The 70,322-nt window shown below is 39.7% G+C and overlaps 1 protein-coding gene across 1 annotated transcript; it reads right to left on the bottom strand.

Moving 5' to 3' along the window:
- Positions 1-30,688: 30,688 nt before the first annotated feature.
- Positions 30,689-46,257, bottom strand: ADH6 (alcohol dehydrogenase 6 (class V)). The gene is given in 9 exon segments (NM_001046057.2): positions 30,689-30,979; positions 31,644-31,782; positions 34,172-34,304; positions 36,061-36,321; positions 37,748-37,964; positions 38,073-38,160; positions 40,824-40,968; positions 44,108-44,209; positions 46,216-46,257. Coding segments are annotated over 9 exon segments (1,128 nt in total). The 5' UTR covers positions 46,234-46,257; the 3' UTR covers positions 30,689-30,954.
- Between the last annotated feature and the right edge of the window lie 24,065 nt (positions 46,258-70,322).

The following is a 70,322-nucleotide window of genomic DNA, read 5'->3' as shown; positions in this document are numbered from 1 at the left end:
TATGAAATAAAAGTCTTTCATATTATTAAAAGAAAAAGATGAATGTCAGAGCTGACAGTGCTGTTTCAGAATATAGCCCCCTCCCTTCATCTATAAAAGCTCTGGCCAACTGATTATCAGTGGCCTGGGGTGGGAGGAGTTGGCCTTTGGACAGGAGTTCCCACCCCTCCCCACCCCGCCACCGGTTGCCAGCATCCAAAATAAAGCAAACTTTCCTTTCCACTAACCTTGCCTGTTTGTTGGCTTTGGAGCAGCAAGCAGCCAGACCTCACTTTTGGTTATAGTGCTATGTATTTGGCTTATTTATTAGGTAAAAGAGAAACACCCTGTCTTCAATCTAATCAGAGAAATAGGACTGACATATGAAACCTACAGAAATATGTATCCATAAATATAATAACTTTAAACCTGGCTTGAAGGGGAGGAATCATACTGATGAATTGGAAAAGTGGTGGGTGAAATAAGACAGATTCCTGGAAATTAACTTGAAACTATAAAGGACAGTATTAGTTGGGAGAGCTGGAACACAGTAGAAAAAGGGTGTAGTTTGTTCAGTAAACCTAGTAACTTAAGTTTCAGGTTTAACAAACATCTTGTTTGTTGATTTTAATTATTTTCACCAGTGTTCCTAATGTCATTTGTTAAGTGGCTTAAAAGTTCAATGACCCATGTTGTTAAGAGACTTTCGTTTTCCCATAAGGGTTTTATAGAGCAAACAGGCCTGAGGTCATGGGTCGTGATTTTATAAAGATAGTTTAATTTATGCCAGTGAGAAGATACTAAAGTAGTAATAACCAAATGACAGAGCATTTGCTGGTGGTGAAAGCAGTTTTGAGTGAAATGGTGATTTTGTCTTCGGGCAGTAAATCTGGCTAGCAAGATGCAGATGTGTGGCTGTCTCTGATTCTCTTCCCAAGAGGAGATTGGGACACTCCTCAGCAGGAGTGGCAGCACTCTCCCAGCCCCAGAGCACTGTTGCTCTGCATTGCTGCAGTTTTTCTCATAATCTTACAGTCAAGACTGTTTAATAAAAAGAAAGATATTTCTAATCTGAGATGGTTTGGGCTAAGACAGAACAGTTACTTTTGGAGGTATTTTCAAAATGCGTATTAACTATTGCATTTTTTTCTTGATTGAGGGGAGGGGTGGTGGTGGGATGGAATAAATGGAAGTCGGTAAAAATTACAGAGAAAATTAGCTATTTATGTATTTTTGGAGATGATTACTCTTACACTTTAAATAAGTTTATGTGATTCATCTTTTTAAAGTATATTTTTGAATACAGATTAATTTACTCACATTGCATGAAGTAAACATCTGGCCCATGATAATCCTACTAATTTTAAAGTCCTAAAAAAACAGGATGTTCTTTCATCTAGGGATAAGGTAGTTCTGAGAAAAGAGGCATAAAATTAAACTCATAGGTGGGGCTTCTCTGGTAGTCCAGTGGTTAAGTCTCTGTACTCCCAATACAGAGGGCACAGTCAGGGAACTAAGATCCCGAATGCTGCAGAGTGCAGCCAAGAAAACCCACAAAAACCTCCTAGGTGACTGCACACTGTGATGCCAGTTAGTCCTAATTTATAGTCGGAGATATACAGGGCCTGTCAGAAATGCATTGCTGATCTCAGCAAAGCCCATATCCTTGCTGATCAGTACATACATTTATGAAACTCAAATTAGAATTCACAGTTCAGACAAGTCAGTTGGCTTTTGGGAAATCAAAAGAAAGTTGGGTTATTTTGTTTAGAGTAAGGAGGGCTTAAATTATTCAAGATATTTTGTTCAAAAAAATGATTGAAATCTCTGACTCAAGCTAGCTTCCTAAGATCATTATGACTTTAATTAGATTTCCAGGGGCAGGACTGGCTCTGCAGTTGGTTGATTTAGTGGTTCAGTGATGTCAGTAAGAACCCTCACTTTATTTTTTTCTCTGCTTTACTGTCACTATGGAATTCATCAAAGGCTTTTTTTCCTTTTGATTACAGTCCTTGATTGGTACTATATGCTTCCTTGTTTGTATGAAATTGAAAGATGGGGAGAGGGAAGACAGAAGGAGAGAGAAGAAACTGGTTTGAATTTTCTGACTAGATTTGCAGTTCAAGAAAAGAAAAAAAACATCAAGGACTTCCCTGGAGATCCAGTGGCTGAGACTTCACCTGCCTGTGTAAGGGGTGAAGATTTGATCCTTGGCCAAGGAGCTAAGATCCTATGTGTTTCAAGGCCAAAAAAACCAAAACATAAAACAGAAGCAATATTATAACAAATTCAATAAAAACTTTAAAAATTGTCCACATAAAAAAAAAATCTTAAAAAAAAAAGGAAAAAAAGTTATATCACCCAGGATGAGGGGTTCTGGAAAACAAAGAAATAAAGCCAGGTATAACCCAGTTAAACTCATGGGAGATTGTAAACTAATTAGGCCAACTCAAATCACATGCTCATCTCTAGGCAAATAATTGCAAGGGAATATATTTAAAAGTGCTGTTTGGCTTAATTACATCATGTGGGAGAAGAATAATATTGGGGAATCAAACAGTATCACAATAAACCTGGATAAATGCTCTTTACTCTCTACTCTAGATATACATTTACTTAAAGAAAATTAATGGCTCAAAGTCAAAACAATACCTCCCATGAAGAGACATGGAAAAATATTGACACCTACTTTTATGATTTCCCTGTTCCATTTGTGTGTGTTTCATGCATGTATCAGTCACCACATGCTTCTCTGTGTCCGCCAATAGGTTAAGTGTGCTATGTCAGTGTCATTGGTTCAACTGTTATGAGTTAGATTTTCTCCATTCCAGGATTTTAGATCAAATTGTTAAATTGCTAATGTTTGTGTTGAAGGATTACAAAGAGGATTGCATGAGGAAATATTAATGGATCAGTATAAATATATTATGGCTAATGAGAAAAAAGATGTGTCTATTTTGGTGAATATCACCTTACACAAATAAAGGACTGCTTGAAATGTACTTTATTTTGTATTGCAAAGGTTATAGAATTACTTGGGATTGTTTGATTGCAGCATCTCACTTGACCTGGTTTTGGCCAGAGATGTATCATGGAATTCCAAAGCAGAGTCAAATCAGCCTCAGGCAGGAACTGAAACTAGGCAGTAGGCCTCCATGGGAATGTCTCCATTTCTCTTCTTTCTGTGCATCTTCATTCCTCTTGCTGCAGATGGGCCTTCTTTTGATCTCTGTTCATTTGGTTGAAATTATGATTACTATTTCCCCAGGTCACATATTCCTAAGCCAGACTCCTAGGAAGAGGCTGAATCAAAACACTTTATTTGGTCTAGATTCTAATTTTCCAGGGAGTTTAATGACCATACCTGGTCCCATCAACAAAGATGACTCCTAGCTTCTCATAAATTTAAGGAAGAGGCAGAATCTATGAAGAGATGAGCTAGATAGATTACCTTATAGGTTTTCAATCTTTTACGTTCATCTGTGGTAAATTGCTCAGGAAATTGTCATTCCTATAGTTACATGTGGATAGGATTTCCCTATCCATCACAAAATCAATGACTTTTTCTATGTAGGGGTAAAGTACTGGACTAAGAATCAGGAGACCTTGGATCGAGAGCAGACTCAGCCATTTAATCTTGAGAGTGAATGGTCATCCATGTGCCTAGATTTCATCATCTTAAAAGTGAAAGACTTGAACTAGATCTTGTCTTTTATAAATTCCTTCCAGTTCAAAAGTCGTGAAACTTAAGAAACTATGTTGGAAGAAGAAATGTTTCATTTGGTAGGACCCACAAAGTGAAATCCCAAATTCTTGGGTTGATACTGTAAGAATCCTCTTTCTGATCTTTTGTTATTTCAACCGTTTGAAGCTGGAAAGAACATTTACATATTCTAATATAGTTAACTGTGAAGAAAGCTGAGTGCCGAAGAATTGATGCTTTTGAACTATGGTGTTGGAGAAGACTCTTGAGAGTCACTTGGACTGCAGGGAGATCCAACCAGTCCATTCTAAAGGAGATCAGTCCTAGGTATTCATTGGAAGGACTGATGCTAAAGCTGAAACTCCAATACTTTGGCCACCTCACGCGAAGAGTTGACTCATTGGAAAAGACTCTGATGCTGGGAGGGATTAGGGGCAGGAGGAGAAGGGGACGACAGAGGATGAGATGGCTGGATGGCATCACTGACTCTATGGACATGAGTTTGAGTGAACTCTGGGAGTTGGTGATGGACAGGGAGGCCTGGCGTGCTGGATTCATGGGGTCTCAAAGAGTTGGACATGACTGAGTGACTGAATTGAACTGAATATAGTTAACATATCCAACTATGGAGGTTTATTCATTTTAATTTTTCTGCTCTTGGCATATTTTTGATATTTATATTTCATTCCTTTTATAATTTTATTTTGAAATCCCCAAATGTATACCACTGGTGTCCCTAATTAGAAATCTTATTTTTATTCTCCTTGTGTTTTCTTCATTGTTTTCTATTATGGAGTTAGTTTCATTTGTGTCTTAGCTGTAGCATATAAATTGATTTCTTAGGACTGGTTTCTGAACCCCACTCCTGCGTGGAGCTCATAAACCAGTCCTAAGTAATCAATTTAGAAATCTCAGAATGGGGATTGCATCTAATAGGGACCACCTATGTAAGATCTAGGTTAATCAGTAAGGGTCACTATAAAACAAAAATTTCAAGATGGCGGAAGAATAGGACGGGGAGACCACTTTCTCTCTTACAAATTCATTAAAAGAACATTTGAATGCTGAGCAAATTCCACAAAACAACTGAATGATGGCAGAGGATATCAGGCACCCAGAAAGGCAGCCCATTGTCTTTGAAAGGAGGTAGGACAAAATATAAAAGATAAAAAGAGAGACAAAAGAGGTAGGGATGGAGATCCATTCCGGGAAGGGAGTCTTAAAAAAGAGAGAAGTTTCCAAGCACCAGGAAACACTCTCTCCGGTGGGTCTGTGGTGAGCCTTGGAATCTCAGAGGGCAAAATAACCAGGAGGAAAAATAAATAAAAAATTAAAACCCACAGATTACGTGCCTAACAGTAACTCCCAGTGGAGCAGCAGCCCAGACGCTCGCATCCCCCACTAGCAAGCGGGGGGCTGGACAGGGAGGGGTGGGTTGCACTGCTTAGGGTAAGGACTGGGCCTGAATGCCCCGAGGGCAATCTGAGGGAACTAGCTTGAGATAGCAATCCAATCTGTGGGATAGCTAACCTAGGAAAAGCCCTAACCTAAGACACTGCCAGGCCAGCTCACAGAACAAAGAACTGAGCATAGCTAGCCAGCTGCAGACTGGCCCATCCCCCTTCAGAGACAGGCAGGTGACGGCAGCCAGAGCCAGAAGGGGACAATCGTGGCTCCAGAGAAGCATCCTATACCAAATTGCAAGCTGACTTCGATGCTAACCAAGACTTCTTGCGATTCTGGACAGTCGACATTTGCTGGGAGGGTTGCAACCAGAGATCAGCTCCCCAGAAGAGACACACGGCACACCTGAGAAGGCACACCCTTTGTACACTCAGAAAACAGAGTAGCTGGGACGGGGGGGGGGGGGGGGGGGGTGGGGGGTGGGGGTGGGGCGGGGGGAGGGCAATAAGTCACAGCCTTCAACTGGGGGTGACTGTGCTTGCTAAGCACCTGGTCACCTGAGCTGCTTGACCTGGGACGGGCACAAAACGCAGGCCCAACCAAGTCTGCACCTTTGTGGAGTACCCGAGAACCTGAACCTGAGCGGCTTAGATGTGGGGAGTGCATGCAACCCAGGGCCCGCACCAGACAGTTCCTGGCAGAGCAACCTAGAGCCTGAGCAGTGTAGACTGGGAAAGCACACACGCTGTGAGCAGGGGCAAACCCAGTGTGGATGAATCACTGTGAGCACACGCCAGTGATATTTGTTTGCAGTGTTCCTCTCTCCCCTCAGCACGACTGAACAAGTGAGCCTAAAAAATGTGAGCACCATCACCCATCTTGTGTCAGGGCATCTGGTCCTATCTCTTCATGGCAAATCGATGGTGAAAAAATAGAAACAGTGGTAAATTTTACGTTCCCGGTCTCCAAAATCACTGTGGATGGTGACTGCACCTTATCTTTGACAAAGGAGGCAAGAATATACAACGGATTAAAGACAATCTCTTAACAAGTGGTGCTGGGAAAACTGTCAACCACTTGGAAAAGAATGAAACTAGAACACTTTCTAACACCATACACAAAAATAAACTCAAAATGGATTAAAGATCTAAACGTAAGACCAGCAACTATAAAACTCCTAGAGGAGAACATAGGCAAAACACTCTCCGACATACATCACAGCAGGATCCTCTATGACCCACCTCCCAGAATATTGGAAATAAAAGCAAAAATAAACAAATGGGACCTAATTAAACTTAAAAGCTTCTGCACAACAAAGGAAACTATTAGCAAGGTGAAAAGGCAGCCTTCAGAATGGGAGAAAATAATAGCAACTGAAGCAACTGACAAACAACTAATCTCAAAAATATACAAGCAACTCCTACAGCTCAACTCCAGAAAAATAAATGACCCAATCAAAAAATGGGCCAAAGAACTAAATAGACATTTCTCCAAAGAAGATATACAGATGGCTAACATCCCTTCATTCTTTCTGGAGTTATTTCTCCACTGATCTCCAGTAGCATATTGGGCACCTACTGACCTGGGGAGTTCCTCTTTCAGTATCCTATCATTTTGCCTTTTCATACTGTTCATGGGGTTCTCAAGGCAAGAATACTGAAGTGGTTTGCCATTCCCTTCTCCAGTGGACCACATTCTGTCAGACCTCTCTCCACCATGACCCGCCTGTCTTGGGTTGCCCCACGGGCATGGCTTAGTTTCACTGAGTTAGACAAGGCTGTGGTCCTAGTGTGATTAGATTGACTAGTTTCTGTGAGTATGGTTTCAGTGTGTCTGCCCTCTGATGCCCTCTTGCAACACCTACCGTCTTACTTGGGTTTCTCTTACCTTGGAAGTGGGGTATCTCTTCACGGCTGCTCCAGCAAAGCACAGCCGCTGCTCCTTACCTTGGATGAGGGGTATTTCCTCACCACCTCCCCTCCTGACCTTGAACGTGGAATAGCTCCTCTAGGCCCTCCTGCACCTGTGCAGCCACTGCTCCCTGGACATCAGATCATGAACTCCTTATTGCCAAATTCAGACGTAAATTGAAGAAAGTAGGGAAAACCACTAGACCATTCAGGTATGACCTAAATCAAATCCCTTATGATTATACAGTGGAAGTGAGAAATAGATTTAAGGGACTAGATCTGATAGATACAGTGCCTGATAAACTATGGACTGAAGTTCGTGACATTCTACAGGAGACAGGGAGCAAGACCATCCCCAAGGAAAAGAAATGCAAAAAAGCAAAATGGCTGTCTGGGGAGGCCTTACAAATAGCTGTGAAAAGAAGAGAAGCAAAAAGCAAAGGAGAAAAGGAAAGATATAAGCATCTGAATGCAGAGTTGCAAAGAATAGCAAGAAGAGATAAGAAAGCCTTCCTCAGTGATCAATGCAAAGAAATAGAGGAAAACAATAGAATGGGAAAGACTAGAGATCTCTTCAAGAAAATTAGAGATACCAAGGGAACATTTCATGCAAAGATGGGCTCGATAAAGGACAGAAATGGTAGGGACCTAACAGAAGCAGAAGATATTAAGAAGAGGTGGCAAGAATACACAGAAGAACTGTACAAAAAAGATCTTCACGACCAAGTTAATCATAATGGTGTGATCACTAACCTGGAGCCAGACATCCTGGAATGTGAAGTCAAGTCAAGGCCTTAGAAAGCATCACAAGGAACAAAGCTAGTGGAGGTGATGGAATTTCAGTTGAGCTATTTCAAATCCTGAAAGATGATGCTGTGAAAGTGCTGCACTCAATATGCCAGCAAATTTGGAAAACTCAGCTGTGGCCACAGGACTGGAAAAAGTCAGTTTTCATTCCAATCCCAAAGAAAGGCAATGTCAAAGAATGCTCAGACTACTGCACAATTGCACTCATCTCACACGCTAGTAAAGTAATGCTCAAAATTCTCCAAGCCAGGCTTCAGCAATACATGAACCATGAACTTCCAGATGTTCAAGCTGGTTTTAAAAGAGGTAGAGGAACCAGAGATCATATTGCCAACATCCGCTGGATCATCAAAAAAGCAAGAGAGTTCCAGAAAAACATCTATTTCTGCTTTATTTACTACACCAAAGCCTTTGACTGTGTGGATCACAATAAACTGTGGAAAATTCTGAAAGAGATGGGAACACCAGACCACCTGACCTGCCTCTTGAGAAATTTGTATGCAGGTCAGGAAGCAACAGTTAGAACTGGACATGGAACAACAGACTGGTTCCAAATAGGAAAGGCAGTACGTCAAGGCTGTATATTGTCACCCTGCTTATTTAACTTCTATGCAGAGTACATCATGAGAAACGCTGGAGTGGAAGAAACACAAGCTGGAATCAAGATTGCTGGGAGAAATATCAATCACCTCAGATATGCAGATGACACCACCCTTATGGCAGAAAATGAAGAGAAACTAAAAAGCCTCTTGATGAAAGTAAAAGTGGAGAGAGAGTGAAAAAGTTGGCTTAAAGGTCAACATTCAGAAAACGAAAATCATGGCATCCGGTCCCACCACTTCATGGGAAATATATGGGGAAACAGTGGAAACAGTGTCAGACTTTCTGGGCTCCAAAATCACTGCAGATGGTGACTGCGGCCATGAAATTAAAAGACGCTTACTCCTTGGAAGGAAAGTTATGACCAACCTAGATAGCATATTCAAAAGCAGAGACATTACTTTGCCAACACAGGTCCATCTAGTGAAGGCTATGATTTTTCCCGTGGTCACGTATGGATGTGAGAGTTGGACTGTGAAGAAGGCTGAGCACCGAAGAATTGATGCTTTTGAACCGTGGTGCTGGAGAAGAGTCTTGAGAGTCCCTTGGACTGCAAGAAGATCCAACCAGTCCATTCTGAAGGAGATCAGCCCTGGGATTTCATTGGAAGGAGTGATGCTGAAGCTGAAACTCCAGTACTTTGGCCACCTCATGCGAAGAGTTGACTCATTGGAAAAGACTCTGATGCTGGGAGGGAATGGGGGCAGGAGGAGAAGGGGACGGCAGAGGATGAGATGGCTGGATGGCATCACTGACTAGATGGACATGAGTCTGAGTGAACTCCGGGAGATGGTGATGGACAGGGAGGCCTGGAGTGCTGTGATTCATGGGGTCGCAGAGAGTCGTACATGACTGAGCTACTGAACTGAACTGAACCGAACTGCACAACAAAGGAAACTGTAAGCAAGGTGAAAAGACAGCTTTCAGAATGGGAGAAAATAATAGCAAATGAAGCAACTGACAAAGAATTAATCTCAAAAATATACAAGCAACCCCTGCAGCTCAATTCTAGAAAAATAAACGACCCAATCAAAAAGTGGGCCAAAGAACTAAATAGATATTCCTCCGAAGAAAACATACAGATGGCTAACAAACTCATGAAAAGATGGTCAACATCACTCATTATCAGAGGAATGCAAATCAAAACCACAATGAGGTACTATTTCACGCCAGTAAGAATGATTGCTATCTAAAAGTCTGCAAACAATAAATGCTGGAGTCGGTGTGGAGAAAAGGGAACCCTCTTACACTGTTGGTGGGAATGCAAACTAGTCCAGCCACTATGGAGAACAGTGTGGAGATTCCTTAAAAATCTGGAAATAGAATTGCCATATGACCCAGCAATCCCACTGCTGGGCATACACACCGAGGAAACCAGAATTGAACAGACACATGTACTCCAATGTCCATCGCAGCACTGTTTATAATAGCCAGGACATGGAAGCAACCTAGATGTCCATCAGCAGATGAATGGATAAGAAAGCTGTGGTACATATACATAATGGAGTATTACTCAGCCATTAAAAAGAATACATTTGAATCAGTTCTAATGAGGTGGATGAAACTGGAGCCTATTATACAGAGTGAAGTAAGCCAGAAAGAAAAATAGCAATCCAGTATACAAACGCATATATACGGAATTTAGAAAGATGGTAACGATAACCCTGTATACGAGTCAGCAAAAGAGACACAGATGTATAGAACAGTCTTTTGGACTCTGTAGGAGAGGATGAGGGCAGAATGATATGGGAGAATGGCACTGAAATATGTAAATTATCGTATGTGAAATGAATACAGGGTGCTTGGGGCTGGTGCACTGGGATGACCCAGAGGGATGGGATGGGGAGGGAGGTGGTAGGGGGGTTCATGATGGGGAACACATGTACACCCATGGTGGATTCATGTCAATGTATGGCAAAACCAATAAGATATTGTAAAGTAAAAAAAAAAATTAAATAATAAAGAAAACAGAAATTTCATACCTAATCTACTTTGTATAGATTATTATAGAACTCTCAATGGTTCCAAAGAACACTATGATCACATGGTAATTACTGCTTTAGCAATATTCTCTCAGTCTTGAGACTTGGTTGGAAGCTTGAAAATATGTACATTGTGGTATGTGCTCTGTAGCTCAGTCATATCCAGCTCTTTGTGACTTCATGGACTATAGCCTGCCAGGCTCCTCTGTCTGTGGGATTATCCAGGAAAGAATACTGGAGTGGGTAGCCATTGCCTTCTCTGGGATCTTCTGACCAGGGATCAAACCTGTGTCTCTTGTGTCTCCTGTGTTGGCAAGTGGATTCCTTACTACTGTGTTACCTGGGAAGCCCAACTTATACATACATAAATATTAATATTAGAGTCACAAAATTTCTAGTAATGCCATTGATTCTTTTTTTTTTTAATCTCTTTATTTAAAAGAAAAATTTTTAAGGTAACAGAAAAGTACCAAGGCCATAAGGCTTCCCAGGTGATACTAGTGGTAAAGAACATGCCTGCCAATGCAGGAGACATAAGAGACACACGTTTGACCTCTGGGTCTAGAAGATCCCCTGAAAGAGTGCTTGGCAACTGACTCCAGTATTCTTTCCTGGAGAATCCCTATGGACAGAGGAGCCTGGTGGTCTACGGTCCACGGGGTCGCAAAAAGTCAGACATGATTTAAAAGACTTAGAATGCATGCACCAAGGCCATAACAGTCAAAGAGAGATAGAGGGCTTAAAAGACTAAAGAGACATAATAACTACATGCGACTTGTGATTGCGAAATGGATCTGTCAGGGGAGTGTGTAATTTCCTCAGTTCTGTCTCGTCACAGATTAAAATTTGAAGTGATGTATGTTAAAGCCCTCAGACAGACCTTGTCTCAGGTCTTGGACAGATCAGTGTTATAGCTTGTGTTACAGCTCAGTTTTATGTAGAAAATAAAGGAAAATACATCCTCGAGGCATGAGGGCATGCCGACCCAAAAGACATAAGGAGAGAGTGAGAGAGAGAGGGAGAAAGAGAGACCGAGTGAGAGAGAGACAGAGAGAGTGCACATGCGCGAGAGAGACACCCCAGCTCTTTGGCTACTCTTTTTATATGTTTTTTCCCTCCCCCTGGGCCTGTACTATGTAAATTGAGCTAGCCAGGAGTGCTGTTTGTTGTACCTAAGGTCCTCACTATGGTCCTCGGACCTTCCTTTGTTTTATTTTTGCGGGCTTTTCCCTTCCTTGTCTTTCAGCCACCGCCATTCAGGACTCCCTTTTCCTATTCTAACTACCTAACATATCCTTTTGGTCTGAGGACATTACTGGGACAGTTAAGAAATTCAAATGGGGTCTGAGGATTAAATGATCAAAGAATATCAATACTAATTTTCTGATTTTGATATTCTTACTGTAAGAATATCTTTGTACAAAATATGCATTAAAGTATTTGGGGGTTGTGAGATATTGTCAGCTTATTCTCAAATAGTTCAAAAGACATATTCTTTGTTCTGCACTTGCTACTTTTTTTGTAAGTTGGGATTGTTTAAAAAAAAAAAATTAAGTATAAAGAAGTCCATATTCTAGTTTTAACCACTTCCTAATAATGCCCTTTGCTGCTGCTGCTGCTGCTGCTAAGTCGCTTCAGTTGTGTCCAACTCTGTGCGACCCCACAGACGGCAGCCCACCAGGCTCCCCCATCCCTAGGATTCTCCAGGCAAGAACACTGGAGTGGGTTGCCATTTCCTTCTCCAATGCATGAAAGTGAAAAGTGAAAGTGAAGTCGCTCAGTCGTGTCTGTCTCTTCGTGACCCCATGGACTGCAGCCTACCAGGCTCCTCCATCCATGGGATTTTCCAGGCAAGAGTACTGGAGTGGGGTGCCATTGCCTTCTCCGAATAATGCCCTTTATGACATGTTTTTCCCTATGAGTGCAAATTCCAGTCCAGGATCATATATTGAATTTAGTTGTCATATCTCATTTGTCTCCTTTAATTGTGAACAATTTCTTAGGCTTTATTTATCTTTCATGACAGTAACTTTTTGAAGAACAATGTGACATTAATTCTTGTCTTACATTCTCTTTAAATATTGAATTTAAGCCCAACAAATTATATTCATTCATGTTTTTAAAAAACTAAGACTATTTTGATGATTCAGTGAAAACACACAAGTCATTTTCTTGGGCTACCTTTACTTTCTAATAACCTTCAGTTGCAGTTGAATCCTATTAAAGACAAAATTATTCATGACACTAAAGATGGTAAGGAACACTATTGAAGAGGGACTACTGAAATGAACCAACCTAGACAGCATATTCAAAAGCAGAGACATTACTTTGTCAACAAAGGTCTGTCTAGTCAAGGCTATGGTTTTTCCAGTGGTCATGTATGGATGTGAGAGTTGGACTTTAAAGAAAGCTGAGTGCCAAAGAATTGATGCTTTTGAACTGTGGTGTTGGAGAAGACTCTTGAGAGTCCCTTGGACTGCAAGGAGATCCAACCAGTCCATCGTAAAGGAGACCAGTCCTGAATATTCATTGGAAGGACTGATGCTGAAGCTGAAACTCCAATACTTTGGCCACCTGATGTGAAGAGCTGATTCATTTGAAAAACCCTGATGCTGGGAAAGATTGAGGGCGGGAGAAGAAGGGGATGACGGAGGATGAAATGGTTGGATGGCATCACCGACTCAATGGACATGGGTTTGGGTGGACTTTGGGTGTTGGTGGTGGACAGGGAGGCCTGGTGTGCTGCGGTTCATGGGGTTGCAAAGAGTCGGACATGACTGAGTGACTGAACTAAACTGAACTGAACTGTAATGAAGGTTTTGCAGTATGGGAGAGATATCTGGCTTGACTGTGAATGTAATGAGGACATGTGGAGATTTATACTAAGGAGCAGGTTGGGAGTCAATGGAAGTTTGCTAAGAGGAATCATTCAGAATAGGATTATTTTTGGTACACCAATTCAATAAATTCTTGCTGAAGTCATGCTAGGATGGTAAGATATAAAGGGTGAGGGTTGAGGACTTGGATTAGATACTGAGAATGGAGAAGTTTTGCTAAACTCACCCAACAGGATTGTTGAGTAATACTGATTAATGATCCAGCAGGACTAAGCAGGCTAAGGACAGAATCCAAGGTCAAGGCTTAGTCAGAAGAGGGCTCAGAACAGCCTGGCTCAGGTTCAGTCAAGGAGACCATCTTTTTCACTCCTTGGTAAGGAAGCATAACTTTTTGCTTCTGATGCAGTTTCTTTAGATGTACTTATATACATCCACTTAGGCAAAAAAAAAAAGAAAAAATATATATTTATAACAGGAAGACAAAGTGTTATTTTGTTGTTATATACTGTGTTTTAAAGTTCATTTTATTTGCTGTAAGTATTGCTACCCCAGTTTTCTTATTGTTTCCATTTATATAAATATCTTTTTTCCATCTCCTCACTTAAAGTCTCTATGTGTCTTTTGCTCAGGAGTGAGTTTCTTTTAAGTAGCATATAGATGGGTCTTCTTTTTTTAATCCAATCAGCCACCCTATATGTTTTGATTGTTGCTGGTTTTCTGATGTTTTTGTGGTTCTTCATTTCTTCCCTTGTAGGTTGCTGATTTTCTTTAGTAATGTTAGTAAGAACCCTGATATGCTTGTGTTCCTTTCTCTCTACTTTTTGTGTATCTGTTTTAAGTTTTGATTTGTGGTTCCCATGGGTTTTTTACCTATAACTTTATCTACTTGTTCTAATCTGGTAGTCATTTAAGTTCAAATATATTCTAAAAGATCTGCATTTTTTTTACTCCTCTCCGCCAAGTTTTGTGTTTTTGATGTCATATCCATGTCTTCATGTTTATCCCTTCACTGTTGATTATAGTTACAGTTGATTTTTATTGTTTTTTTGTCATTTAATCTTTTTAGTTAATTTAAATTGTTGATCTCTAGCCTTTGCTATATATTTGCTTTTACTAGTGGTATTTTTTTCCTTTCCTAGAGATTCTTAGCTCTTGCTGTAGCTTTTTCTTTTCCACTTAGAGAAGATCTTTTAACATTTCTTTTAGGATAGGTTTAGTACTGATGAACTCTTAGCTTTTGCTTATCTGAAAAGTTCTTTATCCAAATGATAATCTTGCTTGGTAGAGCATCGTATGCTATATGTTTTTCCCTTTAGCACTTTCAACATATCATGCTGCTGCTGCTAAGTTGCTTCAGTTGTGTCCAACTCTGTGCGACCCCATAGATGGCAGCCCACCAGGCTCCCCTGTCCCTGGGATTCTCCAGGCAAGAACACTGGAGTGGGTTGCCATTTCCTTCTCCAATCCATGAAAGGGAAAAGGGAAAGTGAAGTCGCTCAGTTGTGTCCAACTCTTAGTGACCCTATGGACTGCAGCCTACTAGACTCCTCTGTCCATGGGATTTTCCAGGCAAGAGTACTGGAGTGGGGTGCCAGTGCCTTCTCCGTCAACATATCATGCAACACTTTAAATATATCATTCCATTTCCTTCTGTCCTACAAAGTTTCTGCAGAGAAATCAGTTCAGTTCAGTTGCTGTTATGTCCAACTCTTTGCCACCACAGGAACTGCAGCACACCAGGCTTCCCTGTCCATCACCAGCTCCCAGAGTTTACTCAAACTCATGTTCACTGAGTTGGTGATGCCATGCAACCATCTCATCCTCTGTCATACCCTTCTCCTCCCGCCTTCAATCTTTCCCAGTATCAGGGTCTTTTGCAAGGAGTTAGTTTTTTGCATCAGGTGGCCAAAGTATTGGAGTTTCAGCTTCAGCATCAGTCCTTCCAATGAATATTCAGGACTAATTTCCTTTAGGACGGACTGGTTTGATCTCCTTGCAGTCCAGGGACTCTCAAGAGTCTTCTCCAACACCAGAGTTCAAAAGCATCAATTCTTTGGCTCTCAGCTTTCTTTATGATCCAACTCTCACATCCATACATGACCACTGAAAAAACCATAGCTTTGACTAGACGGACCTTTGTTGACAAAGTAATGTCTCTGCTTTTTAATATGCTGTTGAGATTGGTCATAACTTTTCTTCCAAGGAGCAAGCATCTTTTAACTTCATAGCTGCCATCATTATCTGCAGTGATTTTGGAACCCCCTAAAATAAAGTCTGTCACTGTTTCTACTGTTTTCCTATCTATTTGCCATGAGGTGATAGGACCGGATGACATGATCTTCGTTTTTTGAATGTTAAGCTTTAAGCCAGCTTTTTCACTCTCCTCTTTCACCTTCATCAAGAAGCTTTTTAGTTCCTCTTTGCTTTCTGCCATAAGAGTGGTGTCATCTGCATATATGAGGTTATTGATATTTCTCCTGGCAATCTTGATTCTGGCTTGTGCTTCATCCAGCCAGGCATTTTGCATGATGTATTCTGCATATGTTAGATAAACAGGGTGACAGTATACAGAATTGACATACTCCTTTCCTGATTGAAAACAGTTTGTTGTTCCATGTCTAGTTCTATCTGTTGCTACTTGGCCTGCATACCGGTTTCTCAGAAGGCAGGTCAGGTGGTCTGGTATTCCCATCTCTTTTTCCACAGTTTGCATAGTTTGTTGTGATCCACACAGTCAACAGCTTTAGCATAGTTAATAAAGCAGAAGTAGATGTTTTTCTGGAATTCTCTTGCTTTTTCAATGACCCAGCAGATGTTAGCAATTTGATCTCTGATTCCTCTGCCTTTTCGAAATCCAACTTGAACATCTAGAAGTTCTTGGTTCACATATTATTGAAGCCTCGCTTGGAGAACTTTGAGCATTACTTTGCTAGCATGTGAGATGAGTGCAATTTTGGGGTAGTTTTAACATTCTTTTGCATTGCCTTTCTTTGGGATTGGAATGAAAACTGACCTTTTCCAGTCCTGTGGCCACTTCTGAGTTTTCCAAATTTGATAGCATATTGAGTACAGCACTTTAATAACATCATCTTTTAGGACTTGAAATAGCTTACCTCCACTAGCTTAGTTCATAGTGATGCTTCCTAAGGCCCATTTGACTTCTGACACCAGGATGTCTGGCTCCAGGTGAGTGATCATACCCTCATGGTTATCTGGGTCATTAACATCTTTTTTGTATAATTCTTCTGTGTATTCTTGCCACCTTTTCTTAATATCTTTGGCTTCTGTTAGGTCCATACCATTTCTGTCCTTTATTGTGCCCATCTTTGCATGAAATCATCCCTTGGTATGTCTAATTTTCTTGAATAGATCTCTAGTCTTTCCCATTCTATTGTTTTCCTGTATTTCTTTGCACTAATCACTGAGGAAGGCTTTCTTATCTCTCCTTGCTATTCTTTGGAATTCTGCATTCAGGTAGGTATATCTTTCCTTTTCTCCTTTGCTTATAGCTTCTCTTCTTTTCTCAGTTATTTGTAAGGCCTCCTCAGACAACCTTTTTGCCTTTTTGCATTTGTTTTTCTTGGGGATGGTCTTGAGCACAGCCTCCTGTACAATGTCACAAATTTCTGTCCACAGTTCTTCAGGCACTCTGTTAGCTCTAATCCATTGAATCTATTTCTCACTTCCACTGCATAATCAAAGGGTACTTGATTTATGTCATACCTGAATGGTCTAGTGGTTTTCCTTACTTTCTTCAATTTAAGTCTGATTTTTGCAATAAGGAGTTCATGATCTGAGCCACAGTCAACTCCCCAGTGTTTTTTTTTTTTTGCTGACTGTATAGAGTTCTCCATCTTTGGCTGCAAAGAATGTAATCAATTTGATTTCAGTATTGACCATCTGGTGATGTCCATGTGTAGAGTTGTCTCTTGTGTTGTTGGAAGTGGGTGTTTGCTGTGAAGTTTGTGGGAAGTTTGTGTTTGTGTGCTCTCTTGGTTAAACTGTGTTAGTCCTTGCCCTGCTTCGTTTTGTATTCCAAAGCCAAATTTGCATGTTGCTCCAGGTATCTCTTGACTTCCTACTTTTGCATTCCAGTCCCCTATGATGAAAAGCACAACTTTTTTTGGTATTAGTTCTAGAAGGTCTTGTAGGTCATCAGAGTACCATTCAACTTCAGCTTCTTCAGCATTACTGGTTGGGTCATGGACTTGGATTACTGTGATACTAAATGGTTTGCCTTGGAAATGAACAGAGATCATTCTGTAATTTTTGAGATTGCACCCAAGTATGGCAGTTTGGACTTTTATTGACTATGAGGGCTACTCCATTTCTTCTAAGGGATTCTTGCCCACAGTAGTAGATATAGTGGTCATCAGAATAAATTTGCCCATTCCAGTACATTTTAGTTCACTGATTCCTAAAATTTTGATGTTCACTCTTGCCATCTCCTTTTGACGACTTCCAAGTTGCTTTGATTTGTGGACTTAACATTCCAGGTTCCTATGCAATATTGTTCTTTAAAGCATCAGAATTTGCTTTCATCACCCATTGCATCCACAACTTGCCATTGTTTTTGCTTTGGCTCCATCTCTTCATTCTTTCTGGAGTTATTTCTCCACTGATCTCCGGTACCATATTGGGCACCTACTGACCTGGGGAGTTCATCTTTCAGTGTCCTATCTTTTTGCTTTTTCGTACTGTTCATGGGGTTTTCAAGGCAAGAATACTGAAGTGGTTTGCCATTCCCTTCTCCAGTGGACCATGTTTTGTCAGAACTCTCCACCATGACCTGTCCATCTTGAGTGGCCCTACATGGCATGGCTCATAGTTTCATTGAGTTAGACAAGGCTGTGGTCCATGTGATCAGTTTGATTAGTTTTCTGTGATTGTGGTTTTCATTCCTTCTGCCCTCTGATGAATAAGGATAAGAGGCTTATGAAAGCTTCTTGATGGAATAGACTGAGTGTGGGGAAAACTGGGTCTTGTCTGATGGGCAGGGCCAAGCTCAGTAAATCTTTAATACAATTTTCTGTTGATGGATGGGGCTTTGTTCCCTCCTTGTTGTTTGGCCTGAGGCCAGACCTCCACCAGAGACTCCTGGACACTTACAGGTAAGTCTGACTCAGTCTCTTGTGGGGTCATTGCTCCTTTCTCCAGGTTTCTGGTGCACACAAGGTTTTCTTTGTGCCCTCCAAGAGTGTTTTCCCAGTCCTGTGGAAGTTCTGTAATCAAATCCCACTGGCCTCCAAAGTCAAATTTGGTGGGGTTTCTCAGTCTCTTTGCTGGATCCCCAGGTTGGGAAATCTGTTGGGGGTCCTAGAACTTTTTTAACAGTGTGAGAATTTCTTTGTATTATTGTTCTGCAGTTTGTGGGTTGTCTGCTTGACAGCTCTATGGTGGGACTAATGGCAACCTCCTCCAAGAGGGCTTATGCCACACTCTTTGTGACCCAGGTCTGCTACAGCCAAAGCCCCTGGCCCTGTGGCAGGCCACTGCTGACCTGTGCCTCCACAGGAATCACTGAAACACTCAAAGGCAGGTCTGGCTCAGTCTCTGCGTGGCCTCTGGGTCCTGGTGCACACAAGGTTTTGTTTGTGCCCTCCCAGCATCTCTCGCGGGTATGGGGTTTGATTCTAAACATGATTTTGTCCCTCCTACCATCTTGTTGGGGCTTCTTCTTTGCCCTTGGATGTGGGGTATCTTTTTTTTGGTGGGATCCAACATTCTCCTGTTGATGGTTGTTCAGCAATGAGTTGTAATTTTGGAGTTGTTGCAGTAGAAGATGAGCACACATCTTTCTACTCCACCATCTTGTGTTAAGTCCTTCTACTCTGCCATCTGTATTACTGCAGTCACTTCCACCAGTCTCCCTATTTGCCTTGTTACTCTTCTATAGACTGTTACAACTTTTTTCGGATCCTATCATTCCTCAACTGATAACCTTATAGGGATTCTCTTGTATATGATTCTTTTTCTCTTGCTACTTTTAGAACTCTCTCATTAATGAAATTTTTCCATTTTGAGTATGATATGTCTTAGTGTGGGTCTGTTTGGGTTCATCTTGCTTGAGACTCTCTGTACCTGGATATCTGTTTCCTTTTTCAGGTGTGTGCTGGGTCTTCTCCTTTGCTCAGTGTCCAGCAAGATCCAATTGGGAGCAGGGTCAGGTCTCTAGTTGCTGGAGAAAAAGCCCTGAGGGTTGGGTCTGATCTGGTTCCAATCCCTCTAAGTTTGTGCTATCCATCTTCCCAGCAACTAACTGCTCCCTCCACCCAGAGGGAAGTGGTGCTTGAGCAAGAGAGGCTGGTGTAGGTTTTCAGCCTGAGGCTGGGTATGGGCTGTGGCAGTGCTGGTCCCAGTCAGAGCTCTGGATCTGTTGACTCCATGGGCATTAGCAATGGCCACCCTCACCCTGTTAAGATGCCATGTAGGGTCTGAATAGGCTCCATCCTACCCAACTGCTCACTCACCCTGGCTGCATCTTTTCTTGCCCTAGTGTGGAGCTGTGCCATGGAACAGGAAGGCCAGGGCAGAAACTTGGTTCAGGCTGGGGCACAGGCTGGGACATACGTTGAGGCAATTGCAGGAAACTTCTCAGAGTCCCAGACAATTTCAATTGGCTTCCTCCACCTTGTTTTGGGAGAGAGCAAGGTGTGTGCACACATTCTTTGTGAGTGGAGTCTAGGTTTCTCACAGTCCTGCTGTCAGTCCCACTGGTTTTCAAACCAGCTAAGTGGACTTACCCTCCCAGTGTTGGACCCCAGGGCTGAGGTGCTCAATATGTAGTTCAAACTGCTCACTCCACAGGGAGGCTATCTGAGCCCATGTAATCCCCCTTCTCTCTGTGTCCCCTTTTAGAGGTACAGGTCCCAACCTGATCACTTCCCTTCCCTTCTTACCTCTTTAGAATAGATATGATAATCCTGTTTCATTGGGTGGTTTGAAGAATTCCTTGAGATAATAAATATATATAGTGCTGAGCACACAGTGCTGTGCTTCGTCACTCAGTCGGGTCTGACTCTTTGCAACCCCATGGACTGTAGCCCACCAGGCTCCTCTGTCTATGGGATTTCCCAAGCAAGAATACTGGAGTGGATTGCTGTTTCCTGATCCAGGGGATCTTCCCAACCCAAGAATCAAACCTGTGTCTCCTGCATTGGCAGGTGGATTCTTTACCACTGAACCACCAGGGAAGCCCTAACTTGAGAAGTAGTAACAGACAGTTTTGGACTAGTAGCTTTGGGGTTCCAGATCTGGGATAGGACTGGGTCCTTGGCTAACTCCAGTGGAAGTTCTTTGCTTTCCAGAAAAGAGACTTTGAAATGTCCATGCTGATAAATCATTAGCCAAAAGTCCTTTGATCTCACAGTCTCTATCTTGGGAAGGGTAAAGAGAAGGCTTATTTTCACTGAGAGATTGATTTCTATAATAGGAGTTTGTCCCGTTACAATTCTTGTTTGCAACTTAAATTATTAACCAAGATAAAACTGCTGTTTGGTTTTATTTAGTGGAAACAAACTAACCCTCACTGAGTGCCTAGTTAGAAATCAAGCACCTTTATGCACATCATTGATTTAATCCTTATTACAGTCTGTGAGGTTGATATTATGTTCCTTATTAACAGATAAAACAGCATAGCCACCTTATTTGATGCCAATCAGTTGTTAGTTAGAGGAGTGGGGATTTGATCTGAAATGTTTGCTTACAAAGTTCATGTTTTTTTTCCAGTTAAGCTGCTGGTCTAGAAAGTTGTAAAATTTGAACTTTGTAATTTTCTTACTCCTGAAATTACCTGTAGGTAGAATTTTGACTTCCAGGATCTTGCTCATTTTACTTTTACTGTAAAATTTAAAAATAAATTTAAATTAAATTTGCATTTACTTTTATTTTTGTTGTTCATAAAATTGTAATGAACTGCTTCTCTACGTCCTAGTTAGAAAAGAAGGTTATTTTTTTTTTTCATCTTTAGATGAGTGTCTGTAAAGTGATAATTCATATTAAGGTAGTTGTTTTAGCATTAGTATGTCAGACAAATATAACTTATTTTTCAGATTTTAGCATAAACCTCACTTATTCAAGGTAGGCCTCCTCAAATCTCTCAAACCAGGTCAGGGCCCCTATGTTACTCTCCCAAAGCCCCCCCATACTTTTTATTCATAGTACTTTTAGCTTTCACTTTCAAATTTGGTGTTACTCAGTTGTATCTCTAGGGTGAATAGTACACAGGATTTAAATGGATTTATAGTAATTCTTTATCGTTGGCTTACAATGCAAACTCTAGGTACATCGCAGGCTATAGTGGGGGATCTTTCTCCGGATGAGCATGAGCTGCTCTGAAGCAGAGTCAACATAATATGTTTTTCCTCAGGAGAAAACAAAGGTGGGTGACTACAGAAAAAGATACTGAGTCATTATTATTATTATTTTGGTTCCACTGGCTCTTTGCCGCTGGGCTGGCTTTTCTCTAGTTGTAGCAAGCGGGGGCTACTCTGCACTGCAGTGTGTGGGCTTCTCATTGCAGTGGCTTCTCCTGATGTGGAGCACGGGCTCTAGAGCATACAGGCTTTAGTAGCTGCGGCACATAGGCTCAGTAGTTGCAGTGCCTCGCCTCTAGGGCACAGGCTCAACAGTTGTGTGGGGGCTGAGTGGCTCCGCGGCAGGTGGGATCTTCCTGGATCTTGAATCAAACCTGTGTCCCCTGCACTGGCAGGTGAATTCTTTGCCACTGAGCTACCAGGGAAGCCCATTACTGAGTTATTACGCATCACACATGTTTTATTGAATATTATTGAAAACCAAAATGAGTAATTACAGTTCAAATGTTTTCACATCCTCCTAATGTTAGAAGCAAAGCATGCCTGTCAAACAAATAATGAAAACCTAAAAATCAGAGAACAGATCCCAAAAGAGAGTAAAAACACTCAGTGCAAATACAAACTTTTTATCTAGGCCTACTAAACACACATTGCTGTATTAGTACTTACAGGTTCCCTCAGTATTTAAAATCTGACTTTCATCTAAAACAGGGCCATCTTTTCATTCTGATTCATAGCTGCCAATTATCTTCTTTTTCTGATATTTGTCACAGTTTGTAATTTTCTATTTATTTATGTGTTTACATGTTTAATGTCTGTCTTTCCTTATGTCTTTCCTATAGTCTCATGACTACGAACTCTATAAAGGCAAGACTACATCACTTTGTTCAAATCGTGCATGTGGTGGCTGCCAATCATGCCTGGCAGACAGTTGTCACACACACGATTTATTTATTGAACAATGAATAACTAAGATCAGCAATTTTTGGATACAGGGCTGCTGCTGCCAGTGCAGCAGGTAGGGATCGAAAGTGGTCGACACACAGTTTGGGAAAAAGAAACTAGAGAGAGAATTAAAGTTTTAGAGATGGGGCTGGGGGACTCAAGACCTCTTGGATCAAGAACCCTGTTCCTCAGAGCCACATCACTTTTATTTAGTGTCTTGGTAGGACTTCCCTGGTGGCTCAGACAGTAAAGCATCTGTCTACAATGTGGGAGACCAGGGTTCGAGCCCTGGGTTGGGAAGATCCCCTGAAGAAGGAAATGGCAATCCACTCCAGTACTATTGCCTGGAAAATCCCATGGACAGAGGAGCCTAGCAGGCTACAGTCTATGGGGTTGCAAAGAGTCAGACATGACTGAACGACTTCACTTTCTTGGTAAGCAAAGAGTATCTGTTTTACTACAATAAAATCAGACTCCTGTGTCCTTGGTCACGTCTCTCATTTTTTTGATCACTTTGAACTACCTTTGCTATTTTCTTGTACAATGGGTATCACCCAGTTGGAGGTCATACCCCAACATATGCCTTGGGAAAACATCTTGCTGTGTGCACAAACAGCGTTCTGAACTTGTGCTGACCCGGCATCCCAAGGTCCACACTAAGTTTTTCCTTAGCTTAGCAGGGCATGACAACCCCAACTAATAACCTGATATACTTTTGTTTAGATTATACTATACTGCTATATTTTGCTTTTATTCTTTACCCATGGTGTTTTTCTCATGGCTTAGCCAGAGCAACAGGCAGCTGATTATTAACCCTGTCCTGGGTCATCTTTCGGAGAAGGCAATGACACCTCACTCCAGTACTCTTGCCTGAAAAATCCCATGGACAGAGGAGCCTGGTAGGCTGAAGTCCATGGGGTTGCGAAGAGTTGGAAATGAATGAGTGACTTCACTTTCACTTTTCACTTTCATGCATTGGAGAAGGAAATGGCAACCCACTCCAGTGTTCTTGCCTGGAGAATCCCAGGGACAGAGGAGCTTGCTGGGCTGCCTTCTATGGGGTCACACAAAGTTGGACACAACTGAAGCGACTTAGCAGCAGGGCGATCTTTAAATAAGAAAGTGTCACATTTGACATCTCTATGAAATTAATGTCGTTAAAAAGATATCTTGTTAAAAATTATTTCTTGTTAAATTAATCTTGGTCGTTATGCATTTTGCAGATTCATGGGAAATTATGGGTGTAAATGTAATTTGTGAGATTGTGAGAAACTTCCAAAGGCTGGGTCCATGCATTAAGAGAGGTTATTGAGGGAATGTCTATTGGATTGCTGATGACAACTGCTACTGAAACATCATATTCACAGAGGGTGCTTTGGTTCAGGGGATTTGAAATCTGTCTGGAAAACACCATGGAGGTGCCTCAAGACTTGTTTTGTTGCTAAGTAGTATCTGACTCCTTGTGAACTCATGAATTGCAGCATGGCCAGGCTTCCCTGTCCTTCACTATCTCCCTGAGTTTGCTCAAACTCGTGTTCGTTCAGTCACTCATGCCATCCAATCATCTCATCCTCTGTTGCCCTCTTCTCCTCTTGCCCTCAATCTTTCCCAATATCAGAGTCTTCCAAAGAGTCAGCTGTTCCCATCAGGTGGCCAAAGTACTGGAGCTTCAGCTTCAGGATTAGTCCTTCCAGTGAATACTCAGGGTTGATGTCCTTTAGGATTGACCTGTTTGATCTCCTTTCTGTTCAAGGAATTCTCAAGATCTTCTCCAGCACCACAGTTCAAAAGCATTTATTCTTTGGCACTCAGCCTTCTTTATGGCCCAACTCTTACATCTGTACGTGACTACTGGAATTAGTTAAGAGCATGTTGTTCAGAGTTTTAAAGACCTACATTTTAAATTATTTGTTTAAAAACATTACAAAATCATACATGTTTTTTGTAGACTTATGTTGGGGTTGTTTTAATCCATCTTTCACCAGTAATTTGCTATGTATGATTTCTATTTTAACAATGACCAGAAGGCCTTTACATTCTTTGACTCCTCTTTTTCTGATATGTATATTGTCTCTTGGTTTATATTTGCTACTCTAGCCATCAAAATATGAAAAATATCTAAGATACTGGAAAGGGCACACTTTACAGAAACAAATATTGCTGTTTTTTGAGGTCACCAGGTTGCTCATGGCAAACTATGGCTGAACACTTGAAAATGCTACTTGGGATAAAACTACAAAGTATTATAATCAAAGCAGCATGGTATTGGCACAAAAACAGACATACAGTGATCACTGGAACAGAACACGGAGCCCAGAGACCTACAGCCAATCTACAATGAAGGAGACAAGAATGTACAATGGAGAAAAGACAGTCTTCAGCAAGAGGTGTTGGAAAAGCTGGACAGTTCAGTCAGTTCAGTTCAGTCACTCATTCGTGTCTGACTCTTTGCGACCCCATGAATCGCAGCATGCCAGGCCTCCCTGTCCATCACCAACTCCCGGAGTTCACCACACTCATGTCCATCAAGTCAGTGATGCCATCCAGCCATCTCATCCTCCGTCGTCCCCTTCTCCTCCTGCCCCCAATCCCTCCCAGCATCAGAGACTTTCTCAATGAGTCAACTCTTTGCATGAGGTGGCCAAAGTATTGGAGTTTCAGCTTTAGCATCAGTCCTTCCAAAGAACGTATAAATCAGTGAAATTAGAACATTCCCTCACCTATATATAAAAATAAGTTCAAAATGGTTTAAACACCTAAGTATAAGACATGACATCATTAAACTCCTAGAAGAGAAAATAGGCAAAACATTCTCTGACATAAATTGTAGCAATATTTTCCTAGATTAATCTTCCAAGGCACAAGAAATAAGAGCAAAACCAAACAATCCGGCCACACTGTATCTTTTGATTAGTGAATTCAATCATTTTACACTTGGGGTGATTATTGATAAATGGGGACTTGGTACTGCCATTTTATCTTTTGTTTTCTAGTTGTTCTATATCTCTATTTCCTTGTGTTTTTGTCTGATATTTTAGTTTGGTGCTCATCTATGGTATTTTTCTTGGTTTCCTCTTTTTAAAAATGTTTTGTGTCTCTGTTCTCGATTTACATTTTGTGGTTACCATGAGGTTTGTACAAAATATCTCACAGATAAAATAGTCCTTTTCCTGCTGATAACATCTTATCTTCACTTGTCTATACAGGCTGCATCCTTTCCTTCTTGCCCTTTTATGTTTAGGTTGTCTCAAATTATCCCTTGTTATGGTGTGAGTTGGTTACAGATAGAAGTAGTTATAGTTACTTTTACTGCTTTCCCCCTTTAACATGTATGCTGTAATTGTTTAACAACTTATTCTGATATAGGGTTGCAATTTTCTGATTCCTATTGTCTGTTTAGCACCTTACGCCAAGTTTGCTATACTTGCCTTTTCATTTCAGGTACAGGAGCTCCTTTCAACATTTCTTATATGGCAGGTTTAGTGGTAATGAAATCCCTCAGCTTTTGTTTATCTGAGAAAGTCTTTATTTCTCTTTCATATGTTAAAGATGACTTTGCTGAATAGAGTGTTCTTGGCTGATTTTTTTTTATCTTTCAATAGTTTGAGTGTGTCATTCTACTCTCTGCTGGCCTGTAGAGTTGCTGTGGAGACATCTGTTGTAGCCTAATGAGGTTCCTTTATAAGTCACCGTCCTTTTCTCCTTGACTGCCTTTAAAATTCTTTCCTGTCATTAAATTTTGCCAGCTATAATATATTGTGTTTTGGAGAATTTCTTTATGCATCGGGGTAGTTCGGTGTTCTCTTAGCTTTGTGGATTTGTTTACCTAGTTCCTTCCTCAGGTTTGGGAAGTTCTCAGCTAATGTTTCTTTATATAAGCTCTCTGCTCCCATCTCCCTCTCTTTTCCTCCTTGGATGCCCATTATTATCATATTGCCCTTTCTAATGGAGCCAGATAGCTCTCATATTATTTTTTCATTTTAAAAGGATGTTTGTTCTCACTCCTCTTTTGCCTGTGTCATTTCTAGGTTTCTACCCTCATGGTCACTGATTCTCTCTTACATATGGTCTTCTTTATTTTTAGTGCTTTCTAATGCAGTCTTCATCTCACTTATTGACTTCTTTGGTTCCAGAATTTATTTGATTCTTTATTTGAGAGCTCCAATCTTTTTGGAAAAGTATTCCTTCTGTTATTAATTTTAATCCTGAAATTACTGAACTTCATTTCTGAGTTTTCTTATAGCTTATTGAGTTTTTTTCATGACAGCTATTTTGAAATTTCTATCAGTTGAGTCAGTTCAGTTCAGTCGCTCAGTCATGTCCGACTCTTTGCAACCCCATGAATTGCAGCATGCCAGGCCTCCCTCCATCACCAACTCCCAGAGTTCACCCAGACTCACGTCCATCGAGTCAGTGATGCCATCCAGCCATCTCATCCTCTGTCATCCCCTTCTCCTCCTGCCCCCAATCCCTCCCAGCATCAGAGTCTTTTCCAATCAGTCAACTTTTCGCATGAGGTGGCCAAAGTACTGGAGTTTCAGCTTCAGCATCATTCCTTCCAAAGAAATCCCAGGGCTGATCTCCTTCAGAATGGACTGGTTGGATAGATCACAGTATTCTCTGACTTTAAGTTTGATTTTTGGAGAATTACTAATTTCTTTTTATAATTTCATGTTATCGTGGTTTTTCATGGTGCTTGATGGGTTGTCCCTCTGCTGGTGCATTTGAAGTAGCAAACATCTTTAAGCTTTTTATTTTTTTTTAACTTGAATCTAATAATTCGATAAATTGTAATTAAAGGACTTTTTTTTTCCAACAAACAGATTTATGTTTATGAAATATAACTCTATGGGTGGCAATATAGTTCAAATCTTTTATTTTTCTTACATAAGCTGCCTCTGGCTATATTTGAGATATTCCCACTCTGCACTGTCCCTGCCAGAGGTGTTGCCCAGTACCCTTGTTGATACTGCTCATGCCTCTGGGGTTGCCGGTGCTTATTGATCCTGGCATTGCTGCTGTCACTGGCATCATTGCCTGGGGCACTGGATTGGTTGGTGCCTCCACCACATCTGGGATCACCTGAGTTGCCACCATAGGGAGAGAAGGAGGGTGGGAGGAAGAGCTAAGGTTTTAGATCCCTCTGCTGCATCTGCACTTTTGGCGTTCACAGGAGCTGCCACTGAGGATGCCAGTGAGCTGGAGTCGAGGGTGCTTTCAGGGACAGAGCTGCAGGCCCCACTGCTGCATAGCTCAGAGACTGGAGTTGTGTGTTTCACCTCTCCTGATGCTACCAGGCTCTCTGAGGCTACAGGCTCAGCCACCACAGCTGGGGAGCTGGGGTCGCAGGGACTGCCTCCATAGTGTCTTCAGTTCTGCCTCCTCTCTGTGTTCCAGTCTACTGACTTTTAGATGTACAGATATGGACATCTCTGACATCCTCGTGTGTTGGGCAGAGGGATTTTTGTTGAGTTATGGATGTTTTACTGGTTGGAGACTGAAGGGGAGAGACAAAGGGAGTGTTTCATGCTCATGTGATGCCGACATCACTCTTCTCTAAACCTGTTGGCTTCTTCCAAAGCATTTATGGTGTCTTCATCTTGTTAGGTAGGTAGAATAGGGAAAAGGAGTCCAAAATGGCGGTGGCTAAAAGACAAGGAAGGTCAAAGGAAGGTCCGAGGACCAGAGTGAAAACTTCAGGCAGAACAAACAGAACAAACAGCACTCCTGGCTAAGCCCAATTTGCATAGGGCAGGCCCAGGTGGAGAAAAAAACATATAAAAGGAGGAGCCAAAGTGCTCTCTCACGGACTCTCTCTCTCTCTTTCTCCCTCCCCACGCACTCCTCCACTCTCTTCTCTTTGAGTCTTGGATTCTCCTGCTATCTTCTAAATAAAATGGAGCTGTAACACTGATCTGCCTAAGAGCTGTAACATGGTTTGTCCAAGACCTGAGAGCTGTGACGCGCTGAGGGCTTTAATGTCTGTTGCTCCAAATCCTTGTTGTGACGAGACAAAGAACCGAGGAACATACACTCGTATGACATCTATGGTGCCGTGACATACACTCGCGTGACAATCTCATTTATTGTAAGGCATTATTTTTTCCTCCAAGCTTTGAGGAGCCATTCCACTAGCACAGAACTGACTCCAGATGTCCTTCTCAGGAATTAAATCATGAGTTATAAGAGACTGCTCCTATTCCAACAATCTCTCCCTTATAGTCTCTGGTTTAGAATGCCTAAGATTGATTTCAACATGTTTTTCTAATTCTTGCTAATATATGTGAGCCAGATTTTGTAGTTTTTTTAAAATAAATAAACTATTTCCCTAGTCAAACTGAGATTTGAATGCATTTATTGGCCTAGAAATCATGAGGAGAAGTAAAGGTATACCTTTAAGGAGGCAAGTATCATTTTATGAGGCATTCACCTTAGTAATTCACCTTAGGCTTCCCTGGTGGCTCAGATGGTAAAGCGTCTGCCCACAATGCGGGAGACCCAGGTTCGATTCCTGGGTCAGGAAGATCCCCTGGAGAAGGAAATGGCAATGCACTCCAGCATTCTTGCCTGGAAAATCCCATGGACGGAGGAGCCTGATAGGCTACAGTCCATGGGGTCGAAAAGAGTTGGACATGACTGAGCGACTTCACTTTCACTTTCACCTTAGTAAGGCTCCTTGTGGTCTCCAGGCAAGGATAGGCTACTGCCTGTGGCAAGGGGGAGTGGCACACTTCTTTAGGCCTATAGCATTTAGGAGAATCTGCAGTTCAAAGTTAAGATAGTCCAGTTCAGTTTTAAGATATCACCTCTTTCCTATCATTGCCCTGATTTTAGTGACAGATTTATAGATGAAAACTTCTCTGCAATTTTGCTAATATCATAATTAAATCATTGGCCTGATTTTTCAGCCCAATTTGTCCTCTAGTTGTAGGAGATAAGGGGACATTTAAATGCCGCTATAGAAGTCTTGTGGTTGTTAGTCATACTCTTGGTTGATTGTTGTCTGACTCAAGCCTATCATTTTTTCCCTTCAGTGAATTGATGACACTTAACAATAACTAAATCCACAGCCCTCATTATTACCATTGCCATCTTATCTCTCAAGTGCTATAATACTGCACGAGGCAGCGCATATCCTGTAATCTGTATCCCATCCAAATTAATTACAGGAGACTCACAGTAATTTCACCCCAAGAGCATGCCAAGAGAGACTGTATCTCACTTACTACCAGTATATTAGTTATCTGTTGCTTAGTGCTTTAAAATAAGCATTTGTGTTCTCAAAGTGTCTATTAATCAGGAATCAGGGAATAGCTGAGCTGAGTGGTTTGGTTCAGGGTGTCTCACAAAGCTGTAATTGAGGTATTGACCAGGGCTTGTCATCTCAAAGCTTGGCTCAGGAAGAATGTTCTTCCAGTTTCACTTACGTAGTTGTTTACAAGCCTCAGAAGACCCATTTCTAAGCTCAAGCCCTCTCCTCAGGCTGCTTCTTAATGTACCAGCTGGCTTCTCCCAGAACAAGCAATAGAAGAGAGACACTCCCCAGATGGAATAGAACTCAATTTCAGAAACAATGTCTCATCATTTCTGCTGTGAAAATTGAGTCATTAAGTCCAACCCACATTTAAGGAGAGGGGATTACACAAGTGCATGAATACCAGAAGGTGGGGATCATTGGGGTCCATCTTACAATGGGATCCAGCTCACAATTGTACTTGAATAACTGATTTTTTTTTTCACTTAGTATAATGTCTTCAAGTTTCATCCATGTTATCACCCATGTGTCAGAGTTTGTTTCCTTTCAGGGGTGAATATAATTCCATTGTGTGTACATGCACAATTTTTTTTTATCCATCCTCTGTTGATGGACACTTGGGTTGCTTCCACTTTTTGGCTATTATGAATAATGCTGCTATGCATTTGGGTGTAAGAGTGTGTTTTTAAAGCTGACTATCAAAGTGGACAGTTGGAGTTTAATCTTATAGGGATACTCTGTCGACTGTGTATTTTCTAGCAACTTTTATCAGTCATTGGCTGAGGGCTTCTTGGGAGGTACAGATTTCCTGGAACTTGTGGCTTATTGAATGTACAATAAGCTCATGAATGGTGAGTTTTGTTTCTTTGGTGTGAAATAGGGCAGAACTTGATGTGGAAGAAACACAGTGTGCAAGGAAATGTGGGCTCAGACAGAGAGAGAACGATGCAATGGGAGTATCCTGGGTGATTTTTATTTATTTGAAGGGTCTGGGATTGGGTGATTCAAATCAACTTTAATCTAGCTCTGAAAGGGAGGATATTCCTGGGTGACACTTGGTCACATAAGAACAATGGTGATGAAGTGATGACAGTAGAAGCTGGATATGAGCCCATTGCTAAATGAATCAGAGGCAAGCAGATAGAAATAGCGTTGTGTGGATAATTCTTCTAAATTGTGAAATTATGCAAATGGCCTTTAGTTGGTGAGCATCATACTTAAAGTAACAGGACACAGCGGACACTAAAAAGAAAGGAAAGGAAAAAAAAAGTTGAAATGTTTCTAAAGCAACATTTGTGATTTGAATTTCAAATTTTCACTTTGTATACCAATGAACAAATTGAATTCCCTTTCCTAAAGTTTAGGTGAAAATAGGCAGATTAAATCAGTTATGAGATTTTTCAAAATGATGTGAAACCCCAAGAGTAAGGAATATGTAAGTAGGCTTATACTCTCTTGGGGAATACTAATGTCCAGTTTATGGCTAGTGTTTGGTTTGTGGGCCAAAGATAGGTGCTAGAATTTAGAATTCTAGAGATAATTTCTCCTTTGAAATAGAACGACAAAAATAATAATTGTCTTTTTATAAATTATGAACTTAAATTTGGGCTAGAATTTTATGAGCTAACTTCAGTAAGTTAATGTACATTTAAAGCAATACCAAATTGGAAATAAAATTCTAGTGGTAAGGGTAGGTGATCATTTAAGTATTTTAAGAATTATGTATTATAAAGTGGTAATAAAACAAAATGCATAAGGGAAGGAGATTTTTTGCAAATTCCTGAAACTTCCTTCAGCTGCCTGTATGTGGCTTCTCCAGCCATGACTTCCCTGGCCTCCCCCACCTCCACACACCATTTCTCTTGGCCCCAAATACTCAGACATAAAAATAGTGTGAGTCACTTGCCATTTTCCCGTTTTCATTAATTCAACTGCTTCATTGATTTTGTCAAGATTCAGAGAATGGGTAATTAGTGCATCTAGGTTAATCTTCTTTGCCATATAATCAGAAACCAGTTTAGAGGCACCATCTCTGCCTTTCCAGCCTGGAAATACACAGATAAACAACAGATTTTATACACGAGAGCCAGTATACAAGAAAGGCCCTACAATTTGTTGCTGGAGGTGTTGGCTTTGAGGAAATACAAGGATTTCCTGCTAACTTGTCTGGACCATCAGGAGAATGAATGCCTGTCCCAGCCGTATACTTTGTGTGGAAGGCTTTTATCCTGGAGGAGACCTCTGGGCCTGCGGAGGAGTATTTGTTTACAGCAACTAGAACATGGACCTCTTCTTAGAGATGCTTCATGTGTGTGTGTGTGTGTGTGTGTGTGTGTGTGTGTGTTGATCTGCAGCTTCATGAAAGAGCCAAATATTTTAAGGGAAGAGAAGAACTTTCACCATGGCAGTGCTCAGTGACAGCTTTTGAAAAATGAATGTTTATAAAGCGAGATAAGAATAAAATGTGCCTTTAGGAAGTAAAATTGCACAGGAAAAGATGGAGTCAGTTAAGATAATATAAAACTTAGCATTGTATTTTCTCTGTTCTTGTGAGTCTCAAGAAACATTGTCTTCTTGTTTAGCACTGTGCTGAGCGACATGCCCAGTGAGTCACCACAAAGAATTTGGTGGTCTGCTCATTTCTGAAAAGGGTGAGTGATTTTGCAAGGAGGCAAGTGTCCTAAGCAGCTGGTTCTGTGACAGGGTCTAGGCAGTTATTTGCTTTTCTTGGTTCCAGCCCCAGCCAGTTTCTCCAGCCTTCCCAAAACTATTCTCAACACTATCTAAAACACTTCCAATACATTTATTTTCTGTTTAAGTTGGTTTTAATTATTTGTAATCAAGAATTCTGATGCTCTGTGTTATGACATGAGGCATGGTGTGTTTTTCTATTTGTTTTTATCATTTAAAAAGTTGAAGTGTAATTAATATGTAACATATTTGTTTTCTATGTATAATGATTTGATATATGTATATATTATAAAATTATTACTACTGAACTAAGTTTAGTTAACATCCATCACCACACATAGTTACCATTTTTTTCTTGTGATAACAACTTTTGAAGTCTTTTCTACCTGTTGATTGGTGATCTGATAAAGCATTTTTATATCTATGTAAAGAACACTTTCACTTGTTTTTTGTTTCTTCTTTTAACCAAAAAAAAAAAAACAAAAACAAAAACAAAAAAAGATGGGTCCAGGAACATAGAACTAGGCTAGATAGTGTTTGTGAACAAGGCCACTAATTTTAGGGGGAAATTGTTTCACTGTGTACATTATAGGAGGTTTAGCAGTCCTGTCCTTAGAGGCTATCCTTTAACTGAAAACCTTTGAAACCAGTGGATTATACTATCTGTAGAAGGAATTAACTTACATTCATGACCATTATACGAACGTATAGGTGTCGAGCAAAATAGTTTCCTTGTGAGTTTTATTTGAAATATTAGTGATCCTATTTAACAAGAGTTAACTGAGTATGTGTATTTGGAATCAACAATTATTGTCTCGAAGGGAAATATTGTCTCTAGAGGGAAATAGCAATGGGTATGTCTAATTATCCCAAATGGGGGAACTGATAATCAAACTGATTTATTATTTTTTTTGGCTGGCCATGCCATTTTTCTACTCTATGCCCATGAATTCGGTAAGATTCCTGGTACCTACAGTACACTGCCATAAGTAGTTGGGAGAACACAAATGGATCACCAGTCCCCAAAATTCAGGTAGCTCCTGGTTCTCATCTCTTTTGCCCAAGAATTCAAATTTCCCCCAAATCTCTGGATAAGTATATGTCTCTTAATTATCAGGTTGCTTGCTTATGAGCTTAGAATCCCACACAGATTTATTTTAGTTTGTTTTCTACTTCCTCAGTAAGAAAATGCTTCTAGAGTCTTTAAAATATATAAGTTGTAAGACAGGTTTAAAAAATGGAAAACCAAGAGATTGTATGAAAAATTTTTTTTCCTCAGGAAAAAATATTCTCTTTCAATTTTATCGGTCATTTCTCTTTTCAATCATGAGTTTATTATGTTTAATGTCTTTGAGTTGTACAATGCCAACTCGATTGTTTTGGGTAAGATTTAACATTAGTTGAACCATTTACTAAGAATTCAGTATTTTCTCCAAAGAATTCCAGTTGGCCGTCATGTAACTGAATTGAATAGTTATTGATCACAGTATTGCCTTTCCTTTTTGATTTAGAATTTGCATTAAACTTTGGACACTAATCAATTAAAAAAAATCTCTTCCTTTGCATGAGAAGAAAAATTCCTAAGAAGCAACTGCATACATCAATATTCATCCCCTTATCTTAGATACTTGTGTGTTGAAACAACTATAATCTAAAGCTCTCATTCAAGCATTCATTACACATTTCTCTACTTCCCTCCTCTATAATCCCACACATTTCCATTCTTCCCTGAATCATTCATACCTCCATAAACAGATCCCTTTAAAGAGCGTCCTGAGAAGAACAAGTGGCCACTGATGTTGAGTTGGACACCAATGATTAACCCAATAATCACGCAGACCCCATGGCTCTCACGGCAGGAGGCCAGGGCAGCTGCCTGTTGTAAAGCAATGGAAAACAATGAGGGGTTAAGAGGTGTACTTGAGAGTTGGACCTAAGTCTGAATCTCAGCTTGACTGTTCTCAGTGGTCTGTTACATGCTTTTCTGATGCTCCTTGTCCTCATTTGAAATAACATTTATTTTCTAAGAAGGCACTGAAACATAAATAAGACATTGTGTGCTACAGAGTATAGTATCTGGTACAATAGATGAGAATAAAAAAATGAAAATAAAGGCACCCATGGTAGTAGTAATAATAATAATGACAGTAATAATTTTTATACTGACACAGGTGGTTAGTTAGAGCTGACATATTCATAGGGCTTCCCAGGTAGCCCTAGTGATAAAGGACCCTTCTCCCAGTGCAGGAGATGTTAGAGATGCAAGTTCAATCCCTGGGTTGGGAAGATCCCCTGGAGAAGAAAATGCAAACCCCGCCTCCCCCCCGCCCCAGTATTTTTGCCTGGAGAATTCCATGCACAGAGGAGCTTGGTGGGCTATAGTCTGTGGGACTGCAAAGAGTCAGACATGACTGAAGCGACTTAGCATATTCTTTTAGATACTGAAAAATATAGTTGGCTATTTGTATAGCATCATATATTAGCAAAGTTATAAATAAGCATGTTCCCATTATTTATTTTGAAACGCTATTTTTGGGAGCAAGACTATCTGCAGGAAAGCCTATGATTTTGTTATATCATTTTTATAGATGAGAGGATTTATGTGTAGTGAGGAATGGAAACATTTTGTAAGCTGAGGAAAGGGTCTCAGTTGGAAGAGACAGATCTTGGGTTTTCATGGAGCTGATTAGAAGATGGAGACATGCAACCCAATAGTATGCTATTTCTACAGTCCCAAAGAAAGAGAGTCTCAATTTGTGAAATAATGTCCTATCCATTTATATTCTTACATAAACCATATTCAGCCAGAAAAATTACCATTTTTTTCCCTTCATTCTTGAACTCTTTTAATCAAGGTTGGTAAATAATGTTTCTTGGATGATTATCTCAGATCCAACATGATAAACTTTGTGAAAGTGTAGAGCTTTGCAGGGTCATTAATTATTCTTACCACATTTAAATCTTCTGGCTTGGAAGTTATAGTTACTAAGCTGCTCCTTATTATGAAATAATTCAGTAAGAATTCCTTACAAAGCTTTTTTTTCCTGTCTATTGTAGGCTGTCTGCTTATTTGAAGGAATAGTATTGATATAATGGAACAGAGGGAGAAGAAAACTCAGTATGGGGGTTCAGTGTTTGGGATAGTGAATATATTTATAAGAGTAGACAGAAGGTGCCAGGTGGGATGTCAGGGGCACAAAGAGAATTAAATAGAAGATTGTGGAGGGAATTTTAGAATTTTCACTCAGTTAAAAATCTGAAATAAAGACTGGGGGCTTCCCTGGTGGTCCAATCGATAAGAATCTGCCTTCCAATGCAGGGGACACAGATTCGATACCTGGTCAGGGAAGATCCCGCCTGCCGTGGCATGACTAAGCCTGTGTGCCACAACTTCTGAGCCCATGCACTGCAACTACTGAAGCCCAGGCGCCTAGAGCCTCTGCTTCACAAGAGAAAATCCATGGAAATGAGAAGCCCGTGCACCACTATAGAGTAGCCCTCACTCACCACAACTAGAGGGAGCCCTATGTGCAGCAATGAAGACCTACCACAGCCAATAAATACATAAATCTTAAAACAAAAACAATGACTGATAGAAATAGCAGTGATTTTCATAATTCAAAATCACATACCACAGTTTCTGGATTTCCAATGACCTCAAAACTAAAGTCCACACCATCACCTGTCAGGTCAAATAAAACTTCTTGGATGGGTTTCTCATAGTCCTGTGGGTTGATGCACTCGGTGGCACCCACTTCCTTTGCTTTCTCAAATTTGTCTTTGTTGATGTCCACTGCAATGATCCTGGTTGCTCCAGCTGCTTTGCAACCCATGATAACAGACAGGCCAACTCCTCCCAGGCCAAACACAGCACAAGTGGAGCCTGGGGTCACCTGCATACCCAAAGGCAGAAAAAAAGAGCAAAGAGAACAATACTGTTACTTAATTGGACAGACAAGATCTGAATGTACTTTTTTATGAGACATAAACAAAGGCCATCTTCAAATAAAACATGTGACTAGAGAGTTTTAGCTTCTCAACATATTTCTAGATATGGGATACTTTTTGACAGAGGAGCAAAAACTAACCTGTAAAAAGAGTTTTAAGTCTCAGGAATTAGGGTAAATAGAAGAAGTTTAATGAACTTTCATTGACTCTTAAGACTTATTTAACAGAGTATTTAATTCCATATATTTTTGAGTTTTCCACCTTCTTGCAACATTTCCCTTCTCTTTTCTTTTGGATATCCATAAACTTTGCTTCACTTATAATGTCAGTGCCTTATAAGTAAAGACTTATTTTTTATTGGGTCTAAAATGAGACTAATTTAAATTGAACCCCATACTAAGTCTCTGGATAGTATAAGGACTAATGGAGATTGGAAAAAAATAAAGAACCAAAATTCACTTGCTGCTTCAGCCTGGATGGGAGAGGGGTTTGGGGGAGAATGGATACATGGCTGAGTATGGCTGAGTGCCTTTGCTGTTCACCTAAAACTATCATAACATTGTTAATCGGCTATACTCCAATACAAATAAGAAATACAAAAGAAAAAAATTTTAAAAAAGGAAATTTATTAACCACTTAAAGAAAGAAGCTAGGCAGGTTTGGGTGATATTCAAGAAACTGTCATTTAACAGTAACCTACTCTAGAGTTCCCCAGTGGCCTAGTGGTTAGGATTCCAGGCTTTGTCTGCTGTGGCTTGTATTCAGTCCTTTGTTGGGAAACTGAGATCCTGCAAGTCAATGTGGTACCACCAAAAAGAAAAAAAAATAAAATCAAACAAAGCAGTAACCCACTCAACCAGAGTGGGGTTACCTGACTAGTCTGTTTTATATGCCAACATCTTCTCCATCAATTGGTCTTTTTACTTCCCTTTTGTTTTTATAGGAACTTTTCACCATCTGTTAAATAACAGAATAGAAGCTCAATGGGCACTTTTAGCTGTTGAATCCCAGCACCTGGAACAGTGAATGGCCCCATAAATGTATGTTGAAAGAAAAAAAGAATTAACTGGAATGTGGAAGGATATATAGTCATTTTAAAACTGTATTATGTTTCACTTCCAGGAATACCTGATGTCTCCACTTGTGAATGGCATCTAGACTTAATCTGCCACATACTACTGACCAAGAAGGAATGGGAAATATGTGCAAGGGAGTTTAGGTGACTAGGCAATAATAAAGAACTTGAGGATGTTTTGAGGCAGGTTTGCGAGTCTCTCTCAGGCTATATGATCAGACATGGCCCAGATACATAAGGCCTTCCAACTCCATATGTCAACAATTACATTCATAATGGATATAAATGCTTCTCACCTTGGCAGTATTGATTGCACCACCATACCCAGTAGAAAAACCACAGCTAACTAGGAATACTTTCTCCAGAGGTGCAGCTGCATCAATCTTGGCGACTGAGATTTCATCCATTACTGTGTATTCAGAGAAGGTGCTTGTATTCCCAAAGTGGTATACTGGTTTTCCCTTGCAGGTAAATCTACTGGTACCATCAGACATCAGGTGGGTTTCTGCCTGTCTTTTATAGACAAAAGCAAACAAAAAACATTTATTTGGAAGCAGAAAGTTTAGATTCCTTTTAAGGAAATTGAATTAATTTTTCAAAAAAAAGTTTGTAAAAACTTACTTGAGTTTTATACAAAAATTGTCTGCAGAATTAAGGCAAGAGGTGCATTCACCACACTGTGGTAGAAAGAGTGCGATAACTTTATCTCCTAAGAAAGCAAAATTGTTTATTAAGGCATTATTTTTAAAGTAAAGAGATAGCGGTATCTCAGGAACTCAACAACAAGGCGCTCAAGAAAATATAACTAAGAATTAGTTCCACATTTAATTGTGCTTGCTATTGTGGAGAATACTTACGAAAAAGGGGATATCTTTGGCATGTGTGCCTAGCCCTGGGCTCAATGTCTGACTCCCAAGGGGCTGGCCTCAGATTTGCTTCCTTTCTAAGTTCCTCTTGAGGCACCAGATGGCTTTGTCATGTAGCCACTCAGCCAAGTCTTTTCTTACATTTCCTATAAAACTTCTGGTGTCAGGAATTGAATTTAAAATTGTCTGGATACCACAAACTCACAGAATAAGCTTCTGGATCCGGGAGAGAGGATTGTCTCCATGCTACCTTCTGTGTTTTATATCAATCCTTTCTCCAGAGGTAGGCAGTTTTTTCTACTAATGTTCCAAGTATAAGAAGAATATTAGAATAACCTGCCTGTGATGGACTTACTGACTGCCCCATTGTCTATCCTTGTAAACCAGAGCAATTTACTTCATATTTTCTGTAAAAATAATTTGTAGAATTTCATTTATTTTCAGTTTTTTAAAAAAATAATACATACTCATGGTAAAATTTAAACAGCACAAGTGAAAATTGACATCCAAGTCTCTAGTCTTCCTTCTCCCACCCTAAAGGCAATTACTTTTATCAATATCCAAGGTATTTTTCAGAGACATAATCCCTTTAGAAATACAAAAACTAGTATACTATGTACCCTATCATAGGCTTTGCTTTTTTATTTAACAGCTGATCTTGGAGATTTCTTATCTCAGAATGATACAGCATTCTATCATTTATTTAATATTTACATAGTATTCTGTTATATAAATATATTGTAATTTATATTTAAGCAGCACCCTGTGTACTGACAGACATTTAGGTTGTTTTCTATTTTTATTATTTCTTCCTCTCTGACATGAAAAAGAACAATGCAATGAATATTTTGAGCACGCATGGTCTGTGGTAGACAGAATTTCTAAAATGGCTCACCAAAGATGTCTTATCCTAATTCCCAGAAATTAAATATGTCAAGTTATCATGCCTGTGAATGTTACATGGAAAGAAGAGAGGCTTTGCAGATGTAATTAAGATTACTAAGCAATTGACATTAAAATAGGAGATTATCCTGGGTTATTTAGGTGGACCAAAGGACTTCCCTGGTGGCTCAGATGGTTAAGCATCTGTCTACAATGTGGGAGACCTGGTTCGATCCCTGGGTCAGGAAGTTCCCTGGAGAAGGAAATGGCAATCCACTCCAGTACTATTGCCTGGAAAGTCTCTTGGACAGAGGAGCCTGATAGGCTACAGTCCATGGGGTCGCAAAGAGTGGGACACGACTGAGTGATCTTCTTCACCAAAGATCCATGAAAGGAGACAAGAGGAAAGCAGAAGAGGAGGAAAAAGCGATTCAAAGCATGAGAAGGACTTGATGTGCCATTGCAGCTCTGAGGCTAGAAGTGGGTAAAGGGACCCCATGAGAAGGAATGTGAGCAGCTTCAAGGAGCTGAGGGCTGTAGCCCCAGCTGACAGCCTATCAACTGAGGTTGAGAACTTTAGTCTTACAACCTTAAAGGTTGTCAGCCCTAAATATTACACTTTCAAGTCTTTGCTAATTTTTTAGATAAACAGTTTTTCTGTTGTCTTTAAAATTTTAATTTATTTAGGGTTTGAGATTGGGCATCTTCTTAGATGCTTAAAAAGCATTTGTGTGTATATGTGTATATATCTATATCTCTCTATATATTTCCTTCCAAACTAGATGTACATTTCCTTTGCCAATTTTCATAAGTTAGTGTTAAAGAATTCTTTATAAATTAAAGAAATCTGCCCGTGATATTGGCTTGTTGATTTGGGGGAAGGGTATTTTTTTAACACAGAATTTTAAAGAACTTTATTTTCAAATTTATCGATATGTTATTTTACATCTGAATTTTTTGTGTTGGTTAAAATTTCCTTCTCTTCTCTGAGGTATTACAAAATGTTCTGTTACAATAATTTATAATACTTCTATGGTTTTGCTTTTCACATTTAATTCTTGGATTCATATAGCATCTTTCTTTCTATAAAAATGTAATAGCAACTCAAGTTACTTTTATTCTCCAGAAAACTATCCAGTTGTTTCAATATTATATGTTGAAATCCATGTTCCCCCCTCAAAATTGAAAGGCAAACTTAATCCTATATTAAATTCCTACATTAATTTGATCCAGTTCTGAACTTCTTCCCTATTTAGTTCACTAATGTGTTCAACTGTTTATCATAGTTGAACTATTTATCATACTTATCATATGCTTCATTTAAACAATTGTTCAACAGTTTCTCTCAGTTGATTTTTTTGAGGAAATTTTTGTCTCATTTGCACTTTCTTTCAAGTTCAATTTCAGTACATTCTATTTTTTATTTTTATTAATATCAAAATATAAGTATAAAGAATACATTTAGTATTTTTCTGTAATTTATACTTAACCCTCCTTTTCTAAGAAATGGGCAATATTTTACCTTTTATTTCATTTATGCTTAACATAATTTAAGGGATACTTTTTATTCCTGAGGTGGGTTCCAAGTTGCTGCTATCTCCTAATTCCAGGTACCAGTTCATACCTGCTTTCACTGTGCTCACTCCTTCTCCCACACTCTCGACTATTCCAGCTCCTTCATGGCCCATAATGATAGGGTAGTGTTGGTGCTGAAGATTTTTATCCTTCAACATTTTCATCTCAGTCCCACAGAGCGCCGTGGCCACCATCTGTATGGAAGGCAAAGAGGAATATAGTTTTCTCTGTCTCAGAGATGTTGTAGAATTGTTAATGTTGTAAAGTGTTTTGGTAGTTTGATATGCTGCATTAATATTAATGCATTAATTTCTTAGTTTTAATTCTGGACAAGGGCCAGTAATGTGTTTCAATCAATACAATGTTTTTCACTAGCTAATTTTGACATCAAATGATTTTAAAACTTACTGGAGAGGGTAGGATGGGCTCAGAAGAGACCGTTGTAAAACCACATGTGGCATCAAAGGTCTCACTTTGTGCTTCACTGTAGCTTGTGGGTGGGAGTGTGGAGGAGCAAGACCAATTATAGAAATGAAGGAATTGGAATATAGGAAGGAGAGGGATAATGCCTCCTATTATAATTGAGGTTTTAATTTATTTCACATGAGGGCTTTACAGTTATGTTATTGGTACAAGTTGTAATACCACTTTTTGTTGTAAATCAGCCAGATAGTTTAAAGTGGAGGCACTCAGAGCAGTGGTTACTAAAGAGTTCAGAGCTGAAATCTTGGCTCTGCACCCCTGTTTAACTGTGTGATCAGGGGAGGAATTGTCCTTCTGAGTCTCAGTCTATTCATCTCTAAAATGGGTATGGGGTTGGAATGCATGTGCGTGCACACACACACACACACACATACACACACATGGCTAAGTCAAGAATTAAAATCTATTGAAATTTGACCATGTAAAAGGGGGATAATTTGAAGGGTATCATAAAATTGCCTGTAACCTGACTGTAAGCAGTGCAGTTAGAATTAATGGATCTAGAAATCCATCAAGCAGCCTTTGTCTTCATCTGTCTACTTTGACTCAGTGTGTGTATAGCTGCATTTTCCTATCATTCTCTGAAGACAGGCTTTCTCTTATTCATATGATCGCATGGTTAAAAATGACTGCCAGCCTTTAGTCCCTCCAGCCTCTCTAGTTCCCTCCATCCCCTGTCTTGCTCAGACTTTGTATCTTGTTCAAATTCTTGAGTGAGAGATTCAGATTTGTAGCTTATCAGATAATGGCTCCCTCCATCCCCTGTCTTGCTCAGACTTTGTATCTTGTTCAAATTCTTGAGTGAGAGATTCAGATTTGTAGCTTATCAGATAATGGCTGGATGTTTTTGAGTTGGTGTCCACATCTCTGTATGAGTTGCGATCCTGTGGGTGGAGAGTGAATAGAGATGGCCAAATGACCTTCTGTGCACTCCATGGATCATATAGGCCAGAGAAGACTTTTTGAAAAGAGGGCATGGATTGCACAGGCAAGGTAACTCAGAAAATGATGATCCCTCTGTGATCCATTAATAAACAATACTTATTCATCATTACTAACATTAAATAGTGAAAATTCAAAAGAAACTGAACTAGAAGTCAGGTGAGCTACCTTCTGGACTGGTAGCCTTTTATTAGAATCACCTAGGGGAGATTTAAAAACTCTAATGATCAGCCTGTGTGCATGCTAAGCTGCTTCAGTCGTGTCTGACTCTTTGTAACCCTATGGACTATAATCTGCCAAACTCCTCTGTCCAGGGGATTCTCCAGGCAAGAATACTGAGTGGATTGCCATGCCCTCCTCCAGGGAATCTTCCCAACCCAGGGATCAAACCCAGGTCTCCTGCTTGGCAGGAGGGTTCTTTACCACTAACGCCCCTTAGGAAGCCCAATCAGACTGCACTCCACACCAGATAAATCACAAATTCAAAATGTCTAAGGGTGGGATTCAGTTTTCAGCATTCTCTAAAGCTCCCAAATGATTCCAGACATATAAGCAAGGTTGAGAAAAGCAGTTGAAGTCTCTGTTCTTATTTAACTGCTAGAAGAGTCCTGTACATTATTGATTTTAATCTTATTTTTAAAATAACAGGTATCTGTAAGCCTCTTCCAGCTCTAACCTGAATTCCAAAGACTGAGTCTTGATTTATCTATAATCAAACAAAATTTCATAAAACATACAGTCAATCCTTCTTATCCATGGGTTTTTCATCCATGGATTCAACCAATAAGGGATTGAAATTATTTAAAAAAAATCCATAAAGTCCCCCAAACAAAACTTGAATTTGATGCATGCTGGCAACTATTTATATACCATTTACATTGTATTTATAACAATTTGTATAGCATTTATCTTGTATTAGGTATTTTTAAGTAACCTAGGCGCTAGTGGTAAAGAACCCTTCTGCCAATGCAGGAGATGAAAGAGACATGGGTTTGACCCCTGGGTCAGGAAGATCCCCTGGAGGAGGGCACAACAACCCATTTCAGTATTCTTGCATGGAGAATCCTATGGACAGAGACTGGCGGACTACAGTCCATAGAGTCACAAAGAGTCAGACACAACTGAAGTGACTTAGCAGAGGTGAATAAAGTATACAGGAGAATATGTGTAAGTTATATGCAAATACCACACCATTTTATATAAGGAATTTGAGCCTCCTAGGATTTTGGTATGGAGTGGGGGAGTCTTGGTACCAATCCCCTGCAGATATAGGGGGAGGACTGTATTTCAAGGTAACTTAAATATCATGAAGAATATCATAAAGAAAATTGAAAGTACAGATTAAAGTATGGTTTGTGGGTAGAAACTTATTTTAATTAGTAGTAGTTAAAAATAAGTGTCCATTGGGTATGTAACCTATGCTATACCTTCCCAACTGTTTCTCTGTTTGGATTTGAAGACTAATGGAAATGTTTAATAAAAAAGAAATAGGATCGTCCCAGTGCACCAGCCCCAAGCATCCAGTATCGTGCATCAAACCCAGACTGGCGACTCGTTTCATATATGATATTATACATGTTTCAATGCCATTCTCCCAAATCATCCCACCCTCTCCCTCTCCCATAGAGTCCAAAAGACTGTTCACTGGGATGACCCAGAGGGATGGTATGGGAAAGGAGGAGGGAGGTGGGTTTAGGATGGGGAACACGTGTATACCTGTGGCAGATTCATGTTGATATATGGCAAAACAAATATAATATTGTAAAGTTAAAAAATAAAAAAAAAAAAAAGAAATAGGAGAGCATATAGTTTTCTTTCTGAGTTGAACATTGTGAAAAGAATGTATAACCTACAGTGAACAGCTCTGAGTTTTGGTGTGGAAATATTGTGGATTTTTTTTTTTTTTACCTTTATGCGAACTTCTTTTGCCTTTGGTGGAGCCACTTCTACCTCCTCAATGGAAAATGATCCACCAGGCTTCCAGACTATGGCTGCTTTGCACCTGATAACCTGGGAAAAAGAATATGGAGGCAGAAAGGGAAACTCCTTAGGATTGGGAGTTAGAGCATTCCTATATTAATGATTATTAGAAGGTTGAATCCAATTCTTTCACACTCAAGCCTAGATTAAAAAAAAAAAGTAATAAATCATTGCTTAAATATACTGAGAATGTAGCCTCTTGACCTCAACTCAACTTTTCTTGTACTATCAGTCTCTGTATTCAAATCAGTCTTGCAATTCTAACTGTATGTACATACTGCTACACAACCAAGAGGATAGATGTCATACTTTTGATCTTATGATGAACGAAGTAGTTCAGTTTCAGGGTAGAAATGACATTGCAGTGTGAGAGTTATTTGTGGTCCTAGGTATGGGAGAGAATCAGTTTTGGGGTGCAGGCAGGAATGGAGACCATCTAGCTGTGGCATTTCATCAAATGGTGGTGGTCACTGGCAGACTGAGATTGAAGAGGTTGTTGGTGGTAAGGTAGTCCTTCAAGGGTTCTGATTTCAGCCCGTCATCGTTCTCACTATAAATTATTATCCTATGTGATTTCACCTAGTTTATACAGAATCAATTATTACTTTTATATAGATGATCTTTGTAACAGACTTGTTACTAAGCTTTAGATTCTATTCATTGGCTATTTGAATGTGCTTAGTTGCTCAGTCATGTCCAACTCTTTGAGACCCTTTGGACTGTCCTACAGGTATCTCAAATTCAACATGATAAAACATGAAGACACTGTTATTTCTTTCTTCCACCATCCCCCTTCCCTTGACCAGTGGTGGACACAGCACACAATTTGTTCTTTGCTTTCTCTGTTTCAATGAGTTGCCATGTAATCTATTCAATAATACAAGAAAGAAACCTGGAAAGAGCCTTGATTTGTCTCTTTCCCTCAACCTCCACAATCTAAAAATTTCTGTAATCTGACCCCTCTTCTCCATTTCTGCTGCTACTGTGTGGTCCAGTCCTCATTGCCTTTCACCTGGCTTGGTTCATCACCTTGAAGTCCATCTTTTATAGCGTTGCTGTGCTTAGCTGCTCAGTTGTGTGTCTGACTCTTTGTGACCCCATGGACTGTAGCCCGCCAGGCTCCTCTGTCAATGGGGATTCTCCAGGCAAGAATACTGGAGTGGGTTGCCATGCCCCCCTGGGGATCTTCTTAACCCAGACCTGAATTGAACCCAGGTCTCCCAATTGCAGGCAGATTCTTTACTGTCTGAGCCACAGGGAAGCCCTGAACTATAATCCTTACCATGCTAATTCCCTACCTAAAAATGATATTGTCACCAATTGTTTGTCAGGATCTGTTGACATGGTCTACAGAGCTTTCCATGATCTTCCTGTCAGTCTTTCCAACCTTATTTCTAGTCATTTCCTGCCCTCAGGAACAACAGAAAAATTCTGGATAATTTTGTTCTGTTTTTCCTCATGTTTCGTCTACCTGCAAAACTGTCTCCTCCTTTACCTGGTGAATTCTTACATCTGTAAGTTTTCTTTTATATGTCACTTTCTCTGGGAAGCCAGGCAAGATTAGGAGCAATGCCCCTCTCTTTTTTACTACCCCTGGACTCTCTTTCATAATTGCTATGTCTCTGTATGAGATCCTTTAAGGAGGGGATATATCTTTAACTTTGGAAAGTTTGATATACGGCTTGATATATTGCCTATTAAAGGACTGAAAAAAAAAAAAAAAACCACTGAAGAAAGGCAAGGCACATAAAAGGAATAAAAGAAAAGGGGAAGGAGAAGGAGAGATATTAAGATTAAGATTGTCTTCCACTTTTAGGAGTATAGAGAGTAGTTGAGTGATGCTGCTAAGTCGCTTCAGTCGTGTCCGACCCTGTGCGACCCCATAGACGCCAGCCCACCAGGCTCCCCCGTCCCTGGGATTCTCCAGGCAAGAACACTGGAGTGGGTTGCCATTTCCTTCTCCAGGTGTTGGTAAATAGACAAGCACACAGGTTGACACATTTATGATATGACATAAAAAAGAATGCCATACTTACTTTCCCGGTAGTACTCATGCTGATTTTCTCTGTGTTCTTCTGGCCACAGATGAATATACTGAGAAAAGGAGATTCTGGTTACTTTCAAAGTCCAAGGGAGTAGAGGTCACTGTTTGATCAAGAGGCTGAGTCCTGACCTTTGTGTATTAATCAGGTAATTAATACACCTCATAACTGGAAACAGATGTTCCTGTTCCTTGATGGAAGTTCCTAATTATAATATGAAAAAGATTTAGCTCAGTGCAAAAGCACAAAAGGTGAAATTGTGCAGTTTTTCTTCTATTAGTCGTGAGGTTCCCTCTTAGTATCCATTCTGTTGAGTTTTAAATTTGGTCTTCTAAATGTCCAAGTTTAAAATTTCTATTAACATGTATAAAATTGTGTCTGTGTTGTTTTTCCAATGCAGATATGGTATCTATGAGTCTAAATTTGAGTAACCCATTGGTTTTCCAAGCATGTGTCACATTGTTGAGGAATTAGGATGTTACTAGCTAGTTTTATCTAGGAGTTTAGCATAAGCTCCTCACCTCTTGGTATGCTGAGCTGGTTACTCAGAGAAATTGAAACCAATTTGGGTAAGAAGCCTAACAATCAGGATTTGAATTTGAGCAAATCTCTGTATGTGGATTAAGAGACTTGACCAGGACCCTGATGAACATGAGGAAAAGGAAATACATTCCCAATGAAAGGTAACACCAGTAGGCAGGTTTTAGCTAGAAGGGAAGAAAAGAAGATTAAATGCTCTTTCTGTGTCATGATATGAGCATATGATTTTCTTCCTTAGCCTGTGAGATTACAGTGGATTATATTGATTAATTTTCAAATACTGAACAAGCTTTACATATCTGGAACAAATTCTACTTGGTGTATTAGTTTTCTTTTTTTGCACTGTCTTTGTCTGATTTTAGTTTCATTACTGATTATTATTAGTAATAATAATTTCATAAAATTATTTCTTCTTCTTCTGTTTTCTGGGAGAGAGTGTATAGAATTGACATTAATTCCTTAAATGTTTGGTTGAATCCTTCAATGAAACCATCTGGATCTAGAGATTTCTATTTGGGGATGTTTAAAATTGTGAATTCAATTACCTTTGTCTTTGTTAGGTGGTTGGTTTGGTTTAGTCTCTAAGTTGTGTCTGATTCTTGCAACCCTATGGATTCTAGCCCACCAGGCTCCTCTGTCCAGAGGATTTTCCAGACAAGAATATGTAAATACTCTGTTTTGTATTTTAGTCTGCAGTCTTTGAGCAATTACTCCGTTTCATCTAATTTGTCAAATTTATGTGTGTAGAATTACTAACGAAGAGTGAAAGTGAAAGTTGCTCAGTCTTGTCTGACTCTTTGTGACCCCATGGACTATATATACCATGGAATTCTCCAGGCCAGAATACAGAGGTAGGTAGCTTTCCCCTTCTTCAGGGGATCTTCCCAACCCAAGGATGGAACCCACGTCTCCCGCATTGCAGGTGGATTCTTTACCAGCTGAGCCACAGAAGTGTTAGTATTCCCTTATTACTCTTTTGATGTTTGCAGTGTCTGTAGTAATATACTCTGTTTGATTCCTATTATTGATAATTTGTGTCTTTTTTCTGTTTTTCTTTGTCAGAAGCCACTCTTATATTTCAGGCATTCATTTGATGCTGGGGTAATGATGATGAATGTGATATTCAGAGTCCACAGTCTCATAGTGTGAACAAATAATCAGACAATTATAATACAGTGTTTGACATGGTATTATAGAGGGAGTAGAATATGCAATAGAAACAGAGAGGAAGTATATGTAATCTATATTTCTGGGAGCCCAAGGCTGATAGAGTTGGGCCAAGAGAACGCACTGGTCATAGCAAACACCCTCTTCCAACAACACAAGAGAAGACTCTACACATGGACATCACCAGATGGTCAACACCGAAATCAGATTGATTATATTCTCTGCAGCCAAAGATGGAGAAGCTCTATACAGTCAGCAAAAACAAGACCAGGAGCTTACTGTGGCTCAAATCATGAACACCTTATTGCCAAATTCAGACTTAAATTGAAGAAAGTAGGGAAAACCACTAGACCATTCAGGTATGACCTAAATCAAATCCCTTATGATTATACAGTAGAAGTGAGAAATAGATTTAAGGGACTAGATCTGATAGACAGAGTGCCTGAAGAACTATGTATGGATGGAGGTTCATGACATTGTACAGGAGACAGGGATCAAGACCATCCCCATGGAAAAGAAATGCAAAAAAGCAAATGGCTGTCTGGGGAGGCCTTACAAATAGCTGTGAAAAGAAGAGAAGTGAAAAGCAAAGGAGAAAAGGAAAGATATTCACATTTGAATGCAGAATTCCAAAGAAAACAAGAAGAGATAAGAAAGCCTTCCTCAGCAATCAATGCAAAGAAATAGAGGAAAACAACAGAATGGGAAAGGCTAGCAATCTCTTCAAGAAAATTAGAGATACCAAGGGAACATTTCATGCAAAGATGGGTACAATAAAGGACATAAAAGGTATGGACCTAACAGAAGCCGAAGATATTAAGAAGAGGTGGCAAGAATACACAGAAGAACTGTACAAAAAAAATCTTCATGACCCAGATAATCACGATGGTGTGATAACTCACCTAGAGCCAGACATCCTGGAATGTGAAGTCAAGTGGGCCTTAGAAAGCATCACTAGGAACAAAGCTAGTGGAGGTGATGGAATTCCAGTTGAGCTATTTCAAATCCTGAAAGATGATGCTGTGAAAGTGCTGCACTCAATATACCAGCAAATTTGGAAAACTCAGCAGTGGCCACAGGACTGGAAAAGGTCCGTTTGCATTCCACTCCCAAAGAAAGGCAATGCCAAAGAATGCTCAAACTACCACACAATTGCACTCATCTCACATGCTATTAGAATAATGCTGAAAATTCTCCAAGCCAGGCTTCGGCAATATATGAACCGTAAACTTCCAGATGTTCAAGCTGGATTTAGAAAAGGCAGAGGAACCAGAGATCAAATTGCCGAAATCTGCTGGATCATGGAAAAAGCAAGAGAGTTCCATAAAAACATATATTTCTGCTTTATTGACTATGCCAAAGCCTTTGACTGTGTGGATCACAATAAACTGTGGAAAATTCTTCAAGAGATGGGAATACCAGACCACCTGACCTGCCTCTTGAGAAATTTGTATGCAGGTCAGGAAGCAACTTAGAGCTGGACATGGGAAAACAGACTGGTTCCAAATAGGAAAAAGAGTACATCAAGGCTGTATATTGTCACCCTGCTTATTTAACTTACATGCAGAGTACATCATGAGAAACGCTGGGCTGGAAGAAGCACAAGCTGGAATCAAGATTGCTGGGAGAAATATCAATCACCTCAGATATGCAGATGACACCACCCTTATGGCAGAAAGTGAAGAGGAATTAAAAAGCCTCTTGATGGAAGTGAAAGAGGAGAGTGAAAAAGTTGGCTTAAAGCTCAACATTCAGAAAACGAAGATCATGGCATCCAGTCCCATCACTTCATGGGAAATAGATGGGGAAACAGTGGAAACAGTGGCAGACTTTATTTTTTGGGGCTCCAAAATCACTGCAGATGGTGATTGCAGCCATAAAATTAAAAGACACTTACTCCTTGGAAGGAAAGTTATGACCAACCTAGATAGCATATTCAAAAGCAGAGATATTACTTTGCCAACATCCATCTAGTCAAGGCTATGGTTTTTCCTGTGGTCATATATGGATGTGAGAGTTGGACTGTAAAGAAAGCTGAGTGCTGAAGAATTGATGCTTTTGAACTGTGTATTGGAGAAGACTCTTGAGAGTCCCTTGGACTGCAAGGAGATCCAACCAGTCCATTCTAAAGCAGATCAGTTCTGGGTGTTCATTGGAAGGACTGATGCTGAGGCTGAAACTCCAATACTTTGGCCACCTCATGAGAACAGTTGACTCGTTGGAAAAGATTCTGATGCTGGGAGGGATTGGGGGCAGGAGGAGAAGGGGATGACAGAGGATGAGATGGCTGGATGGCATCACTGACTCGATGCACATGAGTTTGTGTGAACTCTGTGAGTTGGTGATGGACAGGGAGGTCTGGTGTGCTGCGATTCATGGGGTTGCAAAGAGTCGGACACAACTGAGCAACTGAGCTGAACTGAACTGCAGGGTCTTGCTATAATGAGATTTGGACAATGGCTGGGGGTTAGGAACAGCGTTTGGTGGGGATGGGGTTTGAGTATGGCTGAGTGGGAAGGCTCACAGACAAGGACTCTGGTATCTTTTAAAGGACAGGAACTGGGGGAAGACTGAAAAAAGTTCAATGTAATTAAGGCACAAGGAATGAAATGAAAGATGTGAGGTTAACGTGAAAGATTCATGTAGAGAAAGGAGTGGTGAGTGCCAAATTTACTTAGCTGGTAATTGGCTATGGGATTCTGGTAAGTCTGTACACTGAGCTTCCCTTGGCCTTGATTTTCTTCCCCACAAAATGAAGGTGACAGCCAAATAATCTCAGAAATTACCTCTGCCCATACCCGAACAAAGCTAAATTTAATAGGTCCCTTTGCAGAAAGGTTCCACAGATGGTTTCTGATAGTGAGATTGGGAAAGGTTAATAATATTCTAGTCCGGGAATCTGTATAACAACCAGAGCTTGGTCTGCATTTGGTTTTTCTCATAAAGGTTCATCTCAGTTTCTTTGCACTCTGTTTTGTTCTATTATCACATGCACCGTTAATACTACAAAGAGTAATGTTATTTATTTTAATGTTTGGTGCCAAAGTCTGTTGTTGCTAAATCATAGATAATTATTAAGCCAATTTCAAAAAAGAAAATGTAAATAAAAGTAATATTTCCTCATACTCCAATTAAATAATGTAAATTGCTTGAGGACTTTGTGAATAAGTTGGGGAAAAACTACCATTTTTCTAGGGTCAAATTCTGAAATAAGGTTTCAAGGTAGGTAAGATGACTATATTAAATTAATACCTATGGCTTCTTTATAGCTACTACCTGTTTGTCATATTTAATGTGAAGAGCAGAAATGGCACCTTTTCTGACCTTTTTATGTGCTTGTAAACTCCGCAAAAGTTTTATGTGCTTGTAAACTCTGCAAAAGTAGCCACTTCAGCAGTAATAGCATGTTCTCCATCAAATTAGCATCAATGCCTCTTTCATCTCGGTTTGTTTCCAAGGCAAAGCATTCAATATCACAGTAATACAAACCTATGCCCCAACCACTAATGCCGAAGAAGCTGAAGTGGAACAGTTCTATGAAGGTCTACAAGACTTCTAGAACTAACACCAAAAATATATGTCCTTTTCATCACAGGGATTGGAATGCAAATGTAGGAAGTCCAGAGATAACCTGGAGTAACAGGCAAGTTTGATCTTGGAGTACAAAATGAAGTAGGACAAAGGCTAACAGAGTTTTGCCAGGAGAACAACTGATCATAACAAACACCCTCTTCCAACAACACAAGAGATGACTCTACCCATGGACATCCCAAATGGTCAGTACTGAAATCAGACTGACTGTATTCTTTGCAGTTAAAGGTGGAGAAACTCTATATAGTCAGCAAAAGCAAGACCAGGATCTGACCGTGGCTCAGATCATGAACTCATTTTTGCAAAATTCAGGCTTAAACTGAAGAAAGTAGGGGAAACCCCTAAATTCAGTATGACCTAAATAAAATCCCTTATAATTATATAGTAAAAGTTGACAAATAGATTCAAGGGGTTAGATCTGTTAGACAGACTGCCTGAAGAACTGTGGATGGAGGTTCATAACATTGTATAGGAGGCAAGGACCAGAACCACTCCAAAGAAAAAGAAATGCAAGAAGGCAAAATGGTTGTCTGAGGAGGCCTTCGGAGAAGGCAATGGCACCCCACTCCAGTACTCTTGCCTGGAAAATCCCATGGATGGAGGAGCTTGGTGGGCTACATACAGTCCATGGGGTCGCTAAGAGTCAGACACGACTGAGCAACTTCACTTTCACTTTTCACTTTCATGCACTGGAGAAGGAAATGGCAACCCACTCCAGTGTTCTTGCCTTGAGAATCCCAGGGATGGGGGAGCCTGGTGGGCTGCCATGTATGGGGTCGCACAGAGTCGGACACGACTGAAGTGACTTAGCAGAGGAGGCCTTAAAAATAGCTGAGAAAAGAGGAGAAGTGAAAGGCAAAAGAGAAAAAGAAAGATATATCTATCTGAATGCAGAGTTCCAAAGAACAGCACAGAGAGATAAGAAAGTCTTCTTAAGTAAACAGCTCAAAGAAAAAGAGGAAAAAAAAATAGAATGGGAATGACTAGAGATCTCTTCAAGAAAATTAGAGATATCAAGGGAACATTTCATGCAAAGATGGGCACAATAAAGGACAGAAATGGCAAGGACCTAATAGAAGCAGAAGAGATAAAGAAAAGGTGACAAGAATACACAAAAGAACTATACAAAAAGGTCTTAATGACCCGATAACCATGATGTTGTGATCACTCACCTAGAGCCAGACATTCTGGAATATGAAATCAAGTGGGCCTTAGGAAGCCTTACGACAAGCAAAGCTAGAGGAGGTGACAAAATTCCATTTGAGCTATTTCAAATCCTAAAAGATAATGCTGTGAAAGTGCTGCACACAATATGCCAGCAAATTTGGAAAACTTGGCAGTGGCCACAGGACTAGAAAAGGTCACTTTTCATTCCAATCCTAAAGAGCACTGACAAAAAATATTCAAAGGACTGCACAATTGTACTCATTTAATATGCTAGGAAGATAATTCTCAAATTCTTCAAGTTAGGCTTCAACAGTACATGATCCAAGAACTTCCAGACATACAAGCTTGATTTAGAAAAGGCAGATGAACCAGAGATCAAATTGCCAACATCTGTTGGATCATAAAAATAATAAGAATTTCAGAAAAACATCTACTTCTGCTTCATTGTCTGCTCTAAACTCTTTGACTGCATGAATCACAATAGGCTGTGGAAAATTCTTCAAGAGATGGGACTACCAGACCATCTTACCTGCCTCCTGAGGAACCCAGATGCAGGTCAAGAAGCAACAGTTAGGACTGGACATGGAACAACAGAATGGTTCCAAATTGGGAAAGGAGTTCATCAAGGCTGTATATTGTTACCCTGCTTATTTATCTTATATATGGAGTAGATCATGCAAAATGCTGGGCTGGATGAATCACAAGCTGAATCACATCTCCAAGATGCCAGGAGAAATATCAACCTCAGATAGGCAGATGATACCACCCTAATGGCAGAAAATGAAGAGGATCTAAAGACCTCCTGATGAAGGTAAAAGAGGAGAGTGAAAAAGCTGGCTTAAAACTCAACATTCAAAAAAAGGAAGATCATGGCATCTGGTCCTATCTCTTCATGGCAGATTGATGGTGAAAAAATAGAAACAGTGGTAAATTTTATGTTCCCGGTCTCCAAAATCACTGTGGATGGTGACTGCAGCCACAAAACTAAAGGACACTTGCTCCTTGAAAGAAAAGCCATGACAAACCTCAGTTCAGTTCAGTTCTAATGCTCAGTCATGTCTGACTGTGATCCCATGGACTGCAGCTTGCCAGGCTTCCCTGTCCATCACCAAATCCCAGAGCTTGCTCAAGCTCACGTCCATTGAGCTGATGATACAATCCAACCATCTCATCCTCTGTTGTCCCCTTTTCCTTCTGCCTTCAGTCTTTCCCAGCATCAGGGTCTTTTCCAATGAGTCAGTTCTTTACATCAGGGGGCCAAAGTATTGGAGCTTTAGCTTTAGCATCAGTCTTTCCAATGGATATTCAGGACTGATTTCCTTTAGGATTGTCTGGTTTAATCTCCTTGAAGACCAAGAGACTCTCAAGAGTCTTCTCCAACACCACAATTCAAAAGCATCAATTATTCAGCACTCAGGTTTCCTTATGGTACAACCCTCACATCCATACATGATTACTGGAAAAACCATAGCTTTGCCTAGATGGACTTTTGTCAGGAAAGTAATGCCTCTGCTTCTTAATATGCTGTCTAGGCTTGTCATAGCTATTCTTCCAAAGAATAAGCGTCTTTTAATTTCATGGCTGTCGTCACCATTTGCAGTGATTTTGGAGCTCAAGAAAATAAAATTTGCCACTGTTTCCATTTTTACCCAACTATTTGCCATGAAGTTATGGGACCAGATGCCATGATCTTCATTTCTTGAATGTTGATTTTTAAGACAGGTTTTCACTCTTCTCTTTCACCTTCACAAAAGGTCTTTGGTTCTTCTTCACTTTCTGTCATAAGAGTGATGTCATCTGCATATCTGAGGTTATTGATATTTCTCCCAGCAATCTTGATTCCAGCTTGTGCTTCATCCAGCCCAGCATTTCTCAAGATGTATTCTGCATATAAGTTAAATAAGCAGGGTGACAATATACAGCCTTGATGTACTTCTTTTCCAATTTGGAACCAGTCTGTTTTTCCATGTCCAGTTCTAACTGTTGCTTCCTGACCTGCATACAGATTTCTCAGGAGGCAGGTCAGGTTGTCTGATATTCCCATCTCTTGAAGAATTTTCCACAGTTTGTTGTGATTCACACAGTTAAAGGCTTTAGCATAGTAAATGAAACAGAAGTAGATATTTTTCTCGAATTCTTTTGATTATTTGATGATCCAATGGATGTTGGCAATTTGATCTCTGGTTCCTCCACCTTTTCTAAGTCTAACTTGAACATCTGGCAGTTCTTGGTTCATACACTGTTGAAAGCTAGCTTAGAGAATTTTCAGTATTACTTTGCTAATGTGTGAGATGAGTGCAATTGTGGGATAGTTTGAACATTCTTTGACATTGCCCTTGGGATTGGAATGAAAACTGACCTTTTCCATTCCTGTGGCCATTCCTGAGTTTTCCAAATTTGCTGGCATATTGAGTGCAGCACTTTCACAGCATCATCTTAGGATTTGAAATAGCTCAAATGGAATTCCATCACCTCCACTAGCTTTGTTCATAGTGATGCTTCCTAAGGCCTACTTGACTTCACTGTCCATGAAGTCTGGCTATAGGTGAGTGATCACACCATTGTGGTTATCTGGGTCATTAAGATCTTTTTTGTATAGTTCTGTGTATTCTTGCCACAGCTTCTTAATATTTTCTACTTCTGTTTAGTCCTTGCCATTTGTATCTTTTATTGTGCCCATCTTTGCATGAAATGTTCTCCTGATATCTCTAATTTTCTTGAAGAAATCTCTAGTCTTTCCCATTTCACATTTAATATGATGACAAACCTAGACATCATATTAGGTTTAAAACTTATGTTCTTCTCCATTTGAATCATGAGGCTAATGCAATGTTTCATACAATGGTGTATGCAAGAAAATATAAACTGAAAGCTAAATAACACAGATTTTCAAGCATTTTAAATTTAGTGTTCTCAAAAAATTTAAAGACCAACATAACCATATTGTAGGTGAAAATGAAAAGGTGAATCTTATTTCTTGTTCTTGTTGTTGTTTCTGTTCAGTCGCTAAGCTGTGTCCGACTTTTGTGACCCCAAGTACTGCAGCATGCCAGGCTTAAGACATCATATTAAAAAGCAGAGACATCCCTTTGCCGATGAAGGTCCATGTTGTCAAAGCTATGGTTTTCCCAGTAGTCATGAACAGACGTGAAATTTGTACCATAAAGAATGCTTAGTACCAATGAATTGATGCTTTCAAACTGTTGTGCTGGAGAAGACTCTTGAGAGTCCCTTGGACAGCAAGGAGATCAAACAAATCTTAAAGGATATCAACCCTGAATATTCACTGGAAAGACATACGAAGCTGAAGCTCCATTTTTTGGCCACTGGATGCTGACTTATTGAAAAGCTCCTTATACTGGGAAAGACTGAGGGCAGGAGGAGAAGGGCACAACAGAGGATTTGATTGTTGGATAACATCACTGACTCAGTTTACATGAGTTTGAGCAAACTCAGAGAGATAGTGACGGACAGGGAAGCCTGGCATGCTGCAGTCTTTGGGGTAGCAAAAGTCAGACAGAACTTAGTGACTGAATAGCAACAACAAGAAATTAGATTAAACTTCTGCATTTTCACCCACAACGTGGTGACATTGGTCTTTAAATTTAAAATGCTTGAAAATCTATGTGTTATTTAATTTTCAGATTATATTTTCTTCGATGCACCATTGTATGTAACATTGCATTAGCCTCATGCTTCAAATGGAGAATGTAAGTTTTAAATTCTCAGCATGCTTGTCTTTTCTTATCAACATGAAGCTTCAGTCCACCATCAATAATGTAGGAACTATTGTTTTTATAGGCTAATGATGGGTGGATCTTGGTACTCTCTTACTAGTATGACCAATAGGATACTTTTATTTGAATATTGCCTGTGGATAGGAGTGAGCTATTCAGCTAAAGAATTTTAAAGGAGACCTATTTAAGGGTCAGTTTCAGAGTTCTATAAAAATTATTTGGGTCATGTTGTTTCAGAACCCATAACCCTAGTCCCATCAGCTCTGCACTCAATGTACAGAGATGCAAGAATGGACTCATAGAGCTAGAAAGTGGCTTCAAGGTCAAACACTCCAACACTGGTTTTCAGATGCTTTGTAACTGACTGATTTTAGTCAGTCTACCAAGTGCACTTTAATAATTTCAACCAAACTTATTGTTAGTTTATATCAACCACTACTATATTGCATAGCAATATCATATAGTAAAGCTCAGGAAAGGGAATACAGCATCCTAGGAAAACCCAGTTCTCTTTAAATGTAAACATTCTTGCACTCTTACTTGTTTACATGGAAAATATTTCGCAGTCAAGACTTTTGAACTCACTCATTACTCTATACAAACACAATCTGCCCCTTGCAAAATAAATTTTTCCTGCTTACTATCTGGAAGGCTTTTTCTCTCTTTTATAGGTTCTTATGCACAGTTCCAGTTTCTACAATGTCTTTTACCCATTGTTCATGTTGTAGTTATACAGTCTCCCAAGGCCCAACTTGGGAGTGACCTGCTCTCAGAGGGCTTCCCCAGTCTTCCAATCAGAAATGAAGTCTCTATGCCTTGAATCTATAGTCTTTTGGATTGTCTGAGCAGATATCACATCCAGTCCTATATTGTAGTTCTTTTTGTATGAGTATCTTATAATACTGAACCATCAGTGACTTGAAGGCAGTCTCTTTTTCTAGTATGTCTACCACAGTGTGGTTATTAAATGTTTAGTAAATGTATGCTGAAGAGAAATACTTCTGAAGTATCAAATAATAAACTATTGATTAAAAATAAACACATAAAAGCAGCACAAATTGTACTTTGTAAATAAATAACTCTCTGGAGGAATTTAGATCATTTCAAAATTATGTTAGTGATAAATAGGTTGCTAATTAAGTTGTACTGTAGTTTAATTTAACTTATATCAGTACTCAAATCACAAAGAAAATTTTACTATAACATAACTTTGTAGTATTTATTCTTTCATTGGTCTTTCCTTTTCATTTTCTCATTTGATCTTCATACCTGACTCTCAAGGGAAAAGGTATCATCCTCATTTTATAGATGACAACAGTGATGACATGGGCAAAGGCACTTAGGGTCACACAGGCTTCCCTGGTGGCTCAGGTGGTAAAGAATCTGTCTGCAATGCAAGAGACTGGGGTTTAATCCCTGGGTTGGGAAGATCCCCTGGAGAAAGAATGGCAACCCACTCCAGTATTCTTGCTGGAGAATTCCATGGACAGAGAAGCCTGGCAGGCTCCAATCCATGGGTCGCACAGAGTTGGACATGACTGACCTACTAACCCTTGACTTTGACTTCAGGGTCACACAATGACTGCTTAAAGGGTTCTTCACAACTGATTTACAGCTCTTGTATCTACATGGTTTCCTACAACCACTCTCTTTTATACTTGAGTTGAGACTTCTCATTTTTCATAAAAGTTTGGATGTAAGAGTCATATGTATAAGACATCATGCAGAGATACATTACACAAACATACACACGTACACACAAACACCAGTTTTCATCTTGGAGCAATTCAAATGCCTTATTCATTTCTTGCAAAAGGCAAGTTATAGGTTATAAGTAGATCTATGTTATTTTTTTATTTTTTGGAAAGTAGCCAGTTACCAGTTTTGGAGAAGGAAATGGCAACCCACTCCAGTATTCTTGCCTGGAGGATCACATGGAAGGAGGAGCCTGGAAGGCTACAGTCCATGGGGTCCCTAAGAGTCGGACACGACTGAGTGATTTCACTTTCACTTTTCACTTTCATGCATTGGAGAAGGAAATGGCAACCCACTCCAGTGTTCTTGCCTGGAGAATCCCAGGGACAGAGGAGCCTGGTGGGTTGCTGTCTATGGGGTCGCACAGAGTCGGACACAACTGAAGTGACTTAGCAGCAGCAGCAGTTACCAGTTTAGGAATAGAATCTCTGGTTTTAAATTCTGTAGAAGGAAATGTCAATAATAAAATGGCTTCAAAAAAAAAAAAAAAAAAAGCAAATCTGATCAAAGAATCAAATGAATTGTTTATGTATAAAATTGGAAAAAGCATTCATGGGGATAGCAAACCATTTACTTTTTGACTCTTTTCCTCTTCATCAAAAGCTATTGAGGTCCTTTAATGGACCAGAACCTGGTGGTCCGGAGTCAACGATGAGAAAGTGAAAGGAGAGAGGCTAATATTTCCTGGGTTAGGAAGCCGGCTTTTGCGTTCCAGGAAATCAGCCAGAAATAGATAGATAGATAGAGAGAGAAAGAAAGAAAGACATGGGGACCCAAGCTCTGATGGAGCAAAGGTGTTTTAATCAATATGGTGTGGGCATATATACTGTAGTTATTCTCAAGAAAAATAAAGATTAAAATTCCAGACTTAAAAACAAAGGCGATCCATATTAAAGAGAGAGAGAGCTGTAAACAATCACTTTTACTGTATGGTTCACAAGAAGGAAGAGGGTTCTTATCACCATATTGAAAAACTAATGAAGGAAATGCGTGGATCCCTCAGCCCCTGGAGAGGCTTGCCTCTCCTCTTAATTCCTGAATATTCAGGAATTAATAAGGAACAGAGGATTCCTTGACAGATCCAAAACAGCACACAGGAAACCTCCTGTTAAATGCTTCCTGACAATTCCCCCTATTTTATTATATTTGTAAAATGAAATTTGATTTGTTTCCAGTTGTAGGCACTATGATTAAAATGAATCAAGAGTAACACAAAATTGAGGTAATCTGGAAGCAAGTCCAACCATGGGACCTTCTTCCCAGGGTCATTGGAGATGACTGGTTGTAATGCACCCATAGGTTTTATAGATGTATTAACTTTTCTAAGGTCTGTTAGGAGATGCCATATGCTAGATTTCTTTTTTATAACAAAAATAGGAGAGTTCCAAGGAGAACAAGATTCCTCAATATGCTTTAATTCTAGTTGTGTATCTATAAGTTCCTTAGTCACCTGTAATTTCTTTTTTATTTGTCATAAATCTTTTTTTATATTTTTGTATTCATCATTTTATTTGCCATATCTTATATTTTTTTATTAAAAGCATATATCTTACTTTTTTTAGCAACTATGAAGTGTCTTGTATATTATCATTTTATAGATTGGTAGATATATTTATTATATCATTATAATATATATTTATTATATATATTTATATTTATACATATAAATATATCATACATTATATAATATATTTATTAATAGTTTAAAATCTCTTTAGTTTTTCTGTAAGAAAAACTTTTTGTAAGAGGAAGTTAATGTTCAGTAGTTGATGTTTTAAAATCTTATTTTATTTGGAAATGACCTAGTTATTTAATACACTTTTATTATTTAGTTTAGTATAACTCTAGAAATTTAAGTTATCCCAATCCTAAGAGATTATTTTAGATTATAATAATAGATTATTCTATTAAAAATATGATTATTTTTAGTAGAGTTTATTTAAAAGTTTTCATTTATATATATATATCTAAACTTATTGTGTTTGAGGTCTCCTTTTCCTAGGCTTCACAATTGAATCCTTTCTTCCTTTTGGTTTCTGCCGTACCCCACTCCAGTACTCTTGCCTGGAAAATCCCATGGGCGGAGGAGCCTGGTAGGCTGCAGTCCACTGGGTCGCTAAGAGTTGGACACAACTGAACGACTTCCCTTTCACTTTTCACTTTCATGCATGGAGAAGGAAATGGCAGCCCACTCCAGTGTTCTTGCCTGGAGAATTCCAGGGACGGGGGAGTCTGGTGGGCTTCCGTCTATGGGGTCGCACAGAGTCGGACACGACTGAAGCGACTTAGCAGTAGCAGCAGCATGTATATATATATATAAAGAGTTATCTTTTTGTTGACAACTTTAGTTTACCTTAAACCTAGGCATAATAAAAGTATTATATAATGTTGATGACTTAAATCAGGTCTTAATTAGATTAGCAAACAATTATATTTAAATTATATTTATATTTAAATAAACATTATATTTAATATTGAATATTTTTTAGTTCACGTGAATTTGAATTTAAATAGAGCTCATTAACTTCATATTATCTAAAAACAAAGCTGCTATATCTATGGCAGCACTGCTAGATGTTGAGGGTTTCAGGGAAAAGATGGAATTTGTCCCTGGTTTTTGTTGAAGGGGATCTGGGGGGTCCCTGGTTGGAGTTTTCCAGAATAGGTTTTCTTTCAATGTCAAATTTAGATTTACAATCTTTGGCCCAATGAATTCTTCTACAGCAGAGGCAGCAAGGGCAGATTTTTGGAGGTTTTTTGTTTTTTTTTTTTTAATTAGCTTTCTTAGGGCAGTCCCCTTTTAAATGGTTCTTATTTCCACGTGTAAAGCATCCTTCATTTCCCTTTCTTAAGGCAGCAATCATTGTTTCAGCTAGCATTTTCATCTTTTGAGTTTCTGATCTTAGATTGCAACAAGCATTCAAATATTCAATGAGTCCCTGTCTCACGAATTGGAGCTATAGCCTTTTGACATTTCTGATTTGCATTTTCATAAGCAAGTAATTTCTCTAGTTGCCTTTTGTCTTTTTCTCCGATTACAGTACAGGAAATAGCAGTTTCTAATCTAGCTAAAACATCAGCATAAATTTCATTCAGTTCAGTCGCTCAGTCATGTCGGACTCTTTGCGACTCCATGAATCGCAGCACGCCAGACCTCCCTGTCCATCACCAACTCCCGGAGTTGACTCAAACTCACATCCATCGAGTCAGTAATTTCATTAGGTCCTAGTAGAGGAGAGACTTTTAGATTCACACCTGTGGGCAGAGGAGGAGCATTTGGAGCAGCCAGGGCACGGCTTGTAGGAAAATTTTGCCAGAAATCTATCGGAATATTTTTTCCCTGTCTGGCGGCTCATTCAACATTCTCTTTGACCCGGTGCCAAATTTCTAAATTAAAACTGTCTTTATCAAGGCACCAGGGATTATGTTTAACTATTGTTTGAAGGTAAGCCTCTACTCTTTGGCGCAAAATCCAAAGTCCCTGAACTTTAAGTAGAAAAGTGAGGGGGCTTTCCAGCCGATTGACCCGTGTTTTAGTACTTACCCGCTTCAATAGGCCCTGGGGTCACTCCGTCTGAATCTGCCACGTGTACCAAGCTCCTGTTCTGGGCGCCACTTGTTGAGGTCCTTTAATGGACCAGAACCTGGTGGTCTGGAGTCGACGATGAGAAAGTGAAAGGAGAGAGGCTAATATTTCCTGGGTTAGGAAGCCGGCTTTTGCGTTCCAGGAAATCAGCCAGAAATAGAGAGAGAAAGAAAGAAAGACATGGGGACCCAAGCTCTGATGGAGCAAAGGTGTTTTAATCAATATGGTGTGGGCATATATACTGTAGTTATTCTCAACAAAAATAAAGATTAAAATTCCAGACTTAAAAACAAAGGCGATCCATATTAAAGAGAGAGGGAGAGCTGTAAACAATCACTTTTACTGTATGGTTCACAAGAAGGAAGAGGGTACTTATCACCATATTGAAAAACTAATGAAGGAAATGCCTGGATCCCTCAGCCCCTGGAGAGGCTTGCCTCTCCTCTTAATTCCTGAATATTCAGGAATTAATAAGGAACAGAGGATTCCTAACAGATCCAAAACAGACACAGGAAGCCTCCTGTTAAATGCTTCCTGACAAAAAGCAAGGTAATTTAATTCATCGTGGAATGCAGTTGCATTCATAGTACCTGGATTACCAGTATGGTAGATGAGCCCTACATGGACCACAGGCGACTGTTGGAGTGGATTCAGTACAGCCATGATCACAGACCATCGGCCTGCAGTTCTCCTTTGTGCCTAGGGCACCTGTAATTTCCTGTAGCAGCTTACCCTCCAGCGAGTATGATTTGAGCTACCACATACCTACTCCCTCCCTCTGAGGCTCTAGATATGTCTGCTTCACAAACCTAATGTCTCAACCTCAGAAATAAATTTCTGCACTTCAGTTATATTTTGAGAGAAATGTAGTCAAGTAGTTGCAGAATATGCTAGTGGCACCCTGCCTAGACCCCATTGACTATGTGATCACTGTGAGTAGGGCAAAAACAGGCATGGTTTTCCCCATTTTTATAACTTTGAGAGGACTGAGGTTTCAAGAAGTTAAGTATTTTTTACTGATTGTATTTATTATGCTTTTCATTTTTTAATACTTTACGCTTTGATATCTTGAGACCTGGCAGACACAGGGAGAGACTGCCTCTCCCAGGATTACTTAATTTCTAGAGATAGCGAACAGCTTGCTTAGGTATCTCTTTGATATGCAAGCCAACCAATCTCAGGTTCTATCCCCCAACCACCTCCTTTTATTGTTGCCAACTGTCTGGGATGTTATCCTCTTGCCCTAAATCACTCCAAGTCCAGTTACCAGATAACTGAGGACCACCCCTATGGCTCAGAATCCACTGAAGCTCACTTACGGATAGGCCTTGCCTATCCCACCTTGCTTACTCCTTTTCCTGAAATCCACAATAAAGGCTCTGGCCCATGCTTTTCCCGACCTCTTTCTGTCTTCTTGGCTGACCCTGCATAGCATGGCATGCTCCTCCTTTGGGGGAAACTGTGAGTAATAACTTCTTTTAAGGCAGTTGTCTGTATGTCTGTCATCGTCCATATCTGACTAAGTCAAACCCTGGGTATATTTTAAGACACTAATGCATACCTAGAAATTTGCAGAGCTGAACCTAGAACCCAGGTCTTTATATTCCTAGCAAGGTTTTGTTTCTACAACATTAGGTTCTTTATAAGTGTCATGTAAAATTGCATTTAAGGCTTTTTTGAAAAGTTAGGATATGGTTACAGGCATTATTTTAGGAAAAAGGATGTGTTCTCTTTATAAAAGATGACTAATACTCTTTATCAAATCCTTGACCTCAAATATTTTGTTGCCTAACAGGACAAGTTTCACTAAAATATTTGCATATTATGTAATTGTTAGGCAAGATTTTGAGTGGCTTAGAAACTTGTCAGCATGGAATTGAGTGATAGGAAAAGCCCATCATAGATTTTTTTCCATCCAGAACAAGAATCTTGTTAAGGGTGATTTTCCTCAGTGTGCTTGCTGCATGTAGTGAGGGGGGAAGAAAACGTGGCAGATACAGAAGTGTTAGAAAATATGAGTAAATTCCTTCAATGAAGCCAAGGACTAACATTGAGAGGAAATATCAGTATCGATTATGCTTAGTCATTCCAAGGACCAGCCTAATCACTTTGAAACAGTTTAATTTTTAAATTGTGTTTTTATTCAAATTGGAAATTCAGACATCTAGAGTCCCTGGAAAAAGAAACTTTCAGAATGGGAGGTTGGTCAATGGTAAAGTTTTCTCTAATATTTTGCATTGAAATACTAATACAGTCTTATTTACATCTAATCAACTTATGCAAAACCACACCAATGAAGAAATAAAAGAGCTCCCAGATATCTTAAAAGGGCAAAAAAATCCTTCAGTTATCTTTTGCAACGTTTATCTTTTGTGTAGTTATAGGTACCTTCCTCCTCATCTTTTGTTAGGGCCATTAAGCTACTATTATCGTTGTCATTGTTTCTGCTACAATTAAACATTAATTTTAGTGTTTTAATGAGTAATATGTGTCAGCACTTGTTTGCCAAGTGCTTTACCTGCGTTTTCTCATTTAGTTTTCACTACACTGGGTAATAAAGGATGTATTGTTCACCCTATTTTTCAGACAATGGGACTGGAAATTAAGGACTTTAAATTACTTGCTAAAGTCACTAATTTCTAGTAAGTGATCTGAAAGCAAAGCTCATGTGTTTAAGTTCTACACCATAGTTTTCTCAAGCATTCTAGCAAAAGCCAGAGAACAAAATAATCTCAACTATGCCGCTGGCCACATGTGGCTATTTAAATTCAAATTAATTGTAATTAAATATAATTTAAAAGTAAGTTTTCTGGTTGCAGTAGCATACTTCACATGTTCAGTGGCTACATATGGCTTATGGCTAATGAGCTGAACAATAAACCAAAGAAAAATTTCATCATTGAAGAAAATTTTCTTGGACACAGCTAGTCTGGAATCATACTGGGTGTGGGTGTGAGGGCTGGTGAGAGTGGGAATGGGAGATGTCTGAAGAAGAGAGATTTAAATAACAACACATTAGAACTGTCTGCTTTGTTCTTAAATGGCAAATTAGAGTGACAGTTAAGGTGAGAATTTACAGTCAATACAGTGAGATTTTCTTCTGGTGTTATCCTTTGCTGGGGAGTGGCCCAGAGATGTAAGATGACTTCCCAATTATGAAATGTTTGGGTGCCAATGAGTACACTGAAGTGTGACTATTCTATATCATTGATAATGTCAGGATATTAATCTATTTTTGTTCCTATAGGACAGGTAAGAGATACCTATGGGGAAGGTAAAGGTGTGCTCTTTGGTTTTAACACATTATCTTCTATTTTCTTTCATAGAGGAATATCTTTCCTCTATGAAACTTTTTCATACCTCCATTTCTTGCAAAGAAGAATTCAAGGTATCCAGATTTCTGGAAAAGACAATGTCGTGTCAAAGACCTACCTCCTATGACATCATGTCTTATGGTTTCCCAGAGATAATCAGCCTTGGGTCAAAGGAAGGCTGTACATTTGACAGATCACGTGTACTCCATAGCTCAGAGGATGTGACTACAGAGCCATGACCTAATTTCAGAGACAGACTGATTAGCATCTCAGTGACCCCAAATCACACCTCTTCTGACTTAGTCTAAAATATATTTTCTAGGTAGCTATATGAGAGACCTAATATAGACTAGAGCATATGGTACATCCCTGTAAGATATTAGGCAATTAATTACAATTAAGTTTTTCAGTCTTTAAAATGAGGATATTAGTACTTAATTCGTAAAATGACATTAAGATTAAATGGGATAAATTATGTAGATATCTCAGCATAGGGCAAGGCACATAAGTTCAGTTTACACAGTCTAAATTTCTGCATTACAAGTTCTAATATTAAGACTTTATTTAGAATAGAGAACATTATACTTTATCATGTAAAGAATGCAGAGTTCCAAAGAATAGCAAGGAAAGAAAATAAAGTCTTCCTCAGTGATCAATACAAAGAAATAGAGGAAAACAATAGAATGGGAAAGACCAGAGATCTCTTCAAGAAAATTAGAGATACCAAGGAAACATTTCATGTAAAGATAGGCACAATAAAGGACAGAAACAGTATGGACCTAACAGAAGCAGAAGATATTAAGAAGAGGTGGCAAGAATACACAGAAGACTATACAAAAAAGATCTTCATGACCCAGATAATCATGATGGTGTGATCACTCACGTAGAGCCAGACATCCTGGAATGTGAAGTCAGGTGTGCCTTAGGAACCATCACTAGGAACAAAGCTAGTGGAGGTGATGGAATTCCAGTTGAACGATTTCAAATCCTAAAAGATGCTGCTGTGAAAGTGCTTCACTCAATATGCCAGCAAATTTGGAAAACTTGGCAGTGGCCACAGGACTGGAAAAGGTCAGTTTCATTCTTATCCCAAAGAAAGGCAATGCCAAAGAATGCTCAAACTACTGCACAATTGTACTCAACTCACACGCTAGCAAAGTAATGCTCCAAATTCTCCAAGCCAGGCTTCAACAGTACATGAACCATGAACTTTTAGATGTTTAACTGGATTTAGAAAAGGCAGAGGAACCAGAGATCAAATTGCCAACATCCATTGGATCATCGAAAGACCAGAGAGTTCTAGAAAAGTGTCTACTTCTGCTTTATTGACTATGTGAAAGCCTTTGACTGTGTGGATCACAACAAACTGTGGAAAATTCTGAAAGAGATGGTAATACCAGATCACCTGACCTGACTACTGAGAAATCTGTATGCAGGTCAAGAAGCAACAGTTAGAACTGGACATGGAACAAAGACTGGTTCCAAACTGGGAAAGGAGTACGTCAAAGCTGTATATTGTCACCCTGCTTAATTAACTTATATGCAGAGTACATCATGAGAAATGCTGGACTGGATGAAGCACAAGCTGGAATCAAGACTGCCAGGAAAAAATATCAATAACCTCAGATATGCAGATGACACCACCCTTATGGCAGAAAGTGAAGAAGAACTCGAGAGCCTCTTGATGAAAGTGAAAGAGGAGAGTGAAAAAGTTGGCTTAAAGCTCCAGATTTGGAAAACTAAGATCATGGCATCTGGTCCCATCATTTCATGGCAAATAGATGAGGAAACAATGGAAACAGTGACAGATTTAGTTTTGGGGGGCTCCAAAATCACTGCAGATGGTGATTGCAGCCATGAAATTAAAAGACATTTGCTCTTTTGAAGAAAGGTTATGACCAACCTAGACAGGTTATTAAAAAGCAGAGACATTACTTTGCCAACAGAGGTCCATCTAGTCAAAGCTATGGTTTTTCCATTAGTCATGTATGGATGTGAGAGTTGGACTATAAAGAAAGCTGAGCACAGAAGAATTGATGCTTTTGAACTGTGTGTTGGAGAAGACTCTTGAGGGTCCCTTGGACTGCAAGGAGATCCAGCCAGTCCATCCAAAAGGAAATCAGTCCTGAATATTCATTGGAGGAACTGATGTTGAAGCTGAAACTCCAATACTTTGGCCACCTGATGTGAAGAGCTGACTCATTTGAAAAACCCTGATGCTGGGAAAGATTGAAGGAAAGTAAATGAGGGGTTTAGAAGGAAAAGAGGTATAAATAAAAATAAACTCTTCTACAATGTATGTAGTGCTTCATGGTTTAGAAATTTGATATATATAATTTCATTTTATTCTTACCCCGACCTCCAAACTAATTGTTCATATCATCTCTTTATTAATAAAGAGACTGAATTTCATGAAGACTAATTTTAGCTCAAATGAAATGTCTGATTTAAAATTCCATGATTTGGCTCTTGTGTCATGCTCAGTCATGTCTGACTCTTGGTACTCAATGGCCTGCACCGCCAGGCTCCTCTGTCCATGGGATTTTCCAGGCAAGAATACTGAAGTGAGTTGCCATACCCTCCCGGGGATCTTCCCAACACAGGGATTGAGCCCAGGTCTCTTGCATTGCAGGCGATTCTTTACTGTCTGAGCCACCATGGAAGTTCCCTCAGCAATTCTAGGGAAATATGTCCTTTTGTTGATTTATCCACATTGACAGACAACCTCGAATTAAATAGCTGACTGTATGATGGATTGTATGAGGCCTCCAAACGTGGACAGAAGAAAAATCAAAGTCCTATCCTCTGGAAACCATACACATACTGCTTACACTGAACAAAGGGCAATAGAAATGACCCAGTGAGCATTCTTCTCTGTTCCCCAAGATTATTTAAAGTCTACCTCAAACATTGGCTCCTCTACCAAGCTTCCTGAGCCCTCCACTCAGAATGCCATCTCCTTCTCTGCTTCCAAAGGACTAGTTTATACCCATGATACAGCACTTCCCAGACAGGCTGATACATACAAGACTTGATGGTCTGCCTGTCTCTCTCCCATAGATTATAAGCTTCTTTTTATGGATAATCACTGGAGTGAATGTTTATTGAGGGTTGTCCTATCTGTCAGCCTCCCTGAGAAGTGCTTTAAAAGGATTACCTCATTTGTTCACCCCTCTTTGTGTAGATTAAAAATGGACAAAGATAGTTAATACTTCCAAGTTCACATAGATAGTAAGGATAGGATCTTCCCAAATCTATATCCGTGTTATAACCACTGGCCCATACTGCCTCCTGGCATAGGTAGAGGCCAACTCTTACCCATCTTTGTCACTCTGCTGAACCCACCTGAGTGCCTGGAATGAGGAGGTGTTCAGTCAGTGCTGATTGGTACTGAGTGGAGGAGAAATGCCAGGGACGGTGGGACCTCCCTGGTGGTTCAGTGGTTAAGAATACAACTTGCAATGCAGGGGACGTGGGTTCAGCCCCTGGTCTAAGATCCCACATGCTCCAGAGCAACTATGAAGCCCAGGTACCACAACTAGAGAGAGCACGCTGCAACGAAAGATCTGGCATGACACAGTGAAGACCCCCGGTGCCACATCTGAGACCTGATGCAGCCTATTAATTAATTAATATTTTGGGGAAGGTGAGCATCTTTGCTGACTGATTGGTGTCTAACTGCTGTGCTGTGAAGAGGAGGAGAGTGCTGGAACAAACACCAGTCTCTCTACAGAAATGTTTTGACAGATAGCAGCTCTACAAAATGAAATAGAGATTGATATGAAAGAAAGATTGATAATGATTGAATTGAATAGAAATCAACTTAATTCAATACTGATGTTCAAGACTCAAAATAACTAAGCAAATTTAATCCCTAAAAATAAGCATCATTAAACTGCCCTTGATAGAGATTCAAACCTAGTTCTCCTATACACAAGAGGAAGAGGAGAAAGAAAAAGGGAAGAAGAAAAGTTTTACTCTACAATTTTGATTTCTGAATTTCTTGACTCAAATCTAATCCAGAGAGTAGTCTCCACCCATAAAACAGACCACAAAAAAGAGTGTATGTGCTAAGTTCCAAATGAATTATACAAACGAAAATCCTTTTTAGTCATGTGGATAGAGAGAGAAACAAGGATGAAGTACAAATGGTGACTTCCCTAGTGGTCCAATAGTTAAGAATCCTCCTGCCAATGCATGGAACACGGGTTCAATTCCTGGTACTGGAAGATTCCACATGGAGAGGAGCAACTAAGTTTGTGCGCCACAAGTACTGAAGCCCACACACTCTAGAGTCCATGCTCTGAAATAAGAGAAGCCACCACAATGAGAAGCCTGAGCACTGCAACCAGAGAGTAGTTCCCACTCACCACAACTAGAGAAATTGCGGAAGAGATGTAATTGTGGATGAAACACAATAAAGCCATAAAAGTTAAGCTTTAGAAGAATACTTCAAAAGTGGGAAATTGTCAAAATGTAATTTTAGACTTTTAAGATGCAAAACATAATATATAAACATATATATATATATATATATACACACACATATATATATGGGCTTCCCTGATGATTCAGACAGTAAAGAATTCACCTGCAATGCAGGAGACCTGGATTTGATCACTGGGTTAGGAAGATCCCCTGGAGAAGGGAATAGCAACCACTCCACTATTCTTGCCTGGAGAATTTCATGGACAGAAGAGCCTGGAGGGCTACAATATATGGGGTCACAAGGAGTTGGACACGACTGAGTGACAAACACTTTCACTTTCACACATACACACACACACACACATATATATATATATATATACACACACACACATATACATATGGAGAGAAAAAGAGTCAACTATAGGACTCCCCAGGTGGTACAGAGGTAAAGAACCTGCCTGCCAGTGCAGGAGAGGTAGGAGACTTGGGTTCGACCCCTGGGTCAGGAAGGTCCCCTGGAGCAGGGCATGGCAACCCAATGCAGTGTTCTTGCCTGGAGAATCTCATGGACAGAGGAGACTGGCAGGCTACAATCCATGGGGTAGCAAAGAGTCACACAGGACTGAAGTAACGTACCACACAGTCAACTATATATATAAGATAGTCAACTTTGAAAAAGTAAAATTTATATATGTGTAGAAAAAGTTCCAAAACATTTATAGTGATTAATAAATGATGAGATTATAAGGATGTTATTTTTTCCTTTATGCTTCCTATATTTTACAAATATTCTAAATTGAACATATATCACTT

This window comes from Bos taurus, chromosome 6, assembly GCF_002263795.3.
Source record: "Bos taurus isolate L1 Dominette 01449 registration number 42190680 breed Hereford chromosome 6, ARS-UCD2.0, whole genome shotgun sequence".
NCBI classification, from domain to species: domain Eukaryota; kingdom Metazoa; phylum Chordata; class Mammalia; order Artiodactyla; family Bovidae; genus Bos; species Bos taurus.
The sequence above is the reverse complement of the archived record's forward strand: the minus strand, read 5'-3'. Positions and strand labels throughout refer to the sequence as shown.